We start from the raw sequence: 58,514 nt of genomic DNA on the forward strand, positions 1-58,514 counted from the left end.
ACCTGGGATAAACTGACATATCAAGCTCATCAGTGAGGGAAGGAGGCATCTACCCAAAGCACCAGAAGCCTTCCCTGGGCAGATGAGAACAACTGATTCCGAAGGCCATGAGGATGACTGAAGCAGGCACTATGATCAGACAAAACTGCTGCATCTGGCCATCAGCAGTTGTCCCGACTTGTGCCTTGTCACTGGACTCTGCCACTGGTTGCTAGAAGAGAGAGGGAGGCTGCTTTGTGCAACTCTGTCTCACTTCAATCAATATCACTCCTACAAGCCATCACCCCATTGATGCCACTGGTCCTCTTGGAGCACAAAGGATGAACAACACCCTTGAGGATTAGAGGCAGCTGGCGTGGGGGCAGAGAGACAGGGGTTCGAGGATTATGCTTACGTCCACAGCACAGCTTCAGAGGAGAAGAAATGTACCCTGGCAGACCATAACGCGCCTGCCACCATGAAAGGAAAGGAGACAGAAGGAAGAAGGATGCAAATGGCCAAGTGGGAAGGGACAAGAGACACATCCTGGGAGGATGCTGTCAGAATCTTTGAAAACTCCCATTCTGGGCCCCGAGGCTTTACCCTGGTGGCATTGTCAAGGCAGTGAGAAAGGGGCCAGAGGATGCTAAGAATCACAGGGTTTTTGGCCATCTAAAAATTCACAGAATGGTTGGCTCTTTAAATAGGAGATCCCCGGCCCACACTCCTGGCTCCCAGCTGTCTGGGGACTAAATGAGTGTCAACTTGAGTTTTTCATTGAAATGAACTTAAATTGTTTTTTAAAGTCTCCGCTCAAATCCCCCTTTTTTCAGGAAAGCTTTTCTTCCTGTTCCATCTCTTCTATTAGATGCATCTCGTGTGTGTGTGTGTGTGTGTGTGTGTGTGTGTGTGTGTGTGCTGTTATTTACCTGTGATCTCTTGCACTAGAATGTGAACTCCCTGAGGGCAGGAGGACCCTGTTTTGGTCAGTCAAAAAGCATGTAGTAAGGGCTTACTATGTGCAGCTCATCCAACATAAACCACTGCCCCTGCCCTCAGGGAGCTTACCTTCTCACGGAGAAGACAACCCATAAGAGGCACTAGAAAGGCATTATGTGTCTGGCCTGGAATAAAGGTTTGATAAAATCCTGCTGATTATGACACTGAATTACTTTGTCTTCATCTCAAAAGAGGCTAGAGGTCTCTTAAGGAAGGTCCTTTTCAATTTAAATCTACTCCCGTCCCATATTCTTCCTAGAAGTGAAACCAAAAGAATAGAGGAATTTGGAGCTAAGCAAAATGAGGACTCAGTTTCTCCCAATTGCCAGTTGGTGAAAGCTAATGGGTAGCGCCTACAGGACATATTGTAAGTAATGCCAAGGTTATAATAGACTGAATGATCTGTCCCCAACACGAATCGCCAAGGAGGGCCAGGAACAATGGGTGCCTGAGTCAGCATAATTATCTATAAATATCTATGAAGAGAATGGGGGGGGATGGCGGGGGAATTCAATGAAGACCTTGGAAAAAACCCTCTATATTAAGTCAATATATGCATTAATACTTAGTGACTATATCAGCAAAGGCTGACATAGAAGACAACAAAATTATATGTGTATTTATATAGAAATATACACAGATATCTCTTTATATGTCTCCTCTATGCATATATAGCATATATTTCTTATTCCTGAATTTTGTGTTTATATGTGTCTATATAACATATGCGTATATAATATATATTACATACACATACCCACACAACTATTCAGAAAGTGAGAAAAAAAAACAATGCCTGGGAATAAGAAATGAGAAAATCCAAAAACCTCTAGAGTATACAAAATTGTCATATCTCAAAATCATGGATACAAAGTTTAAGAAGAGCCAAGAATGACTGAACATAGCAAATTCCAAATGATATCTCCAACAATGACAGTGACTATATTTTAATAGAAAGGAAATAATTGGCTACTAATGTGGGAGTCATTTATGAAACAGTTTTCCTCATGTAACAACAACATCATGTTCTGAAGAATAAAGATTCAAATGAATATAAAATTAAAAGAAAAGTAAAAATAAGACAGACATAACTGAGATAAAGCCAGCCTGACTTCTTTCAGCAAATTATTGATGCCAAAAATGGGGGAAGGATTAAAGACAGACAGGAACTCATGATGTCTCCATTACTAAGGAAATGGAACCAATGGAAATTGATCACCAAAAGAGGATGACCAAAAGACCTAGGAAGCACCTAAGTCAGAAGATGTTTGATTTCCATGGACAAAAATAAAAACTTATATCTTTAAGACACATTGCAATTCACAAATTTTTAGTCACCAACTTGGAACAATCTTTTTGCAAATTCCTACATAGTAGCTTGGTGTGAGATTGTAGAATCCTGAGAAGCAGTGGGTTGAAAAGGAGGAGACCCAACAAATCAGATCATCTTAAAGACTTTAAGGACAAAACTGGAAGAACAATGAACAGAAGAAAATTAAGAAAGATCCATAAGGATTTCTATAACACTTTCTCCATCATTGACCATGGAGCTACCATATTCAGATTCTAACATCATTGCCTCATAGGTCACAAAACAAAATAGAAATGGCACTAAAGAAACCAAAGACAGAAGAAAGAAAAAAAAACAGCTAGGCTGGGAAACACCTACTTGGCTCACTGCATAGAGAGTCAGGACCAAAGGCAGAAAGTCCTGGGTTCAAATGTGACCTCAGGCATTTCTTAGCTGTAGCAAATCACTTAAAATCCCTATTACCACTCTTTTGCCTTGGAACCACTACACAGTATTAATTCTTAGATGGAAGGTTTTAAAAAAAACTAGACTAGATCAAGAATCTATAACAGAGATTTGCTTTGTAGATGATATAATTTGAGGATGCTAAGAGATCAATATTAACTCTTGAAAAAAATCTTGTATCTTGTCAAAAAATGGAAACCAAGAAGCCATCAATACTGTTGATCAATTGTAGTTCATTTCTCATGGCTACAAAATCTTTATGATGATAATCTACACGTCTATCAAGAATATAATTGATAGAAGCTTAATAAGGGGTCAGGCAGGCTCTCACAAATTATGATTTACAGCAGAATACATCACTTCAGTTTATTTAATTTTTTTCATATTTTCTGTTTTTACATCAACACTATTTCTGAACATATTTCCCCCACCCCATCCCAAAGTTATCCTTTATAACAAAGAATAAAAAAAAATATTTTTAGGCAATTAACTTACATATCATCTGAGTCTGACAAATTGTCCCCCCTACTTCGAATGTATTCTATCCTTGCCCATTCCTCTTCTTCTTCAAGCATCATCTTCATCTGATTCCCCCCCAGCTTCTAGTGCCTTTTCCCCAAACTACTTTATACTTAACTATTTTACATATATTTCTATTTATTCACTCCATAGATATGTCACATATATTTAATGTAAATGATCATTTGCCTGAGTGCTAAGCACTGTACCCACTCCTGGAAATACAAAGAAAATGGAAAAGAAAGGCAGACCCTACCATTATGAAGCTGATGATCTAATGGGGTGGCGGAGGGGGAATGAAAAGGCAGGAGTAGGAAGGTAGTGCAGAGGGAAGGTTAGGAATCTTCTAGGATGGAGAGGTTTTTGGGGACATGGTGGAGAAGTCCAGAGTCTAGCCTAGTGAGAAATGAAGAGATAGATTCACGTTCTTGGGTTTTTTGAACACTGACTAATCAGGTACAAGTGTTTCCAATAATTCTTTATAGAAGCTGTTCAACTGATCTTTTCTAATTTTTGGCCAGTACCAAAATAGTTTTAATGATTATTGATTTGTCATGTAAGTAATTTAGGATACAAAGTGCTATTCTCTCTGTTTTCCTACTTTTTTCATTATTTCCCTTGAGATCTCGGATCTAGATCTTTTGTTCCTCCAGAGGAATTTCATTATTTTGTCTTGTTGTATAAAGCACACCCTTGGCAGTGTGGTAGTTTTACAGTGTCTTACAGTTGTACAGTTGACTAGAAAAGACAGAGAATCCTAAAAGATCCCCCAGTGCTTGTCTTTTTCTATTAAGAGAAAAACAATACATTTGATTTGAAGAAGCAAATTGTGGAATTAAAGATTATCTTTTTTTTCTTGGAAAAGGCAGATTAGCATCTAAGTCTTTTGATTTTTCATCCAAGGTTATTCCCACTGTTTCATTCATGCTTTCCTCTAACCCAAGACAACTGATATTCAGGGAAAGCAAGGATGTTAATAAATTCAATAAACCTTATTATTAAATAACCAATGAGCAAAATTATGTGATAGGCAATAAGTTCTGTGAAGGCAGAACCTATTTTTCTTTCATCTGTACACACAGAGCAGGCCCTTAATAAAAGTTGGATTGAAATATAGTTCCATGTTGCCTTTCTGGATATAAACTGTTGTATTTGGAGTCAGTGGCCATGGATCTGAATCTCAGGTCTGCTATTTACCTCCTGGATATACTCTTGGCAAGTCACTCCATCTCCCCTGAGTTTCTTCATCTGTAAAATGTGAAGTCTTGATTTGATGGTTTCTGAGATCCTTCCAGTTCTAAGATAGAGCTCAGTGGTACAGCAAATGAAGTAAGGTTCTTTGGGTCAGAAAAAGCCAAGTTTTAATACCACCTCAAAGATGTTCCCCCACCGTAAGACCATAGCCAAATCACTTAAGCTCTCTGAGTTTCCTCATCTGTAAAGTGAGGATAATGATAGTATTTGCCTCCCCCAGTTTTTTTGAGTAACAAATAAAATAATTTCTGTAAAGTTCTTTGCAAGTCTTCAAGTAGTGTATTAACTAGTTGTTGGGTTACCCTATGGCAGTAGTGCTCCAAGTGAAATCTGGGGACCCCTGCATATCCTCGAGAAGCCAGAGAGGATTTCATAATAATAGGAAGGCGTTCTTTGCTCTTTTAAATACTTCTCTCTTTTCCAGCTTACTGATGTGTGACTACATTTTCTTCAACCAGAACAACATATTCTTCCAAATTGAATATAGTAAACATTTTTATGAACAGACTGTTCTTTGCACTCAGGCACAAACTTTCACCTTCTGGCCTCTCCAAAGTGCTCACAGAAGCAGATTTGAGGATCCAGCTGTCTTCTATTAAGCCAGATAGTAAAGAGATTTGCAAAATTATGTTAAATTGCCACTTGTTTCCCTAATTTTGTGGGGGATTTTGTGAAAGTAATTTTTTCATAAAAATCATGCTTTTTCAGGAAGTCCTTTTTAACTCTAGTGTCTTCCCTCTGTTAATTGTTGTTTTATGTATACTGTACATAGTTTTCTTTTTAGGTAATTGTGGGCTTATTGTTTCTTCATTATTTCATTGTAAGCTCCTTGAGGACAGGACTTGTCTTATTTCCTTTTTTGTGTACTAAGTATTTAGCATGATACCTAGCACATAGTAGGTGCTTAGTAAATGTTTATTGATGATATTATATATTATATGTAAAATTAACTTATATATAATTACATATGTATTATAATATTTTGTTTGCTGTTATTCAGTTGTATGGGCTTTTGTCTATGGTTTTTTGGGGGGGCAAAGATACTGGAGTGATTTGTTATTTCCTTCTCCGGTGTGTTCTCATTTTACAGATGAGGAAAATAAATAGGGATTAAGTGATTTACCCTGAGTCAACCTGCTAGTAAGTATCCCAGGCTGGACTTGAACTCAGAACATCCTGACTCAAGGTCTAGGGCTCTAATTCTATATAGGTGCGTGTGTTTATAAAATACATACAAAATAAATGTTATTTGCTAACATGTCAATTTGAAAAAACAAACAAACAAACACAGAACCAGCAAAGCAGTTACAAAAGAATATGTCTTTAATCAGAGCAAGAGAGACATCACTCTTATGGCCATCCCACAGAGCTCTCAGACTCTGGGAACAATATCTCCATGAAAAACACCAAGAATGGGAATTGTCATCGAAACTAAATAACTTGAGATCCTTTTTCTACCTTAGGGAATATAACCAAAGAGGAACAACTGCCCAGTTACAGAGGGCTTGGGGAGGGGTTGTAGCCCGAGGCTAGGGTACCTGGGAGCAGCCTAAATACAATTAGAGAAACTAAGGCTGGGGGGGGGGTAGTACTTAAGACTTGACTTACTTCCACCACTTTAATACAGGGGGCCCAATGGGTGTTAGACGGCTTACTGCTCAGCCTGGAACAAAGGGTCAATCCATCTGGGTGTGAAGGCAAGTTGCCGTGGGACAAGAGTAAATTTGGGGAGCTTTTTTAACCCAACATTTAATGGAATTATTATTTTATTAATTAATTAACAAACATTTATCAATTTAAGTTTTCATTATTGGTAAATACCGAGAGTAATATATGGCAAACGCTCTTTGAGGGCCTGGATCATTTTTGAGACCAAAAAGGCTGCATTCACGGCATCTGATTTCTAAGTACAGGTTTGAGGAACCAGAGCAAAAGCTTTTCCAGCCTGTCACTTCCTGCTTTCATTCACTGCAAGCGTTGGGTTCTCACAGACTCCCCGGGGAGGCGTAGTTAATTACATAGGAGGCGCGCAGGCGGAAGGAAAAGGCGAAGCACGTATGCGGTGGATCTTCTTGGCTCCTCTCCCGCCCCGTATTCCGTGCATCCTACTACGCCTGCGCGTTGTCAGTCTATAAAAGCGACGACACCGACGGCTTACCGAAGTTGATTTGGAGATTCTCACGGTTTCGTTACGCTGTTCTCCGTTTCCCTCGGAGGCTCGCTGCTGCGGCCGCCGTCAAGATGGCGTCCACCAGCCGGTGAGTTAGTTCGGTCGAGACTGGCCGGGAGCGATTCCTTGGGGGGAAGGAGAGGACAGCTTCGTGGGGCGGAGAGAAGGGGGCGCCGAGGCGGCCTTACGAGGGAAGCGAGGCCGAGGGAGGCGGGGCCGAACGCCCGGGATTCTCCGAGGCCGCCCCGGGACTTTCCTCCAACTATTCCCCTTTCTCTCGCCTTCGGCTTTGCTTGGTTCCGAGGTCTGCCCTGGGGTCTAATGCGACTTCACCTTTGGTCTCCTCTCCAGGAGCTGCCGAGCCCAGCGGCAAAAGGTTGGGGAGGGGAACGTAGGTGCTAAAATCTCTCGTGGCAATTTGGGAAAGTCGCGGGAGGTGGGGGGCGGAGTCCTTGCTCTCCCACGTCAGGTTAATATTTTGACAGACCTACGAAGCCCCCTCCCCGGGTGATCGCTCTTTAACCGAAGTTGAAACTTGACTCTCGGCCATCTACTTGCCCGCGGGAAGAGTCGGGGACACCTGACGCCTGGGCTGCTTCCTGCTGGGATCCCTGCTGGGATCCCTGCTGTCCGTCTCCCCCGGGCTGTTGTCGGGTCCGGCCAGCCAGCACCTCCCACCTTGTGGGCATTTAATAGCGTCCCCAGCGCGGTCTTTAATAGTGAACCTGCCCCTTAAGATCCTTCCTGAAAGCCAGCCCGGCTCAGTCCTCAAGGACTGGACTACGTTGGTTTGACTGCTGGAGCTTTCGCTGCCTTTTGGGGGCCTTTGACACCCGTGTTTACTTCCAGTCTCTACTGCGGTGACCACAACTTTTCATCATCAAAATGGGTGTGGTTGTCAGGTGAGGGTGTGGAGAGCATTTGACAGTCCAGACTGCTTAAATTTAGTGCCTTCCGCAATTGAGAGTTTTAGTATTTCAGACGGCCACTCAGCACTTAATTAAAAAGAAAAATCCTTTCACCATAGATAATTTGTAACAGGCAAAAAATATGTATAAATGTGTTATATAATCATGTATTTCAAATATAGACACATATTACATGTCATAATAATTATATGTTGTAAATATAGAAATATGTTATATAATAATTATATGTTATAAACGTATAATCTTAGGTAGTATTTAGAGAAGAATTTTGTTGAAAATAAATTGGAATGGGCTCAGTGGAGGCCTGGAGATGGGAGATCCTAGGTTCAAACTTGACCTCAGATTACTTCCTAGCTGTGTGACCCTGGGCAAGTCACTTAAACCCCCATTGCCTAGCCCTTACCACTCTTCTGCCTTGGAACCTATACACAGTATTTATTCTAAGATAAAGATAAGGGTTTTAAGAAAGAAAAGAAAAATAATACACTTTATGTTAGAATTACACTAGGGTTTACACTTCAAATCAAAGAATGTACTATAGTGTCAAATCACTATTCAGGGCTGTGGATTAAAGACTTTATTTTTTTACATTATTTGTCTTAGCCTGAATTAGTACCTTCTTCTACCAACAAAAATGTGGAGGAATTGGAAAAGATTGGAAAACCAGAATCTCTTTATTCTTTGAGCTGTTTATTTTTTATAAAAGCCATGTTGTCACATTAAGGATCAGCATATATTTCACCTCCTATGTGTTTCAGAAGCCTGTGCTAAGGACGGGGGAAAAGTTTAGAGGAGACACAGGCCTTGCCTTCATGGGATTGAACATAGTTTGGAACCCAAAACAAGGATTGGAATTAACTCTGGCTTTAGAGGTGCCATCCCTTTATGTCAAATTTTCTTGTTCCTTTAGTTTTCTTCCCACCCCATTATTGTTTGATGGTGGCAATTGTTACTTTTTTACTCTTAAATATTAATTTTAGGTATTTATGGCCAGAGAGATTTTAATTTTTTATTGGAGGTATAAGAAAAGATTTAGAAGCAGAAAAGAAGTAGAAAATGTAATGACCTTATATACTTTTTATAAATATATGTTATAAACATAAATTAATAAAAACTTAAAACTTAAGGGAAATTTAAGTTATTCAGAACTACTCTGAATTATCTTTTTTGATGTTTTCACATGGGGGCAGTGAACTGAGAATCAGGAGACCTTAGTCAAGTTTTCTAAGCCTCACCTCACCTCAGTTTCCTCATCTGTTAGTGAAGATGATTTCTAATGCTCCTTCCATTGAAATTTTATGAAATTTTGAAACTCTTAACTGCCTCTCTGTTAAGCATTAACCTGAGTTTGGTAGATGCATACTTTGAAAAAGTAAATCCTGAAAGCAGCCTTCTACTAATCAGGATATTCGAAGCTGTAACCTATGAAAGTCTTAAGTTACTTCCAGTAACAAGCTTCAAGTAACCAAAACATTTAGCATTAATCCTAAGAATTGGATTAATGAGGTTTTTATTCAATGGGATACTGGCTGTTGAGAAAACATAATTTCTTTCTGTCCTAAAGAATATTTATAAATGGAATAGAAGTGGTAACCAAGATGGTATTATTTTGATCTTAAGTGAGTAGAGAAAGGCAGCTTTTAAAACTTCATGAATATTTAAACTTTTATTTAAATGATTCACATTCTATCCTTAATTAGTGAATCCTAAGGCTAACAGGCTCAACTTTAATAGGTACACAAACATTTGATTATGAATAAGCAACATTACTAAAATAAGTAATAAGTACTAAAATTGACAGAAATGAGCTTCCCTTATTTTTTGTCAAGGAAAATATAGCCAGTTGGCAGAAACCAAATTACCTGGAAAATTCATGTACTAAATAATCAGTCCCTGAATTAATTCATTTCAATTACTTAAATATAACTTTAATAAAAAATATTATAACAATATACAATTCCTTTTTGTAGTAATGATTAATCATCAACACACTTTTTAGGAAATCCTGTTTAAGTAAAGCAGTATTTATATTCTAGACCAATGATCTCCAAATTTTTTAAATTTATTCATAAATTATATATACTACTGTATTAGTATACTTTGTGCATTATAAATCATACATAAAATGAAAATTATATTGAAATGATATTTTATATTTTAATTTAAAACTACAAAACTACTTTTCTCTTGCTAAAAAGTATTAGTATTTTTAATGAGAGCAATGTAAATTTCTGTGTATGTTCTAACTGAATTTAATAACTTTTCATCAGGAGTCATATTTTTCTGTAGTTATTTACTAGGTAAGTGCAAAAACAATTAAGGTCTGATTTCAACTCAACAGAATTTATAATTATTCTTTATTTGTGTATTCTGATTAATGGATGGTGTCTCACTATAACTTCCTGTTTGTTCATGATCATAGATTTAGTTGGTCTTTATGTGGGTGTGAGAAGCAACAAAAAGATGGGTCTGGCTGAACTGTGTAGGTAGGGAGGGGAGCAATTTGTAATAAGGCTGGAAAGAAGAGTTGGTACAGGTTTGTGAAGGGCTTACATTTAATCTTGCTGTTAACAAGTCAATAAAGGGAGGGAGGAAGCATTTATTGAGGACCTACTTACTATGTCCTGGGCCCTGTGCTGAGGTGCTTCACCAGGATTCATTCAATTTGTACAATTTTGTGAGGTATGTGCTGTTATCCCCTTTTAATAGACAACACCAGGCCCAGCACTGTGTCTATTACTTTTAGGTGCTAGGAATTGAGGGAGCCCCCACAGTATTGACATGATCAGACCTGCCTTTCAGGAAAATCACTTTGACAGGGGTGTGGAGAATGAATTGGAGTGAGGCAGAGTGATTGCCCATGGTGACCTAGGGTGGGAAGGGCCAAGCATGCTGTGATGGGGGTGGAAAGGATAGTGTGCTTTCAGAAAGGATGGGGATATGACACTACACTGCCCTGCTCTTAATTGATTATATGCACCTCAGCTTCTGTTTTGACTGCTATAGCCAGTCCTTTCTTGGGAAACCACTGGTCTACACCAGGGCTTGTCAAATTGGATCTTTGCTGACTGTATATATGTAATGTTGCCTATGTTTTACTGTATTTTTATATTTCTCAATTACATTTTAATCTGGTTGGATAGGCAGACTGGGCCTTTGAGACTTCTGGTGTAGGCAGTCCTCTACATTTAAAAACAAAAGAATCTTCTCCCTTTTGATGTGATATGTACATACACATATATAAAAAAAAGAATCTGGGATTGCTTTTTAAATCTTCAGTGTCAGCAGACCAAAATGACTCTAGTAGAAAATACACTTGTGAGTATAAGAGAATATAAAGAAATGGGAGTTGGGAGGAAAGGAGGAAAAGAAATAGATGCCTCAATGGATTGAGAGCCAGGCCTAGAGATGTGAAGTCCTGGGTTCAAATGTGGCTTTGCACACTTCCTAGTCTTGGCAAGTCATTTAATCCCCCATTGCCTAGCTCTTACCACTCTTCTGCCTTAGAACCTATTCACAGTATTGATTCTGAGAGAGAAGTAAGGATTTCAGAAAATAAAGAATTTTTAAAAAGTAATGGGGCATAGTTTCAGTTAGTAATAAGTTAGAAGGTTTCTTTCAAGCAACAAAGTAAGCTGTATGTATGATAGTGGTAGAGTATTTAAATGCCTCCCGTTTAAATGCTTTATCCTTTCTTGCCAAACAAATACAATTGATTGGTAGAAGATAAATATAAAACTTTTTTCTTTTTCATTTAGACTGGATGTCCTTCCAAGAGTTACATGTCCAAACCACCCAGATGCTATTTTGGTGGAGGACTACAGAGCTGGAGACATGATCTGTCCTGAATGTGGGCTGGTTGTTGGTAAGTGTTTACTGGGGTTCTCATTAAGTCTAAAGAGTGCTTTAAAAGACTTCTTTTTAAGGGGTACAGCAGAATGTCACAGTGGGACACAGACCAGATTAAAATCTAATTGGGAAGTGTTTAACAAAACACTAAAAAAAAAAAGTTTTCCAAATCAGTGCAACCAGCAGGATCCCTTGCTGTGTGAGTTTAGCACCACTAAGATAAATGAGATAAAGAAGCAACATTTTCTTCCTGTCAGCATTTTTTTTTTTGTCTAACAAGACTACTTTAAGGAGGATAGTGCAAATGTACTATCTTGGGCCATCATCTGCCCTACAGAGAACAGTATGATTGGCTTGGCCCTGGAATTCACACTGAATTTGAGAAGTGAGGAAACTTTCTAATAGATCTCAAGGTCTACAGAATTTTCGAGGATTCTGATTCAAATAATGAAAAAAGCAGAAGTTAGGAACGTGAAATGTATTGACTCCATTCCCATCCCATTGAGGGGTCTTGTGGCATAGGATAGAGGTGGAGTGGTGGAATTTCTGACATAATGGATGCTCTTAATTGTGCCTCATTGCTAACCTGATGGTTTTGACATTAGCGACTTAAAAAAAAATTTTTTTTTTCATATTTGTCATGTAAAAGAAGACATCACATGCAAGAGAATACTCATGAAGGAAATAAAGTAAAAAACTATATTCTTAGATCTGCATTCAGATGCCATCAATTCCTTTTATGGTGATAGATAGCATTTTTCATCATTAGTTAGTTGGCTTGGATCCTTACATTATATTGCTAATAATAGTTAAGCCTTTCATAGTTGGTCACCATTAAAATATTGCTGTTACTATATACAGTGTTCTCCTGATTCTGTTCACTTCACTCTACATCAGTCCATACAAGTCTTTCCAAGGTTTTCTGAATTTGTTCTGCTTGTCTTTTTTTTTTTTTAAACCCTTACCTTCCATTTTAGAATCAATACTGTGTATTGACTCCAAGGCAGAAGAGTGGTAAGGACTAGGCAATGGGGGTCAAGTGACTTGCCCAGGGTTACACAGGTAGGAAGTGTCTGAGGCCAGATTTGAACCTAGGACCTCCTGTCTCTGGGCCTGGCCCTCAACCCACTTAGCCACCTAGCTGCCTCCCTACTTGTTATTTCTTAATGATACAATAGTATTCTGTTCCCCAGTTGATGGACATCCTTGAGCTTCCAATTCTTTGCCACTACTAAAAGAGCTATTATAAATAATTTCATACAAAAAGGTCCTTCTCTTTCTTTGATCTTTGGTGTACAGGGCTATGCTGAGTCGAGGGTATACAGAGATGGCCCATTGTGCATGGTTCAAAATTGCCCTTCATAATGATTGTATCAGTTCATAGTTCCACCAACAGTATAATAGTGACTCCACATTCCCTCCATCATTTGTCATTTTCCTTTTTGGCCACATTAGCCAATTTTATAGATGAGGTGATACTTCAAAGTTATTTTAATTTACATTTATCTAATTAGTAGTGATTTGGAACCTTTTTTTCATAGGTCTAAAGACATTTTTTATTTCTTCATATGAAAACTACCTGTTTGTATCCTTTAACCATTATCAATTGGGGAATGACTTTTGTTTTATAAAATTAACTCAATTCTCTGTGTATTTAAGAAATAAGGCCTTTATCAGAGATATTTGCTTTTAAATTTTTTCCCACATTACTTTTTTTTTTAATATTTTATTTAAAAATCTTTTTAAAACATTTTATTTGGTCATTTTCATACATTATTCATTGGAAACAGATCATTTTCTTTGCCACCCCTTACCTAGCCGACCGCCATTTGTCTGGGTATCACGTGTCCTTGCTCTGAACCCATTTCCTTGTTGTTGGTATTTGCATTATGGTGCTTATTTAGCGTCTCTCCTCGATTATGTCCCCTCAACCTCTGTAGTCAAGCAGTTGCTTTTCCTCGGTGTTTTTACTCCCTCAGTTTGTCCTCTGCTTGAGGATAGTTGTTTTTTTTTTTCTCTCGGAGATTGCTGCAGATTGTTCAGGGACATTGTAAAGCCATTACTGGAGAAGTCCATTACGTTCTCTTGTACCACAATGTGTCAGTCTCTGTGTACAATGTTCTCCTGGTTCTGCTCCTCTCACTCTGCATCACTTCCTAGAGGTTGTTCCAGTCTCCATGGAATTCCTCCACTTTATAATTCCTTTGAGCACAATAGTATTCCATCACCAACATATACCACAATTTGTTCAGCCATTCCCCAATTGAAGGGCATCCCCTCATTTTCCAATTTTTGGCCACCACCACATTAGCTACTTTTTATCGTGGCCCAAGACCTCACTGGTATAGATAGAATTTGTGCCATGAGCCAGATGAGCAGAGAGTGCTTCTTTCAAATTCTACAGTTGTAGCCCTAGTTTTTCTAGTGTGTTCTATATCAACTTGAAGGGAGAGATAGGTTTGCTATTTTCATTTAATTTTCATTTCTAACCTTTATTCAGGTTAAAAGGGTTTTTTTAAATGATCATTTGATTCAACCATCTTTGCAATTATCCCATATTCTTTTCTTTTCCCCTTCTCATCTCGGCTTTTGAGAAAGCCGTCTACACTCTCAATACTCATTTATTCTTCCTTTCCTCTCCTCTCCTGCAATTCTTTTTTTAAATACTGAATCTATCTCTTTCTTAATTGATTTATTTGTTACCTCGAAATTTCTAGGTATTTCCCAATGTTCCCTCCCTGCACTAGAGAAGGCATTATTTGACAAAAAGATATCGATAGGTAGGTAGTAGGTAGATAGATACAAAATTATATCTTGTTTATTTCTATTTATCATTTCTTTTTTTGGAGGTAGATATACACAAGTCATTCTTCAAACAATATTTCTGTTGTATATAATCTCATGGTTTTGCTCATTTCATTCTTCATAATTCATGCAGGTCTTTCTGTGTTTTTAAATTTATTTTTTATTTTTTAAACCCTTACCTTCCATCTTATAATCAATACTACTAAGTATTGGTTCCAACGTAGAAGAGACTAGGCAGTGGGGTTAAGTGACTTATCCGAGGCCAGACTTGAACCCAGGACTTCCCATTTCTGGACCTGGCTCTATTCACTGAACCACCATGCTGCCCTCCCTTTTAATGTTTTTTAAAAAATTAACCTGCTTGTCATTCCTTAGAGTGCATTAGCCAGTACAGTCATACACCATCCATGAGATGCATCTCATCAGTTTCTTCACCACCTCACACCTTTTGGATTGGTCAACAAGATAAAAGGACAAAATGACAAATATTGGTGAGAGTGTGGGAAAATGGGAACACTTATACACTCTTGGTAGAACTGAACTGATCCAGATCCAACCATTTTTTTCCTATTCTGCAGGCAAATTTTATTTTTCAATATTTTTAATACATTTCCACATAAGTTTTCTGAAATTACATGGTCTATATTGTCTCTTCCTTCTTTCTTCCTTCCCCCTTCCTGGAGCTGGCAAGCAATTCAATCTGGGTTATACATGTATTATCACATAAAACATGTTTACATATTATTCATTTTTGTAAGTGAATGAATAATCTTCTAAAACCCAAACCCCAAAACATAAACCCAAATAAGTGATAAATCATATGCTTCCACCTGCATTCTTATTCCAACAGTTCTTTTCTGGAGATGCATAGCATTCTTTTTTTTAAGTCTCTCAGAATAGTTCTGTGATCCATTGATTTTGGAGAATAATCCAGAATCATGTTTTCCAGCAATTCTAAACTCCCTGCAGTCTGACTTCTTTTCTTCATCTTCATCCATCTTGAGATCTCTGTAATTTTTGCCACTGTGAGGCACTCACTTCTCCTTGATGTTCACTCTCTCTGGTTTTTGTGATACTTGTCTTTTCAGGTTATTTTGTTCTGGCACATTCCTTTTCAGTGATTCATTATCCTTTTGATTTTTCCTCTCCCTGAGTATCCCTTGAGATTCTGTCCTGGACTCCCTTCTCTGTTCATTCTATCCTGTCTCACTGGGTTATCTCATCAGCTTCAAGTCAGCAGGTGCACTGCCATCCTCTGCTCATTCCTACTTGCCCTCATATAGCTCATCTGTTGTTAAATTTGTTTTTTTTTTGTTTTTTTTATCTTTACAACTTTACACAGCCATCCCCTTAGTGCTGGCCCCATTGTTTCCCCTAGATTTTTGCAATTAATAGCCCTCTGGTTGTCCTCAGGTCTCTCTCTGTGCTCAGTAAAATCCAGTGACTCCTTTATACCTCTTAAGGTCAAATATAAAAATCCTGTTTGTTTCTTAAAGACTCTCATAACCTGTTCCCTTCCTACCTTTTCAATCTAGTGAAACTGTGAAGTCTCCACAGAAATTCCACTGCAGCTACAGTGGCCTCCTTGCCCAAGATGCTCCCTCACCTCTCTCAGGGCACTTTCACTGTCTGTTCCCCATTTCTGGAATTCTCTTCCTACTCCCCTCCCCCACCAAGCTTCAAGACTCAAGTCTCATCTGCAGAAGATATTTCTCATCCCTTCCTTCTCCTTCCCCCTCCAGCCAGTTCTCTCTGAGATTCCTTCTGTGTGTGTGTGTGTGTGTGTGTATGTGTATATATATGTATGTATATATATATATAATATGTATTACACATGTACACATGCTTTGCCGTGTATGTGTCTAGAGAGTGTTAGAAAGGCAAACAGCCCCAACCCTGTAGGACTTGACAGAGAGATCTACCTAGCTTACATATGACAAGTGTATCTTGTATTTATGACAGTCAAAAGAGTGGTTTGACTTAAACTGTGACCGCGAAAGTGTGTAAATGGCTTAACTGTAAGGTTTTGGCCACACTGGTAAAGATAAATTTTAGTGTCTTGATTTTATATTAAAAAATAAAGTGGTTGCCATGGGAAAAATTCCCAAATATGAAATACCCAAGTCAGCTGGGTTTTATGGAGATTTTAATTAATACAAATAAAGGAATTAAGGAAAGGGAGAGAAACAGTAAGAGGGAATAGTAGGAAAAAAACTAGGCCAGCCTAGGCCTTAAACCTTAAGAGAGACCAGTCAGTCTTTAATCACTCACCACAAGATCCTTCCAAGCAAAACTCTAGTGTTCAGAGACACCCTCCAGTTTAGCTCAGGAAGCTCCACTTCAGCTTCCAAGGCTGCATTCTCTCCCTTCAGAGACCTTCTGGCCTCCTTTTAAAGAGAATTCTCTCTTATGTCACCTCCCCTAAGTTTTCCCATCTACCAATCACAGTAGACATTTTCACAGGACTGCCCATTCTTAATTCACACCTGAGTAGACTAAACTTTTGAGTAATTCACACCTGAGTAGACTAAAACTTCACACCTCTTTTAAGTTTGTCCCTTGCAAGTTTGCAAGTTGCCTGACCTTCATAGGTACTTAGCACCTTTTTGTATTAGATCTAAAAATAGACCCAGCTTAAGGTTTTTTAGCTTTACTTTAAGTATGGGTTAAGTACTTTTCATTGTTCAGTAAAGAGTTTACAACTTTATCTTCCCCTAAAGTATGCTTAAGTATGGGTGGAGTAATGTTAGAGTTCTCACATTCCTGATGTAGTACCTTCATTGTTTAAAATGGGGAATGGTCTTAACCAAATGTTCTAAGGTAGAGTCTGAGAAATATTAAGATTCATATATTGTAGATCTTCTATCTTTAAGATATTTCTCCATAATTATTTGCACATTATCTCCCCCATTAAATATCAGCTTCTTGAGGGCTAGAACTGTGTTTGACTTTCCTCATATCCCCAACACTTAAAAAGGGCCTGAAACACTTGTTGGCTCTTCTTTCTTTCTTTTTTTTGTTTTTAAACTCATATCCTCTGTCTTAGAATCAACACTGTGAATTTGTTCCAAGGCCAAAGAATGGTAAGGGTTAGATAATGCTATTTAGTGACTTGCCCAGGGTCACACAACTAACTAGGAAGTATCTGATGTCAAATTTGAACCCAGGACCTCCCCTCTCTGGACCTGGCTCTTAATTCACTGAGTCACCTAATTGCCTCCTTGACTGACTCTTATAAACCCCTAACCAATTCTGGTTCTTTGAATACTCGTTTTTAACACTTTAACTTGCAAAAGCATGGTAAGGGCTCTTGGGCTCTTTCAGTGTTCACTTGAAGTTTTTTTAGTCAGTTCATGGTTGTCTTTATATGATGCTTCATATGATGAAAGTACAAAATGTAAATTTAATTTTTAATTATGTTATAGAATGTCCAGCAGGTGTTGAAAGAATTAGGTAGTTGTCACATAGCAGAATCCCTTTTCTTTAACTAAACAAAAATGGGCAGAAAACCTATGAAATATTTGATGAATATTACATTTGCTACAGATAGTCTAAAAATCCTTAAAGAGACTCAGCAATCAGAGCTTGAATTCAGAGTCTAAAACTAAGACTCTTTTTCTGAAGTCTAAACAATACAGTTTGTTTTTAGGCAAATTTCTCCTAAGTTTTTGTTTTAATAAGGACTGAAACAAATCTTAGGGATCTGTCAGTTAGAAAGGATAATATTTTTTACAAAACAGAACACAGCAGGTCACAGATAACACCTAATTGTTAGATTTGGCTTTTTGTTCTTTGGTTTTTGCCATGTGCTATCTGTGACCTGCTGTGTTCTGTTTTTTAAAAAATACTATTTTTTAAATTGCAAAGTTTAAATACATTTTGAGAAGAATTGTAGGTAAAGAAGATGCTACCTCTCTGAATCCAGAAACTGAACTGTTGGAGAAGCTACCATGAAGAAGCCTCCAGACCACAAGCTGCACAAAAATGAACTTTGGGTGTAGTTGATTGAACATTTATTTGTATGTATACTTTCATGCCAAAGGGGACTGCCCCCATAACTGGCTTTCTGTCAATGTGCCCAGCAATTATTGGTTTTGTTCTTTTTTTCTCTTATCCTCACATTATTATAATATTTTAAGTTGATTATGTTTTTATGATCCTTTTGGGGGGAAAATTAATTTTTCCAAAAATGATCACACGGAGAAATGTAAAAAGTGGACTTGAACTCTGGACTTCAATCCCCACAAGCCCTTGCTCTACTTCCCCAAAATGCTTTGTAATCTCACTGAATTCTCAGGTGGGCCAAGATCAAGAAGGGATTTAACCTGATTGCAAAGGCTTTTGTTTCTCTTTTGGACTTCCGTTTTGAGGCAGACACGGCTCTTCCATGAAGTGAGATTATCTTGTCTAGGCCTCTTGGCCTAGGCACGTTTTTCTTATCCTGTATTTTCTTTAATCCTTAACTTTTAATAAACCTCTAAAAAATATAATACTCCTTGCAGAGAGAAACTAACATCTACCTCCCTCAGTTTCCTAATTTTAATCTTTACAGTTTGTAGCCATCTAAATTCATATTTTACTTATTATTCTAAGGAAATGGAGGAAGAAATTAAGCTGGGCAAATATGCTGTAATCCACTGAGGAGATAACATTTACAGTTCTTTTTATTTGAAATGTTGGTGTTTATTCTGATGTCCAGGTTTAAATCTCTCTAAACATCATGTATTTTCCCCACAGGTTGATCCCTGCTTAGCATTTTTAAAATTTCTTCTGAACTTTTAATTATTAGAGTACTGAGAATTTAAATTGTGAGTGTAAATGCTGAGTCAGTTCAGAGAATGTGGTTAATTTTCCTCTCTAAAGAATATTTTGGGGTCTCTAAATATTTTTAATTACTACAAATCATTGCAAAACGTTTAACAGTGTTTATCTTAATCAGTGTGCTCTGAATCATCTATTCAAATGGTACATTATTAATATTCAGTTTTTATTGAAATATCTGAAATCTGGGGTTGTTTGAAAAATGAAGTTTTGACTATAAGATTCTTTGGAGGAAGGGGAAGATGAAATAGGAGTTTTATTGGGTATTTGCTCACGTTCCAGCCAAGGTCCACACCATAAGAAATACCTCTAAGGTAAGATACTTAGCTACTCTCACCACCATGAAATGGACAGGTCAGAGGAGATCAGAAGGATAAAGGCAAACTGTGCCACCATCTAAGTTGTTTGCCAAGACATTGCACACCATTTCAGATGAGATATTAGTCTCTTGATCAGAAAAGAAGAAAAAATTAAATCCTGGCAACTCTTTGGAGTTGTACTTGAGGTATGAGGATTAATTGAACCATCTAGGGCTTACTTTGTTCTTTGAGCATATTTGTCAGCAAATAAGCCAATATGATCTGCTACTTAACAGTCTACCTATCTTGTATGTACAGTTTTTTGCCTGCTATTTTTCCAGTTAGAGTATCACCTCCATGAGGGCATGACCAGATTTTTCCCTTGCCTTGTATCCCCAGCATTGAATGTAGTACCTGGCACATAGTGAGTGATTGCCAAAAGATTGCAGAAGAAGTTGACTTTAAGAAGTTTGTATAGGAACAGCATAAGAAGATTAGGGACTTCCATTCCAGCAAGGCTGTGGAATATCCAGTGCACCCTAGTTTGCAAGGTCTCTGAGAAATCATAGGTTAGAAATTGCCAGACATGTAGTCTGCTCTCCAGTATGAGAAAAGCAAGCTTTTCCCCTCCCCAAATACTAGATGTCCTGCCAAGAAAATAATAATGCAGGAGTTCTGTGAGAACATACAGTATTGGATCATGCTGATATGCTGACGTGATTTTATTATCCTGTAGAAAAGTCTGCTTAGAGTCACTGAGGTAATCTAAATCCATTGTTTCCATCTTGAAAATCATTACTAACCATTGTTCCTGGAAAAGGCTTGTACCTGTACTGCCAGTATCAAGTTATTAGATACAAACTCATGTGGGTAATAGTGTTGGGGGAGGAAGAGGACATTGCCCTTTTACATATATTGAGTTTTCACCCCTTTTGTTTCTCATTTTATTTGAAAATTCTTAAATAATTTCATTTAGTACTTTTTAGCTTATAAATTGCTTCTTCCTGACTGCTTACTTGGCTTTCTTGTTTAAACTCTGTAACCTGGTTTCATTCTGGCTTTAAGTTTAGGATTTCTCTTAGTGGAGATGTGCTTTCTTTTTCTTCCCTCTTTCTAATAGTTCTTAGCCATCTAAAGATTTCCTCTACCATGGGATAGTCATACTTTATATTTTTCTAGCAGACCAATAATTAACTCCCTGAACTCTTTCTAGTTCTTTTGCTTTGGTTTGTAAAGAGCTTTTGGATTTTTAATATTTTAAAATTTTGCTCTATTGTTTGTCCACTGTGGCATTTTTTTCCATGGTCTGACCCATTCTGCTTCATTGAGATTTTTTCTTTATTATCAGTTTCTTTATTTTCCTTAATGCTTTCTTCAGTTGGCTTAATTCCCATTTTACATATGGGAGAATTCCTTTTGTATCTCTTCTTTTGATTTTGTTTAACTGTGGAGATTCTAGTGACTTCTTAACTGGTCTGCTGATGTAGTCTCTTTTCCTTTTCAGACAGTGATGATGGGGATGAAGTAGACTAATTTTCCTAAAGCCCAGGAAGACCTATGTGCTTTTCATTTTTAAACAGCTTTCTTGGTTTCTGGATTTTTTGTGTGTTTATGTGACCATTCAGTTTAATTGATACTATATCTGTGTTGTGTTGTGGACACTGTGCGATATAATGATAGATATGATACAGTACCTGTCCTACAGATGTTTTGAAAATCTAATAGAGAAGAAAGGCATGTATACAAATAACTGATATCAAGAATACTTTTGCTTAAATATAAGCTCCTTGAGATCAAGGATTATTTATTTAATTTTTAGCTGTCTCTTCAGAGCTAATCCTGATATCCTGAACATAGTGTATACTTAAATGTTTGTTGAACTGAGGTAGAAAGGAGAGGTTCAACTATGTACAAAAATATTTATAGCAACTCTTCATGGTGGCAAAGAATTGGAGACGAAGGGGTTCAGCTCCAGAATGACCAAACAAATTATAGTATATGAATGTGATGGAATACTGCCATGTGATAAGAAATTATGAAATGCTTGAAGGATGTTGGTTTCAGAAAAGCCTCAAATGGCTTGCATGAACTGATTAAGAGTAGTGAAGTAAGCAGAACCAGAACAATTTATGCACTGTACAGTTTACTCAGTTAACAACAGTATTATAAGGTAATTGACTTCAATAAACTTAGGAACTCTGTGATCAACTCCATGACCAACCACAGTTGCAAAGGAAGCATGATGAAATGTGCTACCCACCCCCATCTAAAAGAGCCAATGGATTCAGTGCAGATTGAAGAATATTTTCTTTTCTCTTTTTTGGAGGGACTAAGGGAGGTACAGTGGGATGGGAGTGGCAAATGCAACATTATTTTTACTTGGCTATACTTATTTCTCTTGCCATTTCAAATACTCAGTTTGTTTTTTCTTGCTCTCAAGGGTAGGGAGAGAAAATTCTAAACTGAAAATACAAAATTTTAGATGTATGTTTAAAATATATGCATATATTTTAAAAAGAAAACAAGAGATCCGGGAAAAATGCTAAGAAATTTGGAGGTCACAAGGAAGGCATTAGGAAGGAGTACCACTTGTCATTGTCTTCATTTCCTCTCCTTGTTCTCTCTCTGCTGTCTGGTTTCCAACTTTATTATTCAGAGCCTTCCATAGTGACCAGTATCTCTGCATTGCCAAATCTAATGTCTCTTTCTTACTCATCTTTCTTGCACTTTCTGCCTCATTTGATGCTACTGATCACAGCTTCCTAGATATTTTCTCTTCTCCCACAATTGGTGTCCATCAGTGCTTTGTCCTGGACCCTCTTTTCTTTTTGTTATATACTGATTTGGTGACCTCTTAACCCCTGAGTTCAGTTACCTCTCTGCAGATCATTTTTACATTTCATTATCCAGCCCTAGTCACTCTTCTGAATTGGAATCCTACATCACCAATTGTCTTTTGGGTATCTTGAATGTGATCTGTTTGGCATCTCAAGCTCAATATTTATCTTTCCCCACAAAACTTCTTGCTTCTCCATCACTATGAAGGGAACCTCTGCCCTCCAAGTACCCAAGCTTACATCTCCAGTGTTATCCTCCACTCTTCTGCTCTCAGCCCATATGTCCAATCTGTTACTAAATTGTACCCCTTTTACTTTGCCAAGATCTCTCTCATTATACGCATTTCCTCTTTTTTCTACTTGTGTGGCCCACTACCCTGGCTCAGACTCTCTTTACCACTCTCTGGGCTATTGTAATAGCCTCTAGTTTATTATCTCTTTGCCCCAAATCTTTTTCCACTCCAGTCTATCATCTGCTCAAATGCTCATTCTAAACCTTAAGTCTGACCACAGCGCCCCATACTTTACTAGCTTCAATGATTCAAGTATAAATGCCTCTCTCATATTTTATTCCCCTCCACATTCTCTAGGATCCAACTACACTGGCTTCCTTTGCAGAACCTTAAATCCAAAGCTCCATTGGCCTCTGTATGGACTTGCCCCTCATGCCAGGCTCTGCCCTATCACTTCCAAGTCTTGGTCTCCCTGAAAAATCCCCATTTAGGTAGGTCTTTCCCAGATGGGCCTCCCATTTTCTCATTTCTCCCTCTCCCAACCCCTATTACCTTGACTCCATTATGTAAATACCTGCTAAAAATTCTTCATTATTAACAGGATGTCTTCCCTATTGTGGAGGCTCCCTGAGTTCAGTAACCATGTTTTTGTTTTTCTTTGTATTTCTAGCACTTAACTGACTTGAAAAGGTAGAGAAAGGCAGAGGTTGGAGAGGGATTGAGGAAACGGAAGAAATGAATGAGTGGACAGAAGTGAGAGGAGCTTCTAAGCTAGGCACAACAGACACTGGTAGAATGTGGAGGAGGAAGAAAGTCAAGGGGAACCTAGAACTTTTTTGCTGACTTCAAGATAAGAAGTTGGCCCACAGCAGTCTTAACCTTTTGTTAGTCTTAACCTAGATCCCCTTTTGTCATTCTGGTGAAATCAGTGGACCCCTTCTCAAAATGCTTTTAAATGCATAAAATAATAAATATAGGATTGCAAAGTAACCAATTATATTGAAATAAAGACATAACTGTTTTCCTATCCAAGTTTACTGACCCTCCTGAAATCTCTCCAGAACTAGAGGTAGATGTCATGCCAAGAGGGAATCTGTGGCCTCACTGTGATGAACCTTGTAAGATCCATTTTCCTAAGGATGATGAATAGAATGAATCTTTGCCCCTCAAAGACCTAGAAATCAGACCCAGACCAGGAATGAAAAGTCTCAGATTTGCTCTCCCTTTTATTTTTGTCCTCTTAATGCCTAGCACATGGCAGACAGTAGATTAGTAGTTTGTGAGGTCAGTCTCTCTCTCTCTCTGTTGCTTCCTGTCTCCTCCCTGAAAGGAAAGGAAAGAACAGTACTTTTCCAAGATTATTGATTGCTTCATAGTAACCCACATTTCCTTACAACCAATCTTAACACACTTTCCACCAAACCAATTAATATAAACTGTACCTATTTTAACATTATTTAACATGAAAATATATATCCCCTTGTCCAAACCCCCCCTCCCCCAATTTGAGTTGTCTGCCAATGCCTTGGGGCAAAGGAATTGGAAGGTGGCATTTTTTTTCTTGTTTACTTGGTTTTTTTTTTCATTTTTAAGTTTTAATTAATTGATTGATTAAGAATATTTTTCCATGGTTACATGATTCATATTCTTTCCCTCCCCTCCTGTAGCCAAAGAGCAGTTCCACTGGGTTTTACATGTATCATTGATCAAGACTGATTTCCATATTATTAATATTTGCAATACAGTGATTATTTAGAGTCGACATCCCCAATCATATCCCCATTGAACCATGTGATCAATCATATTTTTTTTCTTCAGGGTTTCTACTCCCACAGTTCTTTTTCTGGGTGTGAATAGTGTTCTTTCTCATAAGTCCCTCAGAATTGTCCTGGTTCTGTATAACTTGAATTCTCTCTCCAGGACTCTAAATCCCAGCATCCCACTTTCATTCTCATGTTATGTCCTTAAGTTTTGAAGATAAAATTTTTGTGTGACCCCTCCCCTCTGTCTTTTTTTCCCCGCGAATGAGGTTGGGAAAGTTTTCTTTGCTCAGATTTTTACTTTTGTCCTTTTATTTCTTCTACTTCAATGATTATTAAAAAATCTTATAAATGTAATACTTGGAGTTATTGGATATTAATTTAAATCTTACAGATCATTGCATTGCTGCTAGTAGAGAACTTCATTGTGTTCAATTATGCCACAGTGTATCAGTCTCTGTGTACAATGTTCTCCTGGTTCTTATCCTTTCACTCTGCATCAATTCCTGGAGGTTTTTTTTTTTTTTAAATATATTTTATTTGATCATTTCCAAGCATTATTCGTTAAAGACATAGATCATTTTCTTTTCCTCCCCCCCCCCCCCATAGCCGACGTGTAAGTCCACTGGGCATTAGATGTTTTCTTGATTTGAACCCATTGCTTTGTTGATAGTATTTGCATTAGAGTGTTCATTTAGAGTCTATCCTCTGTCATGTCCCCTCAACCTCTGTATTCAGGCAGTTGCTTTTTCTTGGTGTTTCCACTCCCATAGTTTATCCTTTGCTTATGAATGGTGTTTTTTTCCTGGAGGTTTTTGTTATAAAGATTTTCCCCCAATTTGTTGCTTCCCTTCTGGTTTTTGTTGCATTTGTTTTGTTTGTACAAAACCTTTTTAATTTAATGTATCAAAATTATTCATTTTACATTTTGTAATATTCTTTCTCTTTCTTGATCTTAAATTCTTTCCTTTCCCATAGTTCTGACAGGTATGATGTTCTATGTTCACCGTATTTATTTATAGTGGCTTTCTTTATATTTGTCATTTACCCATTTTGAATTTATCTTGGTGTAGGGTGTGAGATGTTGATTTAAACTGAATCTCTCTCATACTGTTTCCCAATTTTCCCAGCAGTTTTTGTCAAATAAGGGGTTTTGTCCCCAAAGCTGGGATCTTAAGGTTTATTGCACACTATCTTGCCGAGGTCATTTACCCCAAGTCTATTCCACTGAACCTCCCTTCTTAGCTAGTACCATATTCTTTTGATGACCACTGCTTTATATAGTACAGTTTAAGATCAGGTACTGCTAGGCCCCCATCCTTCACATTTTTTTCCATTAGTTCCCTTGATATTCTTGATCTTTTGTTCTTTCAAATGAATTTTGTTATAATTTTTTCTAATTTAGTAAAAAAAAATTCTTGGTAGTTTGATAGGTATGGCACTAAATAAGTAAATTCATTTGGGTAGGATTGTCATTTTTATTATACTAGTTCATCCTACCCATGAGCAATTAATGTTTTTTCCAATTACTTAGATCTAGTTTTAATTGTGTGGTAAGTGTTTTGTAGTTGTGTTCTTATAATTCCCATGTTTGTCTTGGTAGACAGATTCCTAAATATTGTATATAGTCTAGGGTGATTTTAAATGGAATTTTTCTTTCTAACTCTTGCTGTTGAGTTGTGTTGGAAATATGTAGAAATGCTAATAATTTATGTGGGTTTATTTTGTATCCTGCAACTTCGCTAAAGTTATTGATTATTTCCACTAGTTTTTCTGTTGATTCTCTAGGATTATCTAAGTAGACCATCATATTATCTGCAAAGAGTGATAGCTTGGTCTCCTTGTTGCCCATTTTAATTCCTTCAATTTCTTTTTCTTATCTAATTGCTACTGCTAGTGTTTCTAGTACAATGTTGAATAATAGTGGTGATAATAGGCATCCTTTTTTCACCCCTGATCTTATTGGGAAACCTTCTAATTTATCCCCATTGCAGATGATACTTGCTGATGGTTTGAAATATAAGCTATTTATTATTTTTAGGAAAGACCCTTCAATTCCTATATTTCTAGTGTTTTCAATAGGAATTAGTTTTGTATTTTGTCAGAGGCTTTTTCTCCATCAAGATAATCATGTGATTTTTATTACTTTGCTTGTTGATCCATGGTCAGTTTTGTGGATGATTTTCCTAATATTGCATTCCTGGTATAAATCCCACCTGATTGCAGTGGATAATTCTTGTGATCACTTGGCTGGAATCTTTTTGCTGTTTTTTAAGATTTTTGCATCTCTGTTCATTAAAGAGATTTGTCTGTAGTTTTCTTTCTCTGTTTTTAGGTCTAACCTGGCTTTAGAATCAGTACTATAGTTGTGTCATAGAAGGAACTGGGTAAAATTCTTTATTTGCTTATTATGTCAAATAGTTTGTATAATATTGAGATTAGTTCTTTAAATGTTTGATAGAATTCACTTGTGAATCCATCAGGCTCTGGGGATTTTTTCTTAGGGAGTTCTTTGATGGCTTGTTCAATTTCTTTTTCTGTATTCTAGTTTCTCTTCTGTTAATCTAGGCAATTTATATTTTGGTAAATAAATATCCATATCACTTAGATTGCTATATTTGTTGCCATATAATTGTGCAAAATAGTTCTTAATAATTACCTTAATTTCCTCTTCATTAGAGGTGAGGTTGCCCTTTTCATCTTTGATACTCTTCTTTTTTTTATTAGATTTACGAGCACTTTTATCTATTTTATGTGTTTTTTCAAAGTACCACTTCCTAGTCTTATTTATTAATTCAATAGTTCTTTTACTTTCAATTTTATCAATTTCTCTAATTTTTAGGATTTCCAATTTAGTTTTTACCTAGGGATTTTTAATTTGTTCTCTTTCTAGTTTTTTTAATTTGCATGCCCAATTTGTTGACCTCTTCCCTCTCTAATTTGTTGATATATACACTCAGGGATAGGAATTTTCCCCTGAGTACTACTTTGGTTGCATCCCATAGATTTTTTTATATGATGTCTCCTCATTGTCATTCTTTTCAATGAAATTATTGTTTCTATGATTTGTTCTTTATCCAACCAATTTTGGAGAATCATATTATTTAATTTCCAATTAATTTTTGATTTGCCTTTCCATGTACCCTTACTTATTATGATTTTTATTGCATTATGATCTGAAAAAGTTGCATTTATAATATCTGCTTTTTTGCATTTATTTGCAATGTTTTGTTTTGGTTTTTTTGCCCTAGTACATGGGCAGTCTTTGTGAATGTACCATGTGCTGCTGAAAAGAAGTTGTATTCCTTTTTGTCCCTATTTGTTTTCTTCCATATATCTATTAACTCTAATTTTCTAAGATTTCAGTCACATCTCTTACCCTTTTCTTATTTATTTTTTGGTTTGATTTATCTAGATCTGATAGAGGAAGATTCAGGTCTCCCACTAGTATAGTTTTACTATCTTTTTCCTCCTGAAGCTCTAATAGTTTCTCCTTTAAAAATCTGAATGCTATACCATTTGGTGCATACATGTTGAGTACTACTATTTCATTTTTGTCTATACTGCATTTTATCAGGATGTAATCATCCCTGTCTCTTTTAATCAGATCTGTTTTTACATTGGCTTTATCAGATATCATGATTGTGACTTCTTCCATCTTTTTCTCAGTTGATACCCAATCAGTTTTGCTCTAGCCTTTTACCTTTACCCTGTGTATGTCTATCTGCCTCATGTGTGTTTCTTGTAAACAACATATGGTAGGATTTTGGTTTCTAATCTACTCTGCTATTTGCTTCTGTTTTATGGGTGAGTTCATCCCATTCACATTGAGTTATGATTACCACCTGTGTATTTCCCATCATTTTGATTTCATCTTTTAGTACTATCCTTTCTTCTTTCACTGTTTCCATCTATACCAGTATTTTGCTTTTAATCATTCCCCCTATTCCCTACCCTTATTTTACTCCCCTTTCCACAAATTCTCTCCCCCTCTCTTTTACTCCCTTTTGGTACTCTCAGCCCTTGTCTCTCCCCTCTCTGCCCCTTGGTTTTTCCTTCTCAATTTCCTTGTAGGGTAAGATAGAATTCTATACCCCAGTGGATCTAGATGCTCTTCCCTCTCAGAATTGAATCCACCGAGAGTAAGATTTAAGTATTAACGATTAGCACTTTCTTCCTTTCCTTCTTACAATAGTATTCTTCCCCTCCCCCTTCCATGTGCCTCTTTATGAGGTATAATTTATCCTATTTTTCTTCTTTCATCTTGGTGCCATCTTCTATTCCTCTCTGCCTTTTTTTTTTACATATCATCTTAAACCCCAACCTCTTACCTATGAACAATTCTTCTATCTACTATGATAGTGAAAACAATTTTTGAGAGTTTCAAATATTTTTTCTATATAGGAATATAAACAATTTGACCTTACTGAAGTCCCTAAACCCTGCCCCCCCCCCCCCCCCCCCCCCCCCCGTTTATCTTTTCTTGTTTCTCCTTAATTTTGTATTTGGACATCAAATTTTCTGTTTAGGGCTGATCTTTTTTTAAGCAATACTTGGAAATCTATTTTGTTAAATGCTCATACCTTCCCCATATTAAATTCAGTTATATGGTTGGACTGAATATTTAATTGGTGGTCACCAGGGATTTAATTTCTAAATCCCAAAATGAATTTACTCAAGTAAATGGAGAGAACGAGACAGACACACACACACACACACATTCCAGCTTCCTCTGAACCAGTTAGAAATTCTAAGACACCAGTCAGAGGAAAGGAGTCTCAAGATGATGGGCCTTTCTTGGAGGTTCACACCCCTAGAAAGGAAGGAAGGCAGCCTTTACACTCACCATGGTGACTGTCTAAAAGAAAAACAGTCTGAAGTCTCCTGCATGAGCTCCTCCAGGCGTCCAGTTCAACAGCCAAGTGTCTTCATTCTAAGTGTGAGTGTCTATCTTCCAGTTTCTCCTCAAGTGTCTGTCTTCCCTCCAGCTTTGAGTGACTGTCTTCATTCCAAGTCTGAGTGTCTGGCCTCCAGTCCAACTCCAAGTGACTGATCCAGCCTAGTCCAAGCCTGAGTGACTGATGATCTTTACTCCAAGTCCAAGTCACTGAAGATCCTCTGTATCTCTGTTTTCCACTATTTAAAGATCTTTTTCTCTTGTGTCACCTCCCCTAAATTTTATGTCTACCAGTCACAACAGATGCTTCTCTCCAGGACTGCCCACTCTTTCACACGTGGGTCACAGACCTCCCACTCAATGTATGAAATGGGTGTTCATACCTTTTTATGGTTAGGTCATACCTTTTTGAAATTAGTTCATACCTTTTTCTGGTTAAAATGGGTAGATCTACTTTAAGTACTGGGTGTATACTTTAGGGATTAGAATCTAAAATTAGACAGGGGATTACAATTTAATCTTCACAATAAAGGAAGAGCTAAGTGCCTTCATTGTTACAATCAAGGGAGAGCCAAATCCAATCTTCACACCTGGCAAGTATATAGTCAGTTTTGATGGGTAGGTGGTCCTTTGGTTGTAGACCCAATTCTCTTGCCTTTCTGAATATCATATTCCAAGCCATACTGTCCTTTAGTGTGGAGGCTGCCAGATCCCGTGTCAACCTGACTGGGTCTCCTTGATATCTGAATTGTCTCTTTCTGACTTCTTGCAGTATTTTCCCCCTTGGCTTGGAAGTTCTTGAATTTGGCAATTACATTCCTGGAGGTTGTCTTTTCAGGATCTAATGCAGAGGGTGATCTATGAACTCTTTCAATGTCTATTTTGCTCTCTTGTTCAAGAATATCAGGGCAGTTTTCTCGGATAATTTCTTATAATATGATGTCAAGGCTTCTTTTTTTCCCCTAGGTTTTCAGGTATATCAATGATTCCCAGATAGTCTCTTCGGGACCTGTTTTCTAGGTCAGTTGTCTTTTCAATGAGATATTTCATGTTTCCTTCTATTTTTTCATTGTTTTGATTTTGCTTTATTAATTTTTGCTGTCTTGTGAGATCGTTAGCTTCTACTTGACCAATTTTAATTTTTAAAGACTGGTTATCAACTATGATCTTTTGATTTTTCTTCTTCTTTTGGTCTATCCTGCTTTTCATGGCTTTTAGCCACTTGGTCAGTTCTGATCTTCAATTTGCTTATTACTTGATATTTGTACTTTTTTTTCTAAGTGGGAGATTCTATCTTTTAAACTGTTATTTTCTTTTTGAATTACTTGTATTTCTATTTCCCATTTTTCTTCTATCTTTATTATTTGGTTCTTTAACTCCATTTTGAGTTCCTTGAGAGCTTGTGACCCATTTTGGGGGTGGGAGTGTTGTAAGTTTGGATGTGTTTGCTTATTTGTCACTTTCTGCTGTTGCCTCTGTACTTTGCTCCTTTTTCACACCATTAAATTTATCCAGGGTCAAAGGCTTTTTATTTCTTTTGGTACTTATGAATTGCAGTTCCTTTGTATTGGTAGCCATTGTTGTGCTTGTTCTTTTCTCTGTATTATCTTGACTTCCCAGCCAGAAGTCTTGAGTGAGGCAGGCAGGCAGGCAGTTCTTGGTATAGTGGGCTTTAAAAAGTCTTTCCCTGAGGTTATTTTTCCAGTCTTCTTTCCTCTGCCACAGCCAGCCTGGGTCTGCCCTGTCTCTATACCTGCACTCTGCACTTCCCAACCGCAGGTCCTAATTCTCACTGCTAGGGGTAAGAATGTGGTGCCTTCAGCTGGCCCCCCAGAATTTAGAGATTGCCTTGGCCCTCACTTTGACACTGGCACAGTAGGTGGTATATGGGAGGGGTGATCAGCCCACTCTTAAGTAGTTCTAGTTTTATCCCCTTAATGTGTGGAAATGCCCCAACACTGCCTATCTTCAAGGCTGTGCCCCTTGGCAGAGCCCCTTCACTTGTCTGATTTTGATTTTTTCCCTTTTGTGACACTTTCTATTGGTCAGTTGTGAGGAGATTATGGCCTTTCCTTCTTTTTCTGCCACCATCTTAGCCCAGAAGTCTGTGGATGGAAGAATTTTAGGAGGGCCTGCAGTCAAATTTTCCATTACTGTTTATCCAGGTATCCTGAAATCACTTAACCTTCATAAACTGTAGTTTTCTTTCTTAAAGGGTTTGGATTAAATAATCTCTAAGGTCCCTTCAAATACCAAATCTATGATGTTCTATTTCAGTAAAAGGTTGGAGGTGTGCTATCAATAGAAGGAAAGATGAAGAGAGATACTTTTGCAGAAAAAGATGGATTCAGTTTTACATGTGTTTAAGGAGTCAAATGGGCATTGGGGGTAATGACTAAATTAGATAATCCAGGTAAAATTCTTATTCTTTAACTATTTCATGGTTCCCTAATAAAGTTGAAAATAATTTTCTTGGCCTGCAAAACTCTCCTGCTTTCTAGCCCTCGTCTGTCTTTCTTTCCTCCCTCCTTCCCTTACCTTCCATCTTAAAATCAATATTGTATATTTATTCCAAAGCAGAAGAGCAGTAAGGGCTAAGCAATGCATAGCTAGGAAGAACCTGAGGCCAGATTTGAACCCAGGAGCCCAAGTCTGTCTTTATAATTTTTCTCTTTATTTCTCTCCTTCAGATATCCCACACATGGATCTTGGCACTTGCTCACCTCTAGTTAGGCCTGGTATATTGGCAGCCTTGTCTATTTTGGTTCCCTTAATGCTTTTCCCTAAAGGCCTCTTTATCCTCAAAGGCTCTGAGGCTCCAGCATCAAACCCTTGCTCTCCTGACTTCACCCTAGCTTGATGGGATTTCTTCCTTTGAAACCACCATGATACTTTGTATTTCTTCATACTTGCATGGTGTGTTTCTATCTTGTATTTTTGGTGAGTGAACTTGTTTCATCCTTTTCCTCCTTCATGCACACACATACCTCCCCAATGTCCATTAAAAACATCTTAAGGGCAGAAACTTTTATTCATATTTGTATGTACCATGGTACCCAACAACACAAGACCTTGAATATAGCAGTTGCCCAATAGAAATTTTGGATGAATGCACAATGATTTGCTAAATTGTATGTTCTGACTACAGTAGGAGTTTAGCAATCATAATAGCCTTGAAAAGGTTGGGGAAAAAAACATTGAAAAGTTAGGATTTGGCATTTCTTGAAAGATGAGCAAGTCAGGAAGAGGAGTCAAGAAATGCTCAGTAACTATTGGGGAGGCAGCAGGGCATTCTTAACAGTCAATAGCATAAACAAAAATAGGAATTCACATGCATGGTGGTTCTAGGACATAGAGGAAAGTAACCTCAAAAAGTGCGTATGGAATTCCAATTCACAGATAGTGAAAGTTGCTTATGAAGCTGGTATGTGTGGAGGACCTTAAAAACTGGGTCCTTGACCAAAATTGTGAGTCATCACAGCACAGTGGGAAAAGGCAACTAAACTCTGCTGGACTTGAGTTCGACATCCATCTCAACTCCTTATTGCCCTGTGGTCCTGGGGAAACTTACCTTCAGGGGTAAGGAAACTTACCACTTACATCCAGGGAACATAAGTTCCTTATCTATAAAATGATAATTTTGGGTTAGTTGACTTCTGAGCTCCTTCCTTGCTCTAGATCAGTGGATCTCAACCTTTCTAATGCCGTGACCCCGCAATATAGTTCCTCATGTTGTGGTGACCCCAAACCAAAAAATTATTTTGGTGGCTACTTCAAAACTGTAATTTTGCTACAGTTGTGATTCAGAATGTAAATACCTGATATATATTATCTCATTGCTACAAACCACAGGTTGAGAACTGCTGCTCTAGATCATGATCATGAACATATTAGAGAGGAAGAACCTAGAAATGGGAAGATTGGCCAGGAGATTAATCATGGGGCCAAACGACATTACATTGTATCTTTCTCTTACATTTCTATATTTAAACTACAGTGATCCCTCACCTATCGCAGGAGTTAATTCCAGAGACCCCCACAATAGGGGAAAATCTGCAAAGTAGCAGTGTTATATTTATTTTATTATTTTTATATATATTAAAGCTTTATGGACTCTTCCCACTCTCCTATAAACCTTTCCCACACTCTTATTAACTTACAGTCACTAAGCCATTCAGTGCCCAGGATACAGAACACAGTGCTGTGTTTGGTCACCTTTCATTCCATCAGCCAATAGTGTGCTTTGTACAGTCTAATGTTGGCAAACTCACACAAGCCCTAGTGGCATACTGCATTTCCATTGTGTACAGTATGGCATTTATCTACAAAATCCTGCAATATTGTGAAAACTCCATGATACAGAATTAGATTTTTTTTAAACCCATGATACAGTGAACCTATATGTGAACCATGATATAGCAAGGGACAACTGTATTTGTATACAGGTTTTATCTCTATTAGAAGATTTTAAGCTTCTTGGGGATATTTTATGTCTTTTTCAGAAACACACATAACACCAAACCTTGTATGTAGAAATTTATTCAATAGGTAAATGTCTAAGGTGATCAGTTAGGTGAATCAAATCAGATGACTTCTGTAAAGTGCTTTGTAAGTCTCAAAGCTATGATGTTAATTCAACTACAGGTATAATTGTGGGACTAAAGAGGTAATTTTAAACTTGAAAGGGGAAAGGACAGAATCTAGTGACCAGTTGGATATAGAGGATGACATAGATTGGAAAAGCCTGAGAAACTGGAAAAGTAATGGTACTACTAACAGATGATTAGACATTCATAGAAGCCAAGTCAGAGGGACCTGAGTGAACATCAAATTCTGCTCCCTGCCTCCAAGATATGAATCTTACTTGTAGCATCTTTGTTCAAATGATCGTTAAGCCTCTGTTTGAATCTCTCCATTGAGAGGCAGCTTGTTCCATTGCTGGGCAACTTCACTGTTAGGAGGTTCTTTTTATTGAACCGAAATCTCCCTCCCTGAAATTGTGTCCCAACTTTTGGTACCCATCTTCCCTGTGACAGCCCTGAATATATTTGAAGACTAGTTCTATACCACTCCTCTTCCCATCTAACTAGATAGAACTTGGCACAGTATAAAATCGTCTTCCCTATTCCCTCACTCTGTTTTTATATTTACTCATCCTTCTCTTTTGTGAATTGTATTTGTTCCTTAAATTTGGGGGTGGCAGAAGAATCAAGTGAAAATGTCCTAAGGACTAATAGAAAACTGAAGGGGACCCTAGCTCATGATAGAATTTTTGAATCATTAGCAGAAAGGTGCAGTTAGTTGATTGAGCAGGCAACACCCCTTCTGTCTACCCAGAACAACCACTCTCTCTCTCTCTCTCTCTCTCTCTTTTTTTTTTAAGAACCCTTACCTTTCATTTTAGAATCAATACACAGTGTATTGGTTCTAAGGCAGAAGAGTGGTAAGGGCTAGGCAATGGAGGTTAAGTGACTTGCCCAAGGTCACACAGCTAGGAAGTGTCTGAGGTCAAATTTGAACCCAGAACCTCCTGTCTCTGGGCCTGGCTCTCAATCCACTGAGCTGCCCCTAGAACAACCACTCTTCTCCTTGTACCTAAACTATATATGTCTTAACTCCCTAATCAGTCTCTTCCACAAATGCCAAGCTGACCTTCTTAAAATCTGGCCCTGTGTTGTGTTCAGTGATTTTCAGTTATGTCTGACTCTTCATAATCCTTGGGGTTTTCTTGGCAGAGATCTTGCATTGACTCCTCCTCCAGATCATTTTACAAATGGGGCACTAAGGCAAACAAGTTTGGGCAGTGACACCAGTAAAATGAAGATAATAATTGTTCCTGTCTCCCAAGATTGTTGTGAGGAGCAAGGGAGATGATATAATGGGCTTATTAAATTTAGCACAGTGCCTGGAACATATTAGGCATTTAATAAATGCTTCTTCCCCTTCCCTAATTAATTCTTACCAAAATTGAGAGCCATAGAAAAAACATCAATCAATATTTAAGACTTTTACATTAGACAAATTTATCCCCTCATCCTTCCAAGAGAACAAAGTGTACCTTTTCTCTTAGGGCTTGGTTCTGGTATGTGGTGAATGTACTTAGATGCTTAATAAATAGGAAGACAACTTACTAAGGCTTAGTACAGTGCCTAGTATGTAGTAAATATTCCATTAATAACTTTTTTCTTTCCTTCTACTTTAATGTCATACAATAATACTAAATGCCTGTTGAATGCAAAGCACTGTTAGACTTTACATGAGTAGATTCAGGAATTCTCTTTATTGAAAATTTAGAACGTCATTTTAAAAGTTTATTTAGTTGCAACCACCTTCAGACTTGCCAAAGCACAGATACAAATTTAAACGGCTTAGAGGCTGCAATAAAGGATTCTGCATAATTTTCTTTTGCCACCCTCAAGAATATATAAACTTGTCAGGGAATTTTAAAATTTCTGACCTTTAAATTTCTTGTGTTCTATATTAAGCTTGTTCTCTTATTTTGATCTCAATAGAGATATTTTTTTTTCAGTCTGTAAAATTATTTTTGAGGGCCATTATTAAAATTATCCCTGCATTTTCTAAATGCTCCTAAAGAAAATCATCTGTTCCTTTATCCTTTTCTTATGGGTCATGGACACTGAGACTTGATCATATTTCTGGCTTTCTTTGCTCACTTTTATTATTTCACTTTTATTTTATTAAATTGTCATTAATACTTGGTTTTAAAAATTAGAATCCAATGTACAAGTATACTTTTTATATATTAGCTTTCCCCATTGCAGTTTTGATGTTGCAAGTTGACATTAGAAATTAAATGGGATTTTTGAGGTTTGCAGAAACCACAGATATGACAGAAAAAGTTTATAAATTCAGAAATGCATAATATACATGTTACATAATATTAATGTGTTTTATCTTAATACCATAAATATGCATTATTTCTTTAAGTTAAAATTTTTTTTAAGTTAACATTTTTGAAAAGAACTCCAAAGTCTAGAAATGTAGAGGTATATTTAAATGTTTAGAAACTCATGAATGCATTAAATGTATGTACCATTATACATGATATTACTTATATAGTATGTATTTTACTGTTTAATAACAAGTGATGAATAGCTACATACTTTTTTCCCTTAAAATTAAATGTGTAGTAAAAGAACTGCATGTACTCTGTTTATGGCCATCTCTCATATGATATCATATTATGACCTAGCAGTGATCTTTGCATCTCTAGTATTACAGGGATTTTCTGGATCAAGGAAGCACAGTACCCCATAACTTCTCACAATGTGGAAGTGATACCTTACTGTATCTGGCTGGTTTTTGTAACAGAACATACTGAGAATTTTAACTGCATAATTTGAGGTTTTAAGCCAAAATTGTCTGACTTGATAGTTTTGTGCTTTTTCTGTTTGTTTTGTTTTACTTTTAAGAGACTACTTATAATTTGTGTTTCTTGCTGGAATGAGATTTGGTTTTGTTTTAAATGTTGAACATGTTAAAAGTTGGTCACTAGATGGCAGCATATTCATATTATAACTGGTATATTTTACAATTTGTGTTCATATATTTTATGAACTTGTGAGCAACTTCTGAAATTAATAGTGTTTTTTGTTTCTGCTCTTGATATAAAGGTTGTGACTTCTCTTTTATTACTTATTCTCCTTTTCTGGAATTTACCTCACTTTATCCAAGGGATTGTATAAGCTCCTGGAGGGCAGGCATGGTTTTCTATTTTTTTCCCCAAAGCAAATTAGCATATAGTGTCCTATGCTTGGAGAACTATGCATTGTTTGTTGATTTAGAGTTTAATAAAAGTTGGGAAAGCAAAGAGAAGTATTACTTTGCTGATACTTTTTTGTTTTGTTTTTTGATTACTACTATTAGTAATAACCTCCAGGTTGAGGGTTCATACTTAGAGCACTTGGAGGATCCCAGAACACAGTTGTGTGACCTGTTGACTAAATGGGCCCATGAAACAAAGCCTGGGTAGTAGAGTGTTTCCTTAGTTTTCCTTCTTGATAGAATTACTCTCCTAGTACATGAGGGAATTGCTGTAGATAAGAGTTTACCTAGATTTTAGCAGAATTTTGGAATTTAGTATGTCCAACTCTCCTTGGGAAGAGAAGAGAGGCAAATGGAGTAGATATTACTAGAGTTGCATGGCTCAGTGTCAGCATGGCAGAAGGTCTCTAGTGGAGTATCCCAGAGATCTGTGTTTGACTGTCCTGTTGAACATTGTTATCAATTAGATAAAGGTATATGCCCATCAGATTTTCAATGACCCAGTGCTCTGGGGTAGCTAACTCCTTGCGTGATAAAGGCAGTATAGATTAGTTCACTGGACTAAACCTAGTAAAAATCAGGTTTAGTAGGACTAAATGTAAAATATTGCACTTCAAGATAAAAAAGAAATCTTTCAAAGTATAATATAGGGGGATATAGATAGACAGCAGTTGGGGGGGGGGGCCTGAGGTTTTGCTGAACCGAAAGTCCAGTATGACTTACCAGGGTGATAAATGGAAACCCAAAAAGCTAATGTGATCTTGTGCTGCCTTCAGAGGTTCTAAGAAAATGGATGTGATCATTCCACCACAGTCTGCCTTCATCTTCCGTTATCTGCAGAATTGTTCAGTTCTGAGCAGTTCTAAGAAGGATCATAATGAGTATGTTCAGGAGAGGACACTCAGGAAGCAGAAGGATTTGGAGACCTGGCCAGTCACATGAGAGTCTTTTAGGGGCAATGTTCTCTAGGGCCTGTTCTCTAGGATTTGAAGGGTTGTGGAGGAAGGACTAGAACCAAGAATAGTGGGTAGAAATGACAAGACCAACTTTATACCTAACACGAGGGAAAACTTCCTGCCCTACAGGCTGGCCAGAAGTTGAATTAGCTGCCTAGAAAGGCTGTAGGTTCCTGTCCTTGGGGGCTCTTCAGGCAGAGAAGATCTCTCTGAGGACATCCAAGTGCCTCTGTTTCCCTTTGTGCTGGCTTAGATAGATGGCACTTAGGACCCTTTCAGCTCTCAGAGTCTGGTTCTAGGATGGGCTGCTCTCCTAAATGAATGAAAAAGCATTTAGTGTTTACTACCTGCAAAGCACTGGAGATAGGAATAGAGCAGGAAGACCTTCACTTGTCCCTGGACAAAATCAACTTGCTAATAGGGAAGGACAGCAGGAATGGATCTCATTTATTGTCCATGTCACTGCTGTGGGTGGGGACAGGAGAGGGGAGCAGGACTCTCCCCCACGTTTTTTTGGTTACTGTGGTGCTAAGCTGAAAGCAAAGCTGGTGGTCTCTGACCTGTAGCAAAAAGGAAACTGAATTGGCTTTGCAAACCTCCCCTCCCCAAATAAAACCATCTCCAGTCTCATTTGCAGGATATCTTAGGTAGGCATTCATTCCCTCCCCCACCCAGGTTACGGTTTCATTATATTAACAACAGCAGCCAGCAGTGTTTTATAGTTTTAAAGCAGTGATGAGGAGCCTTTGACACGGGTGCCAAAGAGGGCTCAAAGAGGGCTCTCTGTGGGCACTTGGCTGCCCTCCCTCCCTCCCCACTCAAGTTCGTTACTAGGAAGGCAGAGCGACCTGGCGGAGCTGCTCCCCTCCCCCTATCCACTGTGCCTGACACCATTTTTAATAATATCTACCCCTCTGCCCAACAGCCTAATCAGCGGAGTACTTCTTCCCTCCCTTCTGTGTGTGTGTGTGTGGGGGGGGCATTGTGCTCAGCACTTGGGGGGAGAGGCAGGGCAAGCAGTCGGGGGGGGGGGGCTGGCACTCCCTCTCTGAAAGGTTCACCACCACTGTATAAAGTATCCCCATTTTATAGATGAAGAAGCTATAAATGATTTAGGAGAATTAAGAAATGTGTCCAAAGCTCCATAACTAGTAAGTAGCAGAGCCAGACTCTGACCCAAGCAGCTGACTGACTAAATACATCCTTTTCCCCATTCCATGTGGATAAGTATCTCTTGTTAGCTCTGTTTAAGAACCATCATCTGTGAGTAGATGACAGATGAGCCTTTTAAAGTGGGGCTCCTGGGGAATGTCCTGTAGATGCTCATGAGCAAAGTTGAAGGTGTGCCAGCACCCAGCATGCACCAGGTACTTGTTGGTAGCAGATTGGCAGGTTTAGACCGCCTCGGAGATGGCCTCCGAAGATGTGTGCGCTGGTATTGTACATTGGCCTGAAGAAGATCCTCAGGCAGAATGTGGAATCCTTCTGAAGGAGCACCTACCATTTACCTTTCTTCAAGCATTTTATTTTATTTTAAAAACCTTCCCTCTTAGAATAGGTTCCAAGGCAGAACAGTAAGAGTTCAGTGACTTGTCCAGAGTTACACAAGAAGGGGACGGTCTGAGGCTAGATTGAACCCAGAATCTCCTGTCTCTAGGCTGAGTCTGAATCCATTGAGCCACCTAGCTGCCCCCTCCCCACAGTATTCTTTAGATGATTTGTGCATTTTTAGCTTCCCTGTGATTTGTACTGTCCCCCTTACTTTTGAACTTACCTTCTTGGTTTGATCCTTCTTTGCAATGCATTTCATGATTTAGGCAAGCCTAGGAAGATAAGCTCTCGTAAATGCCATGTCCTGAACAATCATATATTGTGAAATCATTAACAAGGGGCTGCTTTAGACCTGGAACCCCACAGATAGAGGAATGAGTCATTGAGGTCATTCCCAAGTGTGTGGAAAGATGATGTCACTGCCCATGTTAGGCTTTCACTGACTTTCTGGGAAAGTCCATTTTGCTTTCTTTAAGTTAAAAAGGCCAAAGGGCTTGAGGGCGCCCAAAGTTATTCTTGGGTCAGAGGAGGAGCGCCCTGAACTGCATGTTTTATAGATGTGCAAGTGGGAGCAGCCGGTGCTCTTTGGTCATGTCTTCTGTTTTCTTGGAGACTTCCATTTTAATTCCCTCTGGTAGGAGCCCTCAAGTTCATTCCATGGCGAATGGCCTTTTGCAAGTATTTAGAACCATTCTGTGATCCCAATTGGGGCTGCTGGGACCGGATCTCTTACTAGTCTGGATGCCATTCCTGTGAGGAGTTCCCTGCTCCTACCTTTGCTGTCTTTCTACATTCTTCCCATTACATTCTCTCAATGGGGCAGCCAGGCTGTTGGACCCATAGCATGATGTCATCGTTGCCCGCAAGTCTCTGCTAATGTGGCCCCTTCTGTCTAAATGCCTCCCCTCCCCCATCACCCTGTACCTTTGTAGGTGTGCCCATCTCTGTGTTGTGTTGCCCAAGAGAGCAGGAACTTTCATTTGTGTTTCTGAGCTGGGTCTTAAAGGAAGGGGGAGGACTTGGGGACAAAGGTGAGGGAGACAGCCAAGGGAAGGAGCCCTTCCCAACCTTCCACATGTCTCCTTTTGCTGGAACCAAAGGTTTGGGGCTGGCTGGTATAAATCTTGAAATTTCTCAGACTTGTGAATGTTAAAATTCCACATTGAGGAATCCTCCATTGGAACAAATTCCCTACTGGAAACATCCCCCATTTTGATGTGAGAACTCGCCAGGATCAGAAATGGGAGGACCTCTACTCCAACTGTACTTAAGACTGCTTTAGGGGAGAAAACTCTTTGCTAAACAATGAAAGTACTTGGACCCATGCTTATGATGAGGCAGGGAGTTCTTTGAGCCAGGCCTGTTTTTAGAATTGATACAATGGGATGCTAGGTACCTATAAAGGTCAGGCAGGTATTCTCTTGATGGGATTAGTCGACTCAGCTGTGTTTTCTCTGGTTCAGACTTACTGAGGGGATTAGTCGACTTAGCTGGAATTCAGATGGGCTGTCTTTTAGAAAACATCTACGGTGATTGGTAGATGGAAGAACTTAGGGGAGGTGACATAGGAAAAAAAAAACCCTATATAAGAAAAGGAATCTCTTGAGCAAGGGGTCCTTGGAGATAGATCCTTTTGGAGGAGGCCCTTTGAAGATCTCTTGAGAAGAAGTCCCTTGGGAGGTTGACTCTGGCTGGAACTCCCTCTGGGGAGACTCTGTTCCCCAGACATCCTTGCTTAAGACAAATCTTGTGGTGAGTAATAAAAAACTAACTGATTCTCTCTCTCTTAAGACTCAGGTCTAGGCCATGTTGGCTTAAGGCCCTTCATACTTATACCTTTTCTCTCTCTCTCTAATTCCTCATTGTATTATTAATTAAATTCTCTATAAAACCCAGTTGACGTGGGCATATTCATAATTTGGGAATATTTCCCTACCTTATATTTGATTTAGAAACCAAGATACTGTAGTGAAACATATTTTCTGCAGTCATATTTACTCACCCTCTCTTATATCTATCACAAATTATATCTTCCACCATTTTAACTCACTACAGTTTACAACATCAGCCATTTTAACTGCCACAGTTTAAGGTAGACAACTATTTTAAATTCTACACTGGGGGAGAACTCTGTTTACTCCATGTTTATTGTGGGGCCAAAATTGAGGCCAGCGACAGAGAACTGAGCCGAGCTCTCTTGCTTCTCAGCCCAACTGCCTGTGTGTGACATCGGACATCAGCACCAGCATTGCCCCCACCTTAGTCTCCTCTTCGAGTTCTATCAGTCACCGACCGTGTGGCGGCCCCTCGCGATGCCACTGCTGGGGATGCGCCCCGGCACCCATTTTTGCCATGCCCTTTGGGTCCTCCAAACTTGGCTCTTGTAAAGATGGCTGGGATGAGATTCTCCTGGGCTTAGACTGATCATCCCTGGCTCTGAGGGCACCACAAATGCAGAACCCTGCAGGGGCGCTCAAGGGCCCGTGGGTGGCGGCTTCCCCTCCTCTGCAAGTCTCTCTCCTTCTCTGCCTACAAGCCTATTCGGCTTTCCAGATTCGGAAATCTTAACTCACTTCACATTCGTGCCTTGAGCTTTTCTCTCCCTTTGCTCTCTGATGACCTGTGGGCTCACCCCAGGCGGTTCTCAAAGCCTGGGCAGTTCAGCTTTCCTAGTACTTCCCTTGGGCTCCGCTGTGGCTCTCCTTCAGGCCCAGTACCCGGCCTTTCTTCCCCCTCCCTCCTCTTCACTTGGAGCCTCTGACCATTGCTTCCTGGAGAGTGTGCCATCCCCTCAGCACCAGCCACCGTGGCCCTCTTGTTGTTCAGTTGAGTCTGCCTCTTTGAGACTCTGGTTGGGGTTTTCTTGGCAAAGATTTGCCATTCTCTTCTCCATCTCATTATACAGATGAGGAAACTGAGTCAAACAGGGTGAAGTGACTTGTGTCACCCAGCTAGTGATTTGTGATTTGAACTCTAGTGACTGCCTCACAGCATCCACCCCGTCCGTGCCAGCCCTCCTCAGCTCACATCTGGGCCTCCCATTAGCCTGCTGGTTGGATGTTAAGGTATCTTCCTGCAAGCACAGCCCTGTCCATGATGACTCTCCACCCCGCAGCCCCCTCCAGAGTACGACACTTCCTGGACCTAATAGAAGTCCTCCAAAGGACATTCAGAGCCGGAATAACTGACCTCTGTGAAAGCCCAATTGATGGCCAGGATCACACTGGCCCAGCCTTGGTTCTGAGAGCCGGAGTTTGGGCCTTGTCTGTGACCATCTTCCCAGCTTTTGGTCCAAAACTATTGTCGTTCAGTTGGTTCCTGGTCACCTTTGCCTGGTCTTTTCCTCATGGTTTTATCACAGGATGGGGAGCTAAAAGGGCTCTAGCCCCTTGATCCACAGACTTGCTCGAGCTCTCTGGATATTCTTTTTTTTTAACCTCACCTTTAATTTTTACTTTTTGAAAAAAGGACACCAAAGACAATTATAAGTTTGAGTGGTGAGAATTTTAATACCTGCCAGCAGTCAGAGGAATTGATTGTTTGCACTGATTGGGACTGGCTATAAACTGTATAAAACTATTCTTCATTGGAAAATTGGAATTTGACTACTTCTCTCTCTCCCTCTCTCTTTCTGTCTGTCTCTGTCTCTGTCTCTCTGTCTCTCTCTCTTCCCCTCCCCTCTTCTCTCTCATCACACACACAGAGAAACCTTTTAAGTCTCTCACATTTACACTGGTCTCTGCATCCACTCAGAAAAGTGAAGACCAATAACCTAGTTTAGATATTTATAGGATGTTCAGAAAATAGAAATGTATTGGTGTATTTAGAATTGTATGTTTTGTTTTCCCCAGGTGATCGTGTAATAGATGTGGGATCTGAGTGGAGAACCTTCAGCAATGACAAAGCAACCAAAGACCCATCTCGAGTTGGAGACTCCCAGAATCCCCTCTTGAGTGATGGAGACTTGACTACGATGATTGGCAAAGTATGTTTTGTCACTTGGAGAATGGCTCACTTTTGTCTTCCACTTGCCATTGTGGGAAGGAGTAAATTAAAACATTCCGTTTTCAGCCATAAGAAATGTGTCATTGCAGGGGTTTTCATCCTGATCTGGTTCTCTTAATAAATAGCAAGGTGATGGGAAAAGGTGATGAAATGTCTAAATTGGAAGATATAGGGAACTTTTGCACAGTCTTATTTTCTAGGTGACAAGTATTGATTGATTGATAGTATGTTCTTTTCCCACAATAGTGCCCAACCTTTTTGGAGTTGGTACCCTATCTTTAGTTTAATTTCATGACATCTTTACCCCTAAAAGTTGTATACAACATTTGTATGTGTGAAAATTAATTTTGAAAACCTGATTTGTATTCTTAATAGCTGGGTGCCCTGCATCATCATAGTCTCAAGATATGGGAATCATTGCTCTAGAAATAATCTATATGAGTTATACTTGTGTGAGATTTTGGAATTTGTTCCCTTGAAGTCAAGACTAGGAGGGAAAAGGGAGGATATATCAACAGACAGCTGCTAAGCTTGCTTGATTAATTTATTTTTTAATCATTTTAAATTACTTATTTAATTGATTTAAATTAATTTCAATATTGAAAGTGGCATCTTTTTTATTCTTTATAGTTGCACATAATTTTATTTTGTATTACATTATGTTAACATACTACAATTCAACCAGTGCCTCTATTGTTGGACATCTAAGTCCCTTCTAGGTTTGTGGGAGAGTTTTTAATGCTATTGTGAAAAAATATTTGAATAGCTTTTTGTTTTCTTTTTGCTAACACTTTCAGGATATAATACTAACATTGGAATGATTGGGTCCAAAGGATATGATAATTTGTGTAATGCTTATTTCACATAAAAAGAATCCGCAAGTTTACTAGTTTCTTTCCATCAGAAGTGGAATCAACAAGCATTTATTACACACCATGTGCCAGGCACTAAGTGTAGATTCACAGACACAGTGGAGTAGTGTGGTCATTTCTCTCCACAGCCCTGTCCATGTTGTTTCCTAAATTTAAATTTTTGTCAATTTTGAGCATGAGATATTGCTTCAGTTATTTTTACTTGAATTTCTTTGATTATTAGTAATAAGCAGATTTTCTCTTTTGAAAATCCTATTCCTGTTCATTAGCCATTTTTTCCATTATGACTGGGGAGTTACCACTAAATTTTTATCATTTCATCATTTATTTCTACAGTAAATATTTTTCCAAATCCATTGTTCTTTGTCATATGGAAATTATTTCTGTATAGGCAAGAATATCTATAAAGTAATTTCTTCCATTTTTTTCAAGTAGAAAACTTCCATCAGCAGTTCAGAAAAATACTCAATTTTTCTATTTCTATATGCATGTGTGCGTGTGCATGCACACGCTTCTGTGGTAAGAAGGAATTCGTTGATATGAAACATAATCGCTAATGAATTTTTTCCAAGTACAATTGTAAAGTCAATCCTTAACCTAGTTTTTATTTTCTGAAAGTTTGTCAAAAACTAATCTTTTGTATATATGTGATTAAAAATCTGGTGTATCTATTCTGTTGCATTGGTCTTTTTCTGTTTGCCTACTACAAGATTAGTTTTGATAATCATCACTTTGTAATACATTTTAAATTCTGGGAGTGCAAGTTTTCCCTTCAACAGCTTGACTTCTTAATATGTCTCTTAACATTCTTCTCCTCTTGGTTTTTTTCCCATATGAATTATGTTATGATTTTTGTCTGACTGAATTATGTCCCTTGGACCTTGTCAATTCCAGCAACAGTGTTAGCAAAAAGAAAACAAAGAGCTATTCAGAAATTTTTTTACAATAGCGTTATATGTAATTTGCCAACAGATACAGTTAAATGTACCCTCAGTGTTTTGGTTATTATATCATGCAATATATTAACTAGAGGAATGTTACTGTTTCTACTATATTAATCAGATTTGTTGATGATCACTGGCATCTCCCATGATTTTTTTCTATTTTTGTTCATTATAATTTTTGCATAAATACATTTTATTCATCTTTCTTACAAAACAAATATGAATATAGATGATTTGTGTGGATTAGTCTTGTATCTTGCAACTTGAACTAGTTTTCTCCATTAACTTTTGCAATTAATTACATTTTTTTCCTCAGTAAACCTCATCTGGTCTTTGAAAGGTCATTTTCATTTTTGATTGCTCTGCTATCATCTTGCCACATTAAAATAGTTAACAGTTGCAATAATCTGTCTGAAAAGGGCATCCTAGATTTCTATCTGTTTTTAGTGGAAATTCTTCTAATGTTTCTCCACTGAATATTATTTTGACTTTAATTGTGTTGAAAGCAGGGAATCTATAACCATATTTTTTTGTTCTTATCATAAATTGATGTGAATTTTATCAAATACTTTTTTTTCATTGGTTGATGTAATTGTAGTTTTGGAGATTTAAAAATTTACATTTATTATAGCTTTTCAGATATTGAATCAGCCTTGCATAAACCCAGCTTGGTCATGATGAATAATTTTGTTAATTTTGCTGTATTTCAGTTGACTGATATTTTATTTAATACTTTATACTATTTATTAGCAAAATTGGTCTTTTTTCCTTTTTTTCAGCATTTAACTCATTTTAAAATCAATAATATTTTTGCCTCATGAAAGATACTGGGTATTGTTCCATATTTCTGTTGTAAAGGAAAAAAGGGGTTTTATTTTATAAAAGGTTGGACTGGATTATTTAAGAATAAGGTCACCAGGAATTTAATTTATTCCAAAGAGATTTATTTATAGTTTATTTACAAAATATAGAAAGAGTGAAGTAGAAAATCAGAGAGAATGGGAGAAGTGGGGGGGGGGGGGGAGGAAAAGAAAATGATCTTTATTTCCAATGAATAATGTTTGGAAATGACCAAATAAAATAATGTTTAAAGTGAAAAAAGAAAAGAAAATCAGAGAGAGAATAAGTAATTTACTCCCGGCCCCTGGCTCAACCTAGGCAGGGAGAGTTAGTCTTTAGCCAGAGAGGTGATGTCTCTCTCAAAAGGTAGGTCTCTTCTGAGGCTAGTCTCTTCAGAAAATCCAGGAAAGGAGTCAGTCTCAGGTCCAGTCAACAGATTCTTCAGCCTCCAACTCAAACTCAGAACTCCAAAAGAAGTCAGAAGTTCTCTCTGAATATCTCAGATGATTCTCCCATGAATCTCATATGATTCTTTTTCACAGGAAGTTGTAACTCCCTTTTAGAGACATTTTCTTTTGTATCACTTCCTGTGCCTTCCTCCACTTTTTACGTGGACAAATCACAGTCTAAAACTTTGTTTAGGACCGCCCAGGGGGCAGTCAGTCGATTTTGATTTGTCACCCACTATCGCACACATGGGTCACAGATCTCCCCCACTCAAGTGTGATTGGGGGTTAAATCACCTTTGGTGATTAAATCTAAAAATAGGCAGATCTCCCCACTCAGCTTTAAGTAGGGTGTTTATACTTTTGGTGATTAAATCTAAAAATGGGCAGGGGAGTTAATTTCATTTTCACAATTGGGGAAGAGTTAAATTTAATCTTTACACTGTTTTATGAGTAATCTACATAAGGAATTCTTTGTTCTTGGAGAGTTTGAAAGAATTGTGCTATGAAATTGGATCAGGTACTTGATGATTCGTGTTTTTGTGGGCAAGTATTTTATTTCATTATATTGAAATGGATTAAACTTTATATGTTCTTTGATTTTTATTTTCTACCTATTTACTTTTCTTACATTTTAAGTGTCATGATAATCTGTAAATAACTCAGCTATCTAAAGTAAAAAGACTTAATGACAAGTGAATTGTGCCAGGAGGCCATGTATGTTCTTTATCAATAGGTATCTAGCATAATTAACTTGAATTTTTTTTTATTACAAACATCAGTAAAATAGAATTGAATATGAAACTGAATTTCTGTGTACATAGTAACTTTAAAAATATTCTGCTTGATTTTGATTCCTTCCAACTTCTTTTCTGGAGATTTAAAAAATACTTTTTATTCTTTTTCCATTTTCTTTTTGGTTGCCCTATCCCGATTTCCTGTCCTTTCCATCCTCTCCATGGAAGATGTGGGTGGTGGGATGTGGGTGAGTGGGAAATAGAAAAGAGAAACAAAACCCTTATAATAAATATGCCTAGTCAAAAATATCTATCTATTGTTCATGTATCATTCTTTACCTCTAATACATAAATTCTCCAGGAGGAGTAGGGTGCATGCTTTATCTTTGGTCTTTTGGAATCATGGTTGGTTCTTAGATAGATCAGAGTTCTAAAATTAATTTTTTTTTTACCATGTATGATTAAAAATTGTTCTGATCCATCTCACTTCACAGAATCTTTCATATAAGTTTTTCAAGGTTTCTCTGAACCCATCTCTTTCCTCATTTCTTATGTCATAGGAAGATGCCATTACATTTTTATATTCTAATTTGTTTAGACATTTCCCAATTGATGAACATTCTGTTACTTTCCAGTTCTTTATCATTGATGTTTCTGTATTTGATAGGTCCACTTAAAAAAACAAACTCAGGACATATAAACATACATATACATATCAAGGCTGTGCACAGTTAAATGACTTTTGCAACATAGTTTCTCAAAGCCCCTTTACTAATTCTTTTTTGCCAACTTTGCTAGTCTGATAGATTTGAGATTAGAACCTCAGAGATATTTAAGTTGTATTTCTCTAATTACTAGTAATCTGGAACATTTTAAAATATGGCTGCTAATACAGGAGGGCCCCATATCTGTGGGAGATTACTAATATTCCAACATCTACTGTGGATGGCAGAAACTGCAGATAGAAGCAATATATGCAGGTATCTACAGGGAACAGTCAGAGGATGGCCACCAAATTGGTGGATCCAAGGGCCCAACCACACTACTAGTGCCACCTCCCTGCCTTTTGGGGCCATTGTTACAGAAAATAAGGGCAGGCTTAAACAGAGGGTACTGTAAGGGTACTACAGTGAGCACACTGGAGAAAGACTAGTTTGTATTAAAAAAAGATCAATTTCATATAATAAAAATCTTCGATTTTATTTTATGTAATCCTTTCTGTCCCTTGTTGGGCATGAATTCTTTTCCCTATCTATAACTGCAATTCCCTTTGCTCTTCTGATTTATGGTATGACTTTTTAATATCTAAGTCTTGGGATATGGTGTGAGGTATTAGTCTATTCCTATTCCTATTTTCTGCCAAAGTGCTTCTAGCTTTCCCAGCATTTTTTGTTGAATGGTGGGCCCTTACTCAAGTAGTTGGACTTTAGGGGTTTTTTGAGTACTATGCTACAAGTATTTATTTGCTCATTGTTGGGAGTGAAATTCAGCAAAAGTAGACCGAAGCATGTTTTTCTCTAAGCAAGAGAGCATTTTACTAATGTGAATTTTAAAACTACTCCACCCTACTCAGACCTTACTTTAGAAGAAGATCCGATTTAGCTATTTCCTGATTAGTAACAGTGGAGATACTTGGTTTAACAGAATCAGGTCTTGGGAACTCTACATTGCTCCACCCTACCTCGTTTAACAAGGTCAAGAATGTCTGCACCATACTCAAGGATCTGAGTATATATATATCTGAGGAAATGGCCTTCAACAGACATGTCCAGAAACAGCCGACAGACCCCTGGGCTGTCCTAAGTCAAGCTAAGTTATCATTGGTACAGATGAGATGCAGGAAAGTGACATTAAACCATCTATATAAGGCACATCACTTCCTCTGCTCTCCCTCTTTCCCCGGAGAGGCAACTCTGGCTGGCAGTGTGCTAAGCGTTCCAACATCTTGGCGTGGTGGCAGCTATTTGTCTGGGTTTGGCAGTGAGTTTGCCCTCGAGCTGATTCAAGTTCAGGCATCTTTGCTGAGCCCTTTTTGGAGTTCAGGCTGATTCTTTCCTCCTTACTCTCTAAACTCTTACCTTCCTAGAGTCTCTGGTCTTCCTCCTGGCACTAGCCAGGCGGGAGAAATCCTACACCCTTTCCTTCTTCCTTCTTAATTTCTTTCCACTATTTCAATTAAATCACCACAAATTTCCAGCTAATTTGGTTATTTTTTTTAATATTTGGGATATCCATGGCAACCAAATAATTAACATAGTTAAGGTCACAATGCTAAAATTATCCTTTACAGTTTTGGCACTAACAGGGGACTCACTGCCTTCTTACAGAATGGGTCAGTGTAGTTAGCCAAAGGCTTGAGATGGAGATGAAGCTCCATTTTATAAAGTTAGAACAAAGAATAGGTTAGGTGGGGAATAACAATACAGTTGATTATAAGGTTGGTAACATCTTGGGGTTGAGGACAGCATGATTAGTTACATAGCTGAAATATAAGAAACAGTAATTATTGAAAGTTGGGAATGAGAGGCTAACAGAAATCCCACTGTGACTAAGCATTCTTTGCTTGTGTCTACCTACAAGGTTAAAGATAGTGTGCCAGACTTCTATGGACAGCAAATCAGGCATCCTTGAAGGAGAGCTCCTGGATGTTCACAGGACAAAATCAACTAGTTGTAAATAAGATCAATAAAAAATGATAGAGAATTGTTTTTGTAAAATCACAATGATCTGCCTCAGTGTTTTAATGATTACTGGTTGGTATTATAGTCTGAGAGTCAGGACTACTAAAATTGCACCCCTTCTTTACAATTTTTTTCCCTCATTTTTTCTCTTGATATTCTTGACCTTTTGTTCTTCTATATACTATTTTTTGTAATTATAAAGTGATTCTTTGGTAATTTGGTTTGGCAATGAATTTAAGTAAATGTTCTATTATAAAAATCTTATCAAGAAAAATTCTCTATTATTTTGCTGTTGAAGAACCTTATTTTCTACATATACAGTTTTGAAAGAAGTTAGCAGTGTAATTATATCTGTCTAGAAATAGATCAAGTGTCCTGTTTTGTTTTTTTAAATCTATGTCCAAAACTTATTGGAGAAACTTTAAATATTTAAATTTGTTATCATGATCTAAAGAAATAAACTCTTGTTCTATAGGGCACAGGAGCAGCCAGCTTTGATGAATTTGGAAACTCAAAGTATCAAAATCGCAGAACTATGAGCAGTTCTGATCGTGCAATGATGAATGCTTTCAAAGAAATTACTACCATGGCAGACAGAATCAACCTCCCTCGAAATATAGTTGTAAGTTCTTGTCTGCCTCTCTTAAACTGTTCTGGCATTGCCTTCGTTAGCATAACATAATGAGCATATGAATTTTTGATATTGTGGCTAATTAAATGGCCTAGAGTTAATTAAACTTGGTTTCTTTGCTTTGAAGGATCGAACAAATAATTTATTCAAGCAAGTGTATGAACAGAAGAGCCTGAAGGGGAGAGCTAATGATGCCATAGCTTCTGCTTGTCTCTATATCGCCTGTAGACAAGAAGGCGTTCCTAGAACATTTAAAGGTAGGTTACTTACATTAAGTTTATTATCTAGAAAATGGTAATTTCATAGGTACCAGTTAAAAACAGATTCAAAGTAAATCACCTATTTTCTGCTGTAGCTCACATGGCATCTCTACAGATCACTCTTTGGGCGATGCTTTCTCAGGCAGTTTGACCTACTTGACGGAGGATTATCTTTGAGTTTTCCTATGTTACTTTGATAAGTTTCCTATCTTAATCTTGATTTTTTTTTCAACTGTTATTTTGTTCTTTATTTAAAATACTAGATTTTTTTAGTTTAATTTTTTCTCCCACCAAGTATGTTTATTTTTCCTATGTTTAACAGAATGTTTTGATATACTGTGATTCGTTATCTTATGGTTAAAGCCTGATGACCTTCCACTTAAACCAGAGAGTATTCACATTCTGCTAATGTATCTCTATTCCATTCTCATCTCCTAGAGTTGAAGATTCTCATTTGTATTCAATTTTTCAAAAGGAGGCTTGATTTTTTTTAATTGCACGTTTGTTGAATCTCTGAAATAACTTAAGTTTTTATCTTTTAATCAGAATCCCATAATCAATCCCTGGAGATATATATAATAATAATTGGCATTTTTACCACATTTGAGATTTGCAAAGTACTTTTCCTCAAAATTACACCGAGTTAGTTTGAGTATGATTATCCCTGTTTTATGGAAGAAGCTGAAATCCCGATACATGTTAAATGATTAACATTGTCGAAATTTGCATATATTCCCTTGTTACAGCCTCATACTTCCCTGTTTAAAGCAAAAAGTATTATTTTTGTTTAATAAGAAATTTTAAACAACTGACTTAGATTATGCTGTAGCTTGAGCTTCTCATGTGTTTTTTTTTTTGTCTTCAGAAATATGTGCTGTATCACGGATTTCCAAGAAAGAAATAGGCCGATGTTTTAAGCTCATTTTGAAAGCACTAGAAACCAGTGTGGATTTGATCACAACAGGGGATTTCATGTCGAGATTTTGCTCCAACCTTGGTCTTCCTAAGCAAGTACAGATGGCAGCCACACACATTGCCCGCAAGGCTGTGGAGCTGGACCTGGTGCCTGGGAGGAGCCCCATTTCTGTGGCTGCTGCAGCCATCTACATGGCCTCCCAAGCCTCTGCGGAAAAAAGGACCCAGAAAGGTAAGAGACTTGTGAGGGCCAGTGGTGCCACGGAGCATTCTGTGTGGGCTTAGCTTCCTTATTTAGGGTGGGACATGCCACCCGGAAAGAGTTTCCCAGACTTTGTAAACAGATGCTGCTTTTCTTTTGTTATGGAGCTATTTGGTATGTATGTCATTGTAAGTGTTCTTTTGAAATTCTCTCTTTAGAGTTAACTTTTCTGTTTTCTGAATTCTTCCTTGGTTTTGTTTTTTCTACCCTTTTAAAAAAGCTAGCTCTCCAGATTTCCCAAACTGAGATACTTAAATCGGAGCTCAGTTTTATCTATATGTCTCATAAGGAAGCAGCATAGAGTTGGGGTACACAGGAGACTGGCTTTGAGAGTAAGGAGACTTGGTCCAGTCGTTGACCCTGTTACTGCCCTCTGAGCAATGGCAGGGTAGGTGCCAAGCTGCATGGGGGTAGAGGAGGTTTTTTCCTGGGGAAATCACAAATCTCCTGCCATGTCCCTAATGCCCTCCCCAAAGGGGCTCATAGGTGAGGTAAGATTGTAGGGCTGTAACTAGAAAATGTTAAGTACTCTTCTCGTGTTAACCTCCAATTATACTTTCTTATGATAATATGGAATGAAATAACCATTCTGTAACAAAGCTAGGTTGTAAGTAGTCCAAGCACATTGCTTTATATTCTCATACAGTCGGATTAGTATACTTTGAAGGGAGTGGGTGGGTTTTTTTTTTATTACGTTGGGGCTAAGGTCGTGTATCTTACTATTTAGCTCACACTTGCTGTGCTGAGACCAAGGTCTCCCTGTGTGTCTTAGTTTTATCAACTTAAATGTCTACTTTATTCCTTCCCATGCCGATAAAAGTAGTAGCATTATAAAGGAGTGGTTGGAAAGAATGGAAATTGGTTTCCAAATATTCACATGCTGTTCTCTGATTCCTTTTTCCTCCACTAACTTTAGACCTAGTGGTGAAGCTGATGATGAACTTTGTGGTATCAGAAATTCTCTTTCTGGTTTTAATTAACTTGGCACATTTTCATACCTAACAAGTTTCTCATTGATGCTATCTGAGATTTTATTGTAGTATGAAAACAAATGCCATTAGAATTCTTTTATATTTCCTCAGTTCTGGAAACTTAATTTTTTACTAATATAAAAAGGCTAATTCTTCACGGTTTTGAATTCAAATATGCCCGTCCTTCAAGACTCAATCTACCAAATTCCATATTCTTACATAGTGGGTGACTCATTTGCTGTATTATAATTCAGGAGTTCATGTAGCACTTCTGTCCACTATGTACCTTGATTGAGAACAGGTGAATTATGAGCAATTCAGTTAAACTCCAAAGACAAAATTTATTAAGTACCTATACAGGGCTGACTGCTGGATACAAAGATAGCCACAAAACATACCCTTATTCTGGATTGATTAAATTCTCTCTGTGGGGAGGAAATGAGCATTTACAGTGCTCACTGCTAATAATTAGCCCCTTACAAACAAACACTTCATTTGATCTTCAGGAGGCCAAAAGCTGAGTGGGGAGTTCCTGAAGATGGGAGGCTCTGAGTTCAAATATGGCTTTAGATACTTCCCAGCTGTGTGACCTTGGGCAAGTCACTTAATCCCAGCTGCCCAGCCATTAGATGGTGAAAGTTTGTTTTTTTAAAGGTGAGTGGGAAGTGAGAAGATTGAGACTAGACTATTTTTTCCTGGGATATTGAAATAATGTTGGATCACATGAAGTTTTAAGGTTTGAGCAAATCAAAGCATGTATTTCAGCAACAAGAAAGGAGGAGCCAGTGTTTAAAAGACCCTGAAACATTGAGGATTGGAAAAGGAGAGAGAATGGCTAAAGGGGCAGGAAGTGGGGGGGGGGGCATGGAGAATCCAGGTCTCTGGCAGAGAGAGGGACTCCCACCAGAGACTTTGCTCTTAGCAGCTCCTTGGAGTTGCCTCATGATTTTCTCTGGAATGAGCATGTTGTGACAACCTAAATGTGGGAAGAGGAAAAGTCGAGGCTGTAACTTGCTTCTGTTTTGTTTTGGGGCTTTTAGAAATTGGAGACATAGCGGGAGTCGCCGACGTTACTATCCGGCAGTCTTATAGACTCATCTATCCTCGAGCCCCAGATCTGTTCCCTGCAGACTTCAAATTTGACACCCCTGTGGACAAACTCCCCCAGCTGTAAACTGCTACATTGATGTCGAGCTTCTATGAACGCCAAACTTTGCCTCTTGTAATAAGAACTGTAGGAGGTGCCAAGATCGAGCCTTCGCAATGGGAGATTAGAGAAACAAATAAGGAGATGCAGCAGGAGGGAAATAACGCACATTCCAAGGCTAAGCAGAATAATTGTGTGGCATTTTGTATGTATATATTAGTGAAAGTAAATATTTAATGACAGTTCAGATTAATTTCTTATTGTATTTCATTTCTTTTGTAGCATTATAGTAAATTGTATTTTGGAAAATATTTGAAATTATGTAATTCCTGAATAAATCGTTTTCCAAAAATAACTTTTTGTTCCACAAATTATGTATTTCATTGTTAATAATAAAGCAAGTCTGGAAAAGGATCATTTCATAATCTTGACAATTGTTTTCCTATGTAGCATGGCACAGCGATAAGGTCAAAGACTTTGAGGAGAAGATTCTAAGGATGACACTAGATAATCTGTTATTTGAATGGGAACAAAACCAAAATTGTCCCCAACGTTTTGTCTCATTACTCAGAGGAGAAAGTGACAAGGCTCTGTTCAGAATTTTTCCCTTATACCTGTCTTGTTTTTATGTGACCTTCTTTTTCAGATCTCTCTCCCTTCTCCCCACCACACCCAAAGAGTAAAAAGCTTTGAGGCAAATCTGCCCGCCAGCTCCCTGCATCATCATTGTGTCAACTAAAAGTGAAGGCTTTTTTCCAGTTTTCTGGAGCTGCGCTTGGATAGTCAGAACTCTGGAGGAAGTTCTAACTTGACACTTCTGACACTACTTTTCATTGACCCCAAAACTTGCAAAGAATAACACTAGAAGGCAAAAAAGTGGTGAGAGGGGCGTATGTGGCTGTTCTGAAGAGTGCTGAGGTAATCACTACCACAAGGATAGCTATTAAAGGAAAAGGGGAGCTATTCGTCCTTGTGTGTGAGTCAGGATTTAGCGCTGCCTCCATCTTGGGGAACCAACCCTCACCGCAGAGGATTTTCAGCCTAATAGGTCAGATGACAAGATGTCTGATGAAACAAGAGCAGCCTACCATGGGTCACAAGTGGAACCCTTTCTTTTGGAAGATGGGAGAGATTCATTCTAGCTTGAGATAGTCCTAAAATGCTCCATGGAGTAGGGAACCCCCACGTCTTTAAAAGCATGGAGGATTTTTTTTAGTGGAGCCGAAGCACAAGAGGAAAAGGCATGTTTGGAGAGCAAGCTCTCAGCAAGGACGGCTGACAAGCGCCCTCATTTTATTTGAAACAGGGTTATTAGGCTAATAGGGAAATGGCTTGTAACTTGTACTGACGTTTCTCATACTCATTTTGTGGATAAGATGAAAACAGGTGGATTCACAAGATTGTGCCTAATAAGTGCCATGACAGAAATTCAGAGCCACTTGAATGTTTGGATCCAAAGAACGACATCGATGGGGCAGCAGGTCCTACTGAAGGACCCCAGGATCTGTGCTCAGCCCCGTGCTCATGTCTTCAGGCATTTCATTCAACAATGTCACAGACTTTAGAGTGCTTCTCAGTGCGTATCCTGTCCCTACCAGAAAAAGACTCCCCATGTCATCCTATAGGAAATGATGAGCAGGTGGTTTCAGAAAAACATGGGAAGACTTAACACGAACAGATGCCAAGTGAAGGAAGAACATTGTTCACAGTAACGTAAATATTGTCACGATGATCTATTACTCAGATCAATTCAATCATCCACGACCATTCTGTGACTCATGATGAAAAATGGATTTCCCCTTCCAGAGAGAGAACTGATGAGCTCTAAACAGACTTTGTTTAATTGCTCTTTTTTTGGGGGGGAGGGGGGGTAACTTTTTTGCATGACTTCACATGGAAAATGAATATATTGCTTGCCTTCTCACTAGGTGCAGGAGAGGCAGACGGGGGGCAGGGGGAGAGAATTTGGAAATCAAAAACATTTTTTAATTAATGTTAAATAAAGGGGGAGGGAGAGAAAAAAGACTCCTTACACCATGCAGTATATATGTAATCGTATGTAATATTCATTTATTACCTTACTGACAGCAATCCATTCTGTCCTTGAAAGACCTCCAATGAAAGAGAAACCTTTCCTGGAAGCCCCTTCCACTCAGAGAGAGTTCTCATCATCAGGAAGTTCTTCTTTTCATAAAGTCTAAATCCATATCTTTGCCATCACTACCCACTGAAAACAGTCCTCTTCCTGCTTCCTCCCATCACCTTCACTCCTCTAGACTTCTCCAGGCTAAATATCCCTAAGGGGGAACCAGTCCTCATGGCATGGACAACACCTTCACCAATCCAATGGCTGTCCTCAAGGAGATCTTTTTCAGATGAGCTACTGTCTAGCCTTGCCTTACTCTTATATTTATGGCATTGTTTCCATGAGCCCAAATCAAAGATGTTATATTTATCCCTTTAATTTCATCTTATTAGATTCAACAGTTTTCTTATCTATTGAGATTTCTTTGGTTCCTGAATTTATCTGATGTGCTAAATACATTTCATAGCTTTGTGTTATCTGCAAATTTGATAAGGATGTTATTGATTTTTTAAAAAAGCAGGCTCAAGCACAGATTCCCTGGGGGACTTCACTGGACACCTTCCAATTTGACAACAAACCATTGTTAGATTTAAAATAGTTTTGAGTGTTAAATAGTTGTAGATAAGAGAGTGGGAGCCATAAACTGTGATAATTAAAATGTTTGGGAGCAAGGGAAATATATATATCAATTATGACTGCTGAAATATGTTTTCTACTGTGTCTTGGTTTTATATAAATATAAGATGGTCGCCAGGGAATATATTCCCAATTTATGAATATGCCCAAGCCAACTGGGTTTTATAGAGAAATTTAATTTATAATACACTGATTAATCAATAGAAAAAGAGAGAAAGTAAGAAAGCAATAAGAATGAATAAATCAGTTAGTTGGTTTTATCACTCACCCAAGATCTCTCTAGGTAAGGCTTCTCATGCCAACCTCAGGCTCCACCTTCAAGAGAGCCTCCTTTCAAGAAATGTTTCCAGAGAATTCTCCTCTTCAGAGCCAGCCTTCTCTCCTGGTCCTCCCACAGAGCAACCTCCTCAGTCCTCCTTCAGAGCCACCTCGCTCAGAGCAAAACCTCCTCTCGCACCAGAGCAACTCTCCTCCTTCCCTCCTCAGATCCCGCTATCTTTAAGGAAACCATCTCAGTCCCCTCCCCTCAGTTCTCACATCTACCAATCACTGTCGATGTCTCCCCTGTGCCAATGGTGGCTCTAGCTTAACCCAGGACCGCCCAGAGGTCTTCTGGCTTTGCACATGTCTGTTGAAGGTCATATTCTCAATAATTAAATCTTGATACTTTGCTGCAGCCCTTCCTAAATCCTGTTAGGACTGAGTAGGGTGGAGATTGTATTTTCCAAGACCTGGTTCTGTCATTCCAAGTATCTCTATTGTATCAATTCTAAAATCAATCATGACTCAAAGAACTTCCTGTTCTATGCTTAAGCATAGGTCAAAGCCCTTTCCATTGTTTAGCAAAAGGTTTCTATCCTAAAGTAGTCTTAGGTAGGGAGGAGAAGGACCTTCCCATGCCAAGGGTTTTCACATTCCAATAGAGTTCTTACTATCAGTAGGAAATTTTTTCCAGTATGAGATTTCCCAATGGGGAAATTTCCAACATTCATAAGTCTAAGAAATTTTAAGGTTTACACCATTAAGGTTTATTCTTTGAATTCAGCTATTCTTGTCTCTAATTCATATTTCTGTCTTCCACATGAGAGTTCTCGGAGGCTTTGGAGGTAGCTGTACTTTGTTGTCATCTTCTGAGTTTGTTTTGGTCTTCCCCATCATCAAAATAACTTTCTGTGTTGTTTCCTTGGTTTTTTTATTTTTGTTTTGTTTGTTTGTTTTAATTATTTGCTCACTTTCCAGCCTTTTAATTTAAAAAAAAAAAAAAACTGTCCAAATTGGGCTCTGTAACTGTGCTAAAGGGAGCACTATTCCAAGCTTCAGGTTCATTATGCATCTGCCTTCAGAGCTGGCACTGTGGATCTTAGCTGCTTTCAGTTCTTGCAAGATGGTATGATGTAAGAAGAGGTATGCTTACTGCTCTCTGGGTCTGTGAGCAATCACACAGGTGCCCTGCTCCCCTGTGGCCACAAGCTCTGTGGGTGCTAATGTTCTTCCTTACCCTGAGACCTCAACCTGGTTCTTACATGTGGGTAATACAAGAGCCTTGCACCCAGAGCCATCAAAGGGACCCCCGTGATCTCCTTCTGAGCACCTCACCATCGGTGATTCAGAGCTCCAGAAGCCTTTGCAGCCGATTCAGCTGTTCCCAAAGTGTGTAGCCATGGCAGAGGCTTCCCTGAATC

General features: G+C 38.2%; 1 protein-coding gene across 1 annotated transcript; it reads left to right on the top strand.

Moving 5' to 3' along the window:
* The first annotated feature begins 6,479 nt into the window (after window positions 1-6,479).
* GTF2B (general transcription factor IIB) lies at window positions 6,480-54,524 on the top strand. The gene is made up of 7 exons (XM_001364296.4): window positions 6,480-6,765; window positions 11,365-11,471; window positions 43,251-43,384; window positions 50,400-50,546; window positions 50,683-50,812; window positions 51,681-51,962; window positions 54,004-54,524. The coding sequence occupies exons 1-7, from the start codon at window positions 6,749-6,751 to the stop codon at window positions 54,135-54,137; spliced, it is 951 nt and encodes a 316-aa protein (XP_001364333.1). The 5' UTR covers window positions 6,480-6,748; the 3' UTR covers window positions 54,138-54,524.
* The last annotated feature ends 3,990 nt before the right edge of the window (window positions 54,525-58,514 follow it).

The sequence above is a fragment of the Monodelphis domestica genome, chromosome 2 (assembly GCF_027887165.1).
Source record: "Monodelphis domestica isolate mMonDom1 chromosome 2, mMonDom1.pri, whole genome shotgun sequence".
NCBI lineage: Eukaryota > Metazoa > Chordata > Mammalia > Didelphimorphia > Didelphidae > Monodelphis > Monodelphis domestica.

Excerpts from the sequence above, each read along its gene's own strand:
- GTF2B (XM_001364296.4), top strand. Across the intron at positions 43,385-50,399 it reads TGACTACGATGATTGGCAAA|GGCACAGGAGCAGCCAGCTT; the intron begins GTATGTTTTGTC and ends CTTGTTCTATAG. Across the intron at positions 51,963-54,003 it reads GGAAAAAAGGACCCAGAAAG|AAATTGGAGACATAGCGGGA; the intron begins GTAAGAGACTTG and ends TGGGGCTTTTAG.